Source organism: Uloborus diversus, chromosome 2 (genome assembly GCF_026930045.1).
Source record: "Uloborus diversus isolate 005 chromosome 2, Udiv.v.3.1, whole genome shotgun sequence".
NCBI classification, from domain to species: domain Eukaryota; kingdom Metazoa; phylum Arthropoda; class Arachnida; order Araneae; family Uloboridae; genus Uloborus; species Uloborus diversus.
The window spans coordinates 58,141,327-58,213,415 of NC_072732.1; the positions used below are offsets into that span (position 1 = coordinate 58,141,327).

At 32.5% G+C, this 72,089-nt stretch overlaps 2 protein-coding genes across 2 annotated transcripts in view; both read left to right on the top strand.

The window, feature by feature from the left end:
* Nucleotides 1-6,439: 6,439 nt before the first annotated feature.
* Nucleotides 6,440-39,926, top strand: LOC129217065 (mediator of RNA polymerase II transcription subunit 1-like). Its single transcript, XM_054851309.1, has 17 exons — nt 6,440-6,556; nt 7,026-7,104; nt 8,191-8,245; nt 12,070-12,196; nt 13,585-13,593; nt 17,633-17,661; nt 18,645-18,716; nt 21,522-21,596; nt 23,842-23,909; nt 24,060-24,146; nt 27,102-27,216; nt 28,938-29,068; nt 30,190-30,296; nt 31,088-31,268; nt 32,244-32,339; nt 32,490-32,595; nt 35,744-39,926. The coding sequence occupies exons 1-17, from the start codon at nt 6,479-6,481 to the stop codon at nt 39,639-39,641; spliced, it is 5,313 nt and encodes a 1,770-aa protein (XP_054707284.1). The 5' UTR covers nt 6,440-6,478; the 3' UTR covers nt 39,642-39,926.
* Nucleotides 39,927-67,550: 27,624 nt separating this feature from the next.
* Nucleotides 67,551-72,089, top strand: part of LOC129235170 (cap-specific mRNA (nucleoside-2'-O-)-methyltransferase 1-like) — an 84,694-nt gene continuing 80,155 nt past the window's right edge. The window contains exon 1 of the mRNA XM_054868859.1: nt 67,551-67,687. Coding sequence (XP_054724834.1) covers nt 67,654-67,687 — 34 coding nt within the window. The 5' untranslated portion in view covers nt 67,551-67,653. The remainder of the gene's footprint in view (nt 67,688-72,089) is intronic.

Genomic DNA, 72,089 nt, shown 5'->3' on the forward strand with positions numbered 1-72,089 from the left:
CTCTACAAATTGTACCAATTGACTTGTGTCCAAAATTCTTTTATTTAAATATATTTCACTATAAAAAAAATGGCTCTCCTCTGATATGCCCCCCTCTTGGCGAGATTTTAATTTTTCGCTCGATACGAAAATCGCCAATAAGGCGATAACTTGGCAACCCTGGTTTTGCAACTTGAACGCTGGAAAGTAGTTTCTCGAAGTCTCTTTTTGCACGTGTCTGTGTGGTAGGAGGTAGGTGCTCATATGTTCCGCTTTTAGAGTATTCTTTTTCTTGTTGTTTTTTAATGTTAATTTAGTTGAATTTTCTATTTTAATTATGAGTTCGGTTTGTGATGTTGTCGAAAAGTATCAATTGAAATTTTTGAATGAATCTTCTTTTTCTTTTTCGTCAGGTCGTCCAACGTTTGGACGTACCGGAGTCCTAAATAGATTTTTTATATTTAAACTAATTGAAAATAAAGAGGTTTTTTTAGAATTTTTAAGGGAAATTGGTTTACTTAAGAATGAAATGTTATGTTCTAGATGTAATTCTGTTATGAAAATTAAAAAAACTAAAAAATGTTCAGATGGGTTAATTTTTTTTTGTAGAAAGGTTATTGGGGGTGTTGTTTGTGGAAAAGAAGCAACAATCAGGAGTGGGTCATGGTTTAGTTCTAGCAAGTTGAAAATAGAGGAGATTTTTTTGATAACATATGAGATTTTAATTGGGACCAAAACTGCTGATATTGAAAGTCAATATTTTTTTTTCATCACAAACTTTAGCCGATTGGCGAAATTATATTAATGAAGAAATATTAAATTACATTGAATTAAAATCCGAACAAATAGGGGGGGTTGGGAAAGTTATTGAAGTTGATGAATCTAAATTTGGGAAAAGAAAATATAATCGGGGACATGCAGTTGAGGGACAATGGGTTTTTGGGGGGGTTGAACGGGGTTCGGGGAAAACAGGGTTCGTACGCTCCGGGAATTCCGGGAAAACCGGGAATTGTCAGGGAAAATGACACTGTCAAAAATGTCAGGGAAAAGTCAGGGAGTTTTCAAATTTTGTCCTCCAAAAATTTTTTTTCCATTTTTTTTCCCCAAGGAATTAACTACCATGAGATCTAGTCTTCGTTTTTATTGTGATTTCACGAAAAAAATTGTAAATTTTTATCTAAAGCGACGCTGGCACTTAAAAACTGCGATCGAGAAATGAACGTTTTTTTTTTTTTTTTTCACAACGAAAAATGCGCCAAAAGATCGAAGATTTTCTTGCATGGAGTCAGTGAGGGGAGCGCATTTCTTTCTACTGCCTAAAGTTTTAGATGGGTTGCCACAACATTCTATTCGGTTCAGGGTTCGTACGCTCCGGGAAAACTTGGAATTATCATGGAAAATGACATAGTCAAAAATGTCAGGGAATTTTCCAAATGTGTCCCCAAAATTTTTCTTTTCCCAATTTTTCCCAGGGAATTTGGTTTTATGAGATCTAATCTTCATTTTTATCGATGTATTTAAAAAAAATTGTAACAATTTTAAAGCAATGAAAAAAGTGGCGACCCAAAAAATCTTCAGCAGCCGCCATTTTTGGCTCTCAGTAGTTCCCAAGGGAAAAAAAATCAGGTGAACAGCAATTATGTACAAACTCAAAAGGAGAGAAGATAATTTACTGCTTCGGAAGCACAACCTGTAGATGGGAAGATCGATCGGGGAAAATAGTTTTTTTTTTTGATCGGAAAATCATTTCAGCTACGTGTGAAACGCAGTCGCCATCTTTGGTCATTCACAAGATAGATGTAGATACGATCCTAAAATGCCTAAGTTTCTAAAAACAAAGCAGAATTGGATGTTTTCTTTAATTGAAAACTGATGAAAATAACAAAAAATGGTCTTCAAATTGTTTTTCTATTGTTATTTAAAATAATTTTCTGGAGAAATAAAAAATTTTGTTCTTAAAACTTAATCTTATCCTCACTGCCTCGGACGCAAATGTGATAAAAACTTTTCAATGAATTGTAGTTTCATGAAGATTAATTATTGTTTAATTGTCTTCATGCGACAAATTAAAAAAGTTATTTCTTATTTTTGGGCATAGCCGCCATATTTGGTCATTCCCAAGATGGAAGTACACAAGACTTTTTAAGTGCCTAAGTTCCCGAAAACGGCATTGGATGTTAATTGCAATGCAAACTATTGAAAACAACACAAATTGTGCCTTTTTTTTCCGGATAATTTGTAATTATTTTCTGGAAAAATGCAAAATTTAATCTTTATAACATTTTTTTGTTTTAATTGATTTAGACTCTTATGTGCTAAATACTGACTATTTTGCTTTTATTGTATCCTTTTAAGGATTATTAATTATTTATTACTACTTTTATACTACAAATCCAAAAATCTACATATTATTTTAAATTTTTCACTTTGTCGCAATATTTGATCGTTTGCACAATGGAAATAGACTTAAACTTCCAGAAACAGAATTGGATGTTTATATCAATGAGTAACATTGAAAATAACATTAAAATGTGCAAAAAGTTGTGAATTTTTGAAAATTAACTAATACTTTCTGGAAAAGAAAATTTGAAATTTTAATGTAAGCGTCCTTTAATATGTGAAAAAAAAAAAAAAAAAAGATTATTGGCATTGGCCTATGATCGGCGGATGTTGATTTTTGTTACTGTGCATTACATGGTATGCCAATTGATGCAACAAGTTAACCATATTTATACTAAAATTTAGCTTTGCGTTTTGCTCAATATGTTTTGTGTAACCTACTTATAAGAAAATAAAAAGTATTGTAAACCAAAAGCGGATGCTAAAAGGTTGCTGCAGGACTACAGCAAAACGCTATAATATTACGCGTGACATCAAAAAAACCCTAAAATAAGTTGAAAGTACTCTGTTTTCAACAAATAGTAAACAAATTAAAATAATTTTGAACAAAATGTTTAAAAAAAACTTAAAATTTTGACAGAGAAAACAAAGGAAAAAAATCTAAGTTTTTTTTTTTTTTTTAATCTAAGGGGAGAAGTTTCAGTTCTTCTGCATTGCTACTTTAAACAATTTTAATTATTTTGAAAATATTACTATTTAAACTTAAATTTTTAATGAAGCGAGTAACCTGGAATTTTCTAAAAAAACAACCTGGAAAACCTGGAAAAGTCAGGGAACTTTTTTTAACCAAAAGTGTATGAACCCTGGAAAACTTTTTTGGTTGCTGTTGGGGATAGGGGTAGGGAAACTCTATTTTTGGCAATTAAGCAGTGGATACTACCAGGCATGACGGTGCACTCCGATTGTTGGAGGGCATATGATACATTGGGGAGGAGGGGTATGAGCATTTAACAGTCAACCATAAACTTAATTTTGTAGATCCAGAAACTAAATGTCACACTAACACAATTGAATCCACATGGAGACACGTTAAAAGTACTCTACCAACATATAATAGATTAGGGGATTTTAAATTTTATTTAGCTTATTATTTATACAAAAAAAATTGTGAATACAAAACTGAGGATATGTTTGTAAAGTTTTTGGAAATAATTCGCGAAATTAATTGGGTGGAGTACAAAATACAAGTAAAATAAGGTTGTTTTTTTTGGAATTTTTTTTGTCAAAACAAACATAATTTAAATATTTTTGTAAAGTAATGATAATAAAAAATGGGATAATTTCCCTAAGAGCGGAACATATGTGCACTGCCTCACGTGAGGAAGTAAAAGAAAAGTAAAAAAGGTAAGTGAACATATTTTGAATTATTGTGTTTTTAGTGTGTTTCTGGTAGTTTGTATTTTGGTCTGGTTGGCATTTTTGTAGCACAAAAATGGTGTTAATTTCACATAAAATCTGTGACTTTATTGTATACTGAACGGAGGAGATCTGTGACTTATATCCGACTGTGATGTATATTAAAAGTCGGAGGGATAACGGACCGAGGTCCTGGCGAGCCCGAGGTCTCATAGTACTTTCGTAATGAGACCGAGGCAGGGGTCTCATTACGAAAGTACTATGAGACCGAGGGCTCGTATCCCGGAGAAACAACGGAAAAAAATTAATGCATTAATTTCATTAAATAATTAATGACATAATTTGAATTTTTCCTGTTGGCGCTAAAAAAGCATCGCTAAGAACGATGTATGACATATGACGTCATACATAGTTTTCTTGGCGACGCTTTTTTGGCGCCAACAGGAAAAAGTCGCCAAGAGGGGGGTATATCAGATTTGTTCCAAAAAAATAATTAAAGATTTAGATTTACAGTTGTTTTACAAGGAAAAAAAAGGAACTGAGAGGTTTAGATTTCATTTTTTTACTAGAAATAGTAATTACTATTTACTGAAGAAATACAGTCTGCTATTTCTTTATTGTTCCGAAAAATCTTCCAGAATCGATGGGTGCTGTGGATCCCCTGGAAGTTTCATTAAGTATATCCTGTACCAGGGATTGTTTCCTTTTCTGGTTTTTTTAATGGTTTGAATTTGTTATAACCGACGATCTGAAACACAAATTTGATTTCAATAGCTTTCTTTAAATATTCATTAACTATTTCTCCTGCCCATCATTGGTCATCAAACAGAACAATAATCCACTTGCCTTTTTGAAGAGATTTCTTGTGGTGTGATAGTTTTTTTTTAACCTGATTAAGTTCCTTATTTAGTAAAGACATATCAATTTGTTTTGAATCTGCATTTGGGAATTTTGTGCTGCAAATCACGCTTTGCTTGTGAATTCTAAAGTGGTGCATTTTTGTAGTTTGTAGAATGCACTCATATTGGCTGTATCTCTGCTCTAAGTGAGCCAAACTTGCAATTTTTATGCTAGTGCCCTTGATTTAGTTCAGAAAGGGAGCTTTTCCATTGCTGATGCTTGTAATATTTGGATTAATCTAACAAAGGATAAAAATCATATGGGTTCTTAGGATAGAGGAGTGACATACAGAATTAAACTGGCATTACTGTTTGTAATTTGCTCGCAAGTAAGCTTCATCTATGTTGCTTGTGATTGAAATTATCATGTGCTTCAAGAAGAAAGTCAAATTTTACTTCCCAATATTAATCTAGATTTTGTACCTAATATCACAGCTTTGCAAAACAAATTGGCTCCACTTCTCGAAACTCATTTTTCCAGGCGAATTTTTAGCACTGCCCTAGTTACTACATGATGGACCAGTTTAAAAATATATATAATTTGAAATTTTCATGAATATTGCTTGTTCCTTGATGCATTACCTGCTAGCTCTTTTGTTGCAAGAATATTCTAAAGTTTCTCATTCGTGCATATTAAATTGAGAAACTATTTAGATTTTTGGAACCACCTTTTCCAAGAAGCAACTGCAGGGTCCAAACAATGTAACATTTGATTCTGAATTATGATAATACTGTAAATTAAACTGTGCTTTGGTTAACAATTATTTTTTCCATGCATTTTCTACTGTCTGTCAATAGTTTTTTTTGTTTGTTTGTCATTTTGAGAGTTTTTGCCAGTTTCTGCTGAAAATGTGACAGAAAGTAGTTTTTGCCATGCCGATTTTAACCGCCCCGGCAGAAACTTGCCAGCCCTGGTTTAAACCAAGTGATTTAAAAAAAAAAGTGCTTTTTTTCAAAAAATTTTTTTTTTTTTTTTGAAAAATTTCATTGTTTTACCCCAAATGTTTTTACAAATTTTACATATTATTGCAAAGAGCAAAATCTTAATTAATGCAAAGTAACTTGCAAAAGCTTTATAGATAAATTACAGATTTAATAAATTTAGAAGCTCATACTTTTTAAGGTAATGCAGGTTTGCTAAATAGTTTTTATTTATTTATTTATTTATTTTTAAAAATCTGTGTAGCTTTCCAATTAGGTACATAAATATACAAGGTAGACCGCTAAGTTTTTCTAAAATTACATAGAAAAAGTCTGAGTAGCTTTTTTATAATTTTTTAATTATCATTATTTTTCAGTCTTTTGTATTTTCAAAATGGTCGAAAAAGCATATTTTCAATCAAAACTTCATATACTACCTAATTTGCATGGTTACTTAGGAAGATTTATTGAGATCGATTATATACCATATCATGATGATGCAAGAAATAAAACAGAATATTCTGCTAAAAGAAACTACAATTCAAATAAAAGCAAAAAGAAAGTGAAAACAAAAAGTAAAATTAATGAATAAACTGAAGTTAAGTTCAGAACACTTTTTACACTGCTATTTATGTGATAATATTAATTATGTGATAAGTATTTAATAAAATTTGCAGTTACTTTAACCACAAGTAAAAATCAAAATGTTTTTTCACAAAGCACTCATGTTGCTTCTTGAACAAGAACTTTTGACTCTTGCCAATTTATAATGATCATATTTTTGTTGGATGTTCTAACTTTGGTATCTCAATTTTAATTGTAATTTTTTACTAAAATATATATGTCATCTAACAGTTTCTGCCTTTATTTTCTCAGGTTCACCATGTCCAGAAACAGCAAAAGAAAGTTCATTAGAAAATTTAATGGAAAGGCTTCGCTCGAAGGCTGGCCAATACAAATCCTGGATGGAAATGTCAAAATCTTTGCGTCTTGCAATTACAGTAAATGATTCTATTTAAATGCTTCTTCGCAACTTTTTACTAAAGTTTTTATTTATTTTTTTCTATGCAAGGTTTTTCTTTTTGCATAATTTGTACATTTTTCAAAGTTTATATTTAAAAAGAAATGATAAAATGTGATAAAATCATAATCTAAATAAATAAGGTGATAGTCTGCTGTTCTATAGATTTTTACTTTTTTAAAATTTTCAAATTAGCTGTCCACACCATTTTTGTGTAAAAATTAAAGTTTTTATCCATTTAAATTTAAATGACAATTAATGAGAAACTCTAAAGTATTTAAGTTTCTCTCCAAAGTTTATCGAGTTATTGTGTTGGATTCACTTTTTGTTACCGTTGTAATATAGAATTTGTTTTAAAACTACTCATTAACCTAAAATTTTGTTGTTGTTGCATGGATGTAAATGTATAGATAAAATGCTTTTGTTCATGGGATTTAAATATTTTTTAGGAGAAACGACATCTAGTAAATAGTGGTGAACGATCGCAACTTCAAAAAGTCCTTGATATATTGCAAAAATCTATAAAAGGTATCTTAGGTTTTACTGTATTAATGATTTTCAGAAACTGTCTACAACAATACTGTTGGGACCTAAAAAAATATTGTTATAGACAGTTCCATTATTCATGCTGACATTTTGCTGGGACCAAGGAAAATATCGTTATAGACAAGTTTATTGTTATAGACAGTATCGTTATATACAGGTTTTACTGTATATAGCTGGAGAAACTTCTGAGATTCTACTTTTAAGTTTCATACTTCAGTCTTCTAAACTTAAAAATACTTTTATTATGCATTAAAAATCCTAAATTGAAAGCTGTTTTGATAATGTTCAAATGCATGCACAATATGATGTCTTGAAAAAAAAGAGGAATGTTTTGCTGAAAAGCATTGCTCTTTATGGCTTTTTTCTTTCCTTTCTCTTTATCAAGGGGGCCAATTGGATTTTTGCAATGCTGAACATTACGCTCATAAGATCTAGGCAAGAAAACCTAAGATCATGTTACAAACAAGTCTTAAAATTTATTTACCTTCGTTTGAGGCAAGAAAACCCAAAAATCATGTTACAAACAAGTCTTAAAATTTATTTACCTTTGTTTGTAATTACTACTATTTTGGTTAATGGTAATGATCTTTAAATTGATGAAGTGTAATATGTAAAGATAAATTCTAAAATTGATCCCTCAATAGTTATTTCTGTAGAAAAATTTCTTAAAAAATGGTATAAAAATTGCTTGCTGATTAAAAAAAAGAAAGGCCATGGTAGACATGCCAACCATGGCTGTGGAGTCAGACTGATTTTGGAGTTAATGAGCCAGAGTTGGAAGTATTTTCCTTCTGACTCTGCAGCACTGACGCCAACTCTCCTGCTTTAGTATTCAATCTCTGACCAGAGAAGTTTCTCCTACTTTTTATGGAATTAAAATGTTGTGACTATCAATAGTAGAGTTTTGTTTTGATTCTATCTCTGTAGTGAAAATTCAAAGAGCTCCTAATGACTGACTGTTAAGGAATCAGAGTTTTGTTACTCCAAACATTTGTGTGATATGTTTTTGAAAAGTTCTAAAGTAACTAGTTTAGCAAGTTTAAAGAAATATTGTTATTATTATTTCAGTGACATCTTTACAATCCATGGTTGAAAGATTGGACAGTATTACACGGCAACAGGGGTTAGTATTCCATTTTTGTCTTTTCTCTTTAACTTTGTAGTTCATTGCATAGAAATAAAATGTTTTACTGACTGAAAGTATAATTGTTAGTTTAAATAAAATATTGCTTTGTTTGAAGTGGTAAAATAGACCAAGTTTTTCAAGTCTGATCATTTACCAAAACATTTTTAAAATAATTTTATGTTTACAATATATGAGCTTTAATTCTCTTATGGCTCCATAGGGCTTGGTTTTACCTCTTAATATGTTAAAGAATCAGTTATTAATGCTGATGCCCCCCCCCCCCTCAGAATTACTCAGAATTCTATTTTAAAATCATATTTGCTTTTGTGCAAAAAGTTAACAAGTTTTCCTCATTTAATTTTTCTTAAATATGATATCTGCTGCACTCCAAGCTCTTCCAAGTTACAGGAAAATGAGCATTTATCTCTTTTGTCCTGAATGAGATTTCATAATACAGGCAACACTCTATAAGTGACCTCCCATTACTGTGACCCTTCTGACTGATCCACAAGTGACTGATCCACAAATTCCCATTTCCTATTCTGCAGATGTGATGTTGTTTTGTCTCAAATTAGAACGTTCAAAATGGACCAGTCATTCCAATATAAAGTCCAAAATTAATTTTGAACTTACAGTAGAGTCTCGAAAATCCGATGTAATTAGGGCTCACGTCACCTCGGGTTACTAAAGACTTGGATTATCCAAAACATTCCTTCAGACTAAAAATTTGCATTATTCAGACCACATAAGGAGGACCACCTTTTACTTCCTTATACAAAGAAAAAGAACTATTATTTTCATGCACAAATTTCAGCATGATTTCACTTTTGATTACCTAAAAAGGAATTTTCACTTCTTTTTCATGATGTCGGTTCGTATTTTATGCATGCAAATTTGTTGGTAACCAAATATGTATTTTGACTGTACCGGAATTAATTTTAACGAGTTTTGTCTTAAGGTCTGTTCTCACGCGCATATGTAATGTATGTATCCGTGTTGGGGAGAATTTCTAATCTAATAATATCGCCCCAGTATTTTCTTTGATACTAACAGAGTGAGTTCTGAAATAAGACTAACAAACTATTTCTAACTTTCATGATGTTTATTTAAACAATAATGTAAATAGTTAAAACACGCTGTAAATGATAAAAATAAATACTAAGAACATAATCTCTCCACATGCTACTTCTGCATGAGATAACTAACAGTGCAACGCAAACTGCATGACTATCGACTAAAAACTTCGACGTAGGAACCCATTTGGAAATAAGCTAACTTTAGCTCATCATTTTCAATAAAGGGTGAGCGGCACGAACAAGCAAGTTCGAATACCGATCTAGCGACCGCCTACTACTACGAGAGATGATCAAATAGAAAGAACATAAGCCGCGAGCAGTTTAAATATCCCCCGGGTCATTAGCATATCCGAGTCACGTGAACGGACACTCGTCACTGCTATCGTTAAGCACACGTGCCATCAGATTCCTTCTAGAAGCTTCGATGTGACGTCATCCACTTCAGAGTTCCCGCCAAAGGTAGACGAAAGTGAAACCAAACATTCGGTCGATTCGACCAATGTGAATGAGTGCTGATAAGAATCTTTTACCCCAGTCATGCAGAATGATTGGTAATACATTATAAGTAAGGAAAAACATTCTTTTACTATTGGTGTTGTGAGGTGATGAGATAGGATTATTTACTGTTGGTTATTAACAGGCATTTGTGCCTAACAATCCGGCCTTACACAAAAACGGTTAGTTGCATATGGTTTAAATTTTGTATATATAATTCGTATGGCATCAAGTTGTGAACCTTGTTTTTAGACTGCTATTGTCCAAAAGGCACGTTTACACATGCTTTGGGGCAAACCAATGTTAATATTAACGAATCAAGTTATTTTCTCTGAGGCATCTCTTAATCCATATTTTGTGGTCAATGAATATTTCGTTCCATTTAGGGAGTGTCATTAACACCAATCTCTCAATTTTTATTTATATTTACTGTATGTTATCAAATAAGTTTTGTAGAAGCAAAAGATTTCTATTTCCAGATTCTAATGAAAATCATTTTTTTTAGCAACTAAAAAAATAACTTAAAATATAAATGAAAGCATTTCAGATTAAGCAGACCCTCGAATTTATGAAACTCGTACTTTGGAGACTCTACTGTATTTGCAATTCTTAATTGTCTATTCGAAAACTCATTCGACAATTTTGTATTTCTAAAAGTAAAATATTTCAATTTAAATAAAGTTATTTGATGATGAAAGTGGGTAAAGAATTGAAACCGTGCAGGCAATTAATCGATACAGTCGGACCCCAATTTGACGAATTCACCAGAATCAAAATTGTTGTACTTTGAATCAGGGTTGTTCGTAATATCAGGGTGTAACATTTTTTAAAAATGCATTTACCTTACCTAAAACCCCAAATAAGCAACTTATTACACGCTAGTTAATTTGAAATTTTAAACTACCGAGTAATAGATGTTTGACAATTTTCTTGATACTCGACTCAAAATAGTTCTCTTTCGACTCTATGGACAGAGAAAAATACTGTATCTTTTGCAGCCTGCTGCATGAGATATGTTTTTACAGTTTTTAGGCCATGTAAAGCATTTGAAAAAGTAACAGTTTTAATGAGGATTTCACTATCGCTATCTGCATCAGAATCACTATTCGTTGATCGCCCCCTCGCCCTTCAAAAATTGCTGATTCCAAGAAAAGTCTTTTTCTGCTTTGGACAATATGGATGTAATATTTGGAAAACAATCCAATATTTTCTGACTCAATTTAACAAAAAAAAAATCCGGCTGTTAAAATAATTTGTTATTTCTGGGTTTATTATTCGGTAAATAGGGGGTTTTGCCTTCATTTTAGTTAGAGGAAAAGTAAAGTTCGCTAAATCACAAAATTCGTCAAATAGAGGTTCGTTAAATCAGGGTTCGACTGTATTTTGAAATATATTTTGTAGAAAAGTAAAAAGCTTCTACAATATAAAAATATGAAAAATGACAAGACATTTTGAAATAAAACTCAAAACAAAGCAACACAGTAAATCATGATCTCTATATTAAAGAACAACTCATTTCTGTCAGAAATTTTTAGTGAATTCAATTGTTAAATATATTTTTTAAAGGTATGTATAATTTTAGTGTATAGTTATTATTTAGTGTATGCAAATATTTATAATAGTTTTAGTTTTTTTGATTATCTTTCAAAAGAAAGTCACTGGAAAGTGGAAAGGTTACTCCAATATTTTTTAGGTATGACTAAAAAACATGCAATATTTTGTATATTTGTGGTTAACGACCGATTTTGTTTGGACGACAGAAGTCGTTATAAAGAGCTTGGACTGTATTTAAGTTGCAGTTACTCTTCTTTGGTGCATTTTTTTTTTACATTCAGATCTACTTTCAGTAAAATGTGTGACACAATTTTGATAAAATTTATCATGACTTATAATTCTACACCTATTAGCACTACACTGAATTGTTGCAGCTAGATTGAAATTCAGGATGGGATGATGGGATCCCACGAAAATTTCTAAGATGCCCTCCTTGAAAAGAGTCTCCTCTCCAGAAGCTATAATTAAAATTTTGAGTTTTAGTTCGTGGTATTCTATCAATCTGTAGCTACATTCTGTAAAATGCAAGTTTCAATTTATCTCGGTTATAATGAAAGTGCATAAAGTGCCCCCCAGTCTCCATACTGTATGGGGTTCTTCTGTATTTTGTTCTTTTAAAATGTTTCACTTATTAGAATCACATTGTGATTCATAAAAAAGGTAAGCAAATTTACTTAAGTAAATTTTCTTTTCTAGTTTGAAATTTTCATCAGGAACACCAAACACAGAGTGTTACATATTCTCAGATATGTTCTATGTGGAAATAGTCTTAGAAACTACTGGTGCAGTTAAAGATGTGAAAATCGCTCATCAGGGAGAGCCTGTGGTAATATTTTTGTATCATTCGATGCTGTAATACAAAATCATGTCAAAATTAGTTTAGAATACTCATATTTCAAACAATTTTTCTAAAAAAGTGTGTCATATGAATAAAATAAACAAAGGACAAACCTCTGGTTTTAATACGCTGGTCATTGATTTTTATTATGTGACACACAAAGTTTAGTTTTTAAATAACTTTATATTTCTTATCTTTGTTGATTATGAAATTAGGATATGTAGGATCTTGTCTTCTGAAAATGCTTGACTTCTTTAATTTTTTTTCATTTACTAAAAAACCTTAACACTGATTTCTTTTAAAGAAATTTATTATTATTATTATTTTAAATTTCAAGATAGTCTAAAATTCAAATGTAAATATTATTAAAAACAAATTTTTTACTTACTATAACCTTTATCATTATGTAAAGCCCAGTGGCTCAACGGTAGCACTTTGCGCTCCTTTACTTTCCTCCGACCCTTCATTCTTAATATATAAAAATCAATGTCCTGATATAACATATATATATATATATATATATATATATATATATATATATATATATATCAACGCACAGCTAATACCGCTGAAGCCTCTGACTTGAAATTTGGCAGGCATGTCCACATGATTACGAAAGTATCCACTAAGATAGGATTTTTCGAAATATCAATTAGTTTAGGAGAAATTAATTAAAACCCCTTAATTTCTGTGAAATTAAAACCTGTTGTTGAAATTTAAATTCCTTATTTTCGGAGACTTTCCTCCATTCAAATCATTATTCAGTACTTCTTCTCAACTTTTGGTCGATAGCAAATTTTAAATTTGATATTGTTTTTGTTTCTCACGTGATTCTTCGAGGCTTTTCTCGAGTAAAATAATAATGTTTCTGTCTTTTGCTTTCATTTTTTCAAAACTAGAAACGAAGTTTTTAAGAACATCATCACAGGCGGACTATTCTTTTGAATTTAGAAGAGTCAGTTGCCTGTAAAAATTTGCTTTGCAATAACCGTTAACAAGTCACAGGGACAAGGGCATATATATAAGGAGTTCAAGGGCCCCGGAATCCTCCCAAAATTAGAAAAAATTATGGGTAAATTATTATAGGGGATTGTTCACCAAGCACTGTTAACCCCTGCTAATTCCATTACCCGAGCAATGCCGGGTACGGGAATGCTAGTAGGTCAATAAAATGAGTACCAGGTGGGTTTAAACCCTGTTAGTTCCTCTTTCGGTTGATCACCTAACCGGAGCATCTGCCTCTCACTCCAGAGCCCTCAGTCTCGGAAACTTTTCTCCGCACACACCCCACCACTTAGCTGGAAGCCTTAGGTTCCACCGTCCGGGGGGGTCCGCGTAGGCTGAGTGCGACGGTCGCAGTCTCAGAAACTGAGATGAGTACTGTAGGCTTGGCTCCCATGGGCTGTTAAGACACTCAGGGCTGTCGCGAGATCAAAAAGTAAGAAATTGGCAGCCCCTTAAGTATTTCAAATGTATCTTAAATACAGAGAAAAAGTAGGATTTTCAACTTCTTTTCTAAGAGGTTTTAAAAATGTACGAAACGAAAAAAAAATGTTGTGTACATTTTGACGACCATCAGATATGTAAATTATAATGTAGAATATTGGATGTTCCTAAGTATTATTCTAAGATTGCATTTTGTTTTTTTGAATTTTGCAGGGAAAAATACTTTCTGTAACTTTTTTCCTCATTTATTCATTTACTAGCTGCATTGCCTGGCTTTGCATGGTTTACCTCGAAAATAAAAGTTCTGTCAAGTGATGCATGTTCAACAATCAGGATTAGAAAAAAAAAAATATTGTAAATTTCCCATAAAAATAATCTTTTTTAAAGAAAAAACGGCAAATCAAAAATTCTTGAATAAATTAAACGCAACACATAAAATCTAAAAGAAAAAGAAAGAAATACTAATCAAAAGGAAATTTTTTTATCTCAATACAAGAACAAAATTTCATTTAGTCACAGTCAAGAAAAAAAAAGTGGCAACCTACTGAATTGTGAAATTTAAAATGAGATCACGCAAACGATAAATTTTTGGTATAAAAATTCTATTCCATTAGGCTTAATGATGCTTTTTGATTTTTCCTGGTGATTTTAAAGCCTTTTTTTTTCGAAATTCGAAACAATTGAGCGAAATCTGACTTTTGTTTTGGTGCGCTTTCCAATGGTGCCAAAATCAAACTGATTGGATAATTATTTCGAGTAGAAAGAGCCATTTAATGCCATTTTTGGTCTCTAAAATAAAATTCTTACGGTTTGATTCTTTTTTGTCATTCGAAAACCCCCCTACGTTCCTTCTTGGGTGCACAAGTACCTCCCTGCCAAATTTGGTCGGGATCCGACGTAAACTGGATTTGTATAGAGAACATACACAAACACACACACACACACACACACATATATATATATATACACTAGTGTACCCGACCGACGTTGTTCTGTCCAAACATTGTAAATTGAAAAGTTAAAAAATTTCAGTAAACTATCAGCAGTAGTTTTATTAACTATTTTTTTTCCCGTACTTGATGGTTTGTTCCTTCAGCCATACTCAAAGGATGAAAAGCGTCCTCAGATATTAAGTGTAAAAATGTAACTACCCATTTAGAACAAACGGGAAATCCCGCTGCAACATCCCCATATGAAAAAGAATAAAACAATCGAAAGGATATCATTTAAAAAAATGATAAGGGTAAAAACATTTCTCTGAATAAGCAAAAATCACTCATCCCCCCCCCTTCCGATGTAAAATAAACACATTCTTCAACTAAACTGACTAAAAAGTTTTTAAAAACAAAAACCATTTCTTTGCAATTTGAAATATTTCTCAAAGTAAGCAAAAAATACAATAAATTACATTAACAGTAACTTTAAAATGTAAACAAATGATCACGCAACTCTATTGTTTATAGACAAAGTCGCCAAGCAACCACGTTACTGTAATCCAGCCGATCAGTGAGCGAAGCCAACTCCGACCGATTAGCTGTGCGATCTTTTGAGCGAAAACTTTTAAAACTTCATATATAGCCTAATTTGTTCTTTCCACCAAAGATAAAAATCTTCCACTGCACTGATCTTTTGTGTACAGAACTACCCTGTTGTAATTTATCTAGACGAAAATAAAATTTGTTTCGTCTTTAAATTCCATCATCTTTTCCTTTAATAATGTGCTGTTTAGTTTGATAATCCTGAACTACGTTTCTTGACATTGGTGCCAAAACTCAAATGGATTTGAAAACAAATTTTGCGAGGTACGGTACTTTCTGATCATTTGGTTAGGAAAACCTAAAGCACCGATCCGGCCACATGATTCAACTTCGACGAAAGAAGACACGTTTACCCATAGAGTAAAAAAATTACATGGAGAGGCCCCGCTATACTAAGAAATTGAAGCCGGAAGTTGCACCGCTATTTCCCAAGATCCTTAGCTTCTGGCTAAATATCTTGAGATACATTTTGATTCAAAACATTCCATAACTGCATCTAAATTGGTTGTCAATTTAAACTTAGATTTATTGAAGCATGTTTTTAAATTGCATTAAAATATAAATTAAAATGCAAACCAATCCGACAGCTACTTCATTTGGTTCCTTTGCGAGATTAGTGAAAACTTCTCGCGAAGCGATCAAGTTATCATAACCCTGCTCATCATTGCAGCGCTGTATCCCGTAATTCCGGCTTCAGTCTCATATCTTTTTTACCATAGACGGGGCCTCTCTATGTATATTTCTTTACACTATGCGTTTTCCCGATTTCTTCCAGTACTTTATTTTGAAATATATCACTGGACCTAAAACCCTTGCTTTCAAGAAATGAAGGCTTCACTCTAAGTTTTATCTATTCTCAATTGCCATACCACAGTAGAAAATTTCATTGCAAAAAGCAAAGCTGGTTTTCTTATTATCCTTTGGCAACGGGTTAAATATTTATTTTAATTCTTGCTCAACAATAGGTTAAAATAAATATTAATCATTTGGGAGATATAACCATCCAATATTTAAATTAATTAATAAATTAACAAAAACGTTTCCAATTCGATCCATCGTGCTTCGAAACCATGCTTGCCACAACTTAATTACACACAAAAAATTTGATCAAAATCGGTCCAACCATTTAAAAGCCTTATGGTGACAAACGTCCACACAGATTTTAATATATTAAGACATATATATATATATATATATATATATATATATATATATATATATATATATATATATATATATATATATATATTTGTTTTTTTATATGAATTATTACTACAATTTTTTAAGACTGAAGGTTTTTCATTTTTACTTCCTTTTACAAAAAAAGGAAGTATTGTATAATTTTCACCCAAAAATCGGCCTTAATTTCCATTTTGCTCAACCCCAAATGAATGTTGAGTTTTTTTTTGACTCGACCACTCGTGGATAAGTGCCTGAAAACATATAAACACTCGAAATATCTATTTTGACGATTCCCGAGCTAATTACAACGAGTTTTCTCGTGACGTATGTATGTATGTGCGTATGTTTGTCACATAACTCAAGAACGGTATGTCTTAGAAAGTTGAAATTTGGTGCGTAGACTCCTAGGGGAGTCTAGTTGTGTACCTCCCCTTTTGGTTGCATTCGGGTGTTTCTAAAGGGATCTTTTGCCCCTTTTTGGTGGGAAGTCATTGTTAATTTCAATATAAACTCATGTGGTGTTATAATTTGGCAGACACTTGGCAATATATTGCTGGTCTTTTGATCGCCAAAATTTGTTGCAAACTTAACAAGGAATTTGGCGTCTTTTTTTTTTTTTTCAAAATTTGGTTTCAATTTGGCCACTGTGTTGGTGATATTTAGAGAGTAAACTATTGAATCACATTAAAACTGCCAATAATGGGGAAATGACATTAAATTGGAGTAAAAGGAAGTCATGTGATGCACACATCAGCTTGTTTTCTTCTTCATCACTAAAATTAAATAGGCTGTCCATTTCTAAACAACTTGGGGATGTATTCCCTCTGCCTCATCCCAACCTTCCCCTGTCAATGGCTCAGAATTCACTGAATTTAGTTAATCATTATGTAATATTTTAAAGTGAATTTATCTCTCACTATTGTTACACCGCATACCAATGGCTTAACTTCTAACAAAAGAAAAACAGAACTAAAGATTGTAGTGCTCCCAAAGGAAACTCTAAAAACCTCTGATTTTCTTTCTGTTTGTAATTAGCTTTCATTTCGTTTAACATGTTAAAATTTTTATAAAATTGAAAAGCGGTACAGGAGCTCAGCTCTTATGAGTTCAAATGCAAGTCAATCTCTGTCATCTTCTACAATCATATAACTAACTTTGTTTAAACTATTAATCTTATAAAGTAATAATTTATTTACATTGTTTGTTTCTATTCCTCATTACTAATTTTTTCTTCTTTTAATTAATTTTCTTCTAGACGTGTCCAGAACTTGTCAAAGTGCTTAAGTAAGTAACTTCATTTAGTTATTAATGTGTTTATCTTATCCAATTAAAAGAAAATGCCTTATTGATGTTGCTGATTATTAATTCATTTATCTGTGCTAATTTTGTTTTAATGATATTATTTATTTAAAAACTTTTGGTATCAAAAACAAATGCAGTTAAAAAAAACCCTACTGGTTTAGTTGAGTTCCCAACCTTTTTGAGCCCCCCCCCCCCCCATTTTACTTGAAAAAGACATAAGTTGGAGTAAGTGAACATCAATATGATTGAAAATATAAATGCCTAATTTTATTGAAATAAAATGTGTACGATATACAAAGCAGTTTTATCCAATCATTCTTAAACCAAAAAAAGAAAAAATAAATAAATAAAAGTGCCTTTTTTACAATATGAATTGAGCTATTTGAAGATCTTTTAAATACTTATCACCCCTTGAGGAGCCAAATCGCACCTGCGGGGACAATCACCTGCCAGGGTGGGGCCACTGTTTTAGATAAAAGTTTTGAAAGTTTAAAAAAGGGGGGCAGAGAATCCTCCCCTTTCCCTTTAGGAAATGTTCAAATTTGTAGTCTAAAAATGTTGCTTAGTATTTTCCAAAAACTTGCAATTCCTGAAGAAGCAGCAGCCCCCCCCCCCCCCCTCGTAGCTACGCAACGGACACAAAGTTATGGTTACTTCTTTTTTAATGAGTTAATGAGTAATTTCATATTTCCCCCTCCCTCTTGATTAACATAATTTCTGAAAAAGTTCTCCCAAATCGGTAGTCTGGATCCACCACTGTAGATTAAAAAATATAAATTATGTTGCTCAAAGATCTCAGACTAAGTTATTAGCTCTATCGTAGCTTTTTTATTAAATTTATTTTTCTGAATGTTATAAAAAAAGTTGCATTACAAATCTGAAAGTGAATTATGTGTTTATTTTAATTTTATATTTATGTATAAGCTTCTTTTAAAAAAAACTAATGCAATAAGTTTTATTATTAGGGCTGAAAATTTCACAGAATTCACAAAACATTTGGAAGGTTTAGCTTCTATTTACCAGTTGAACACTGAAAAGTAAGGTCCTTTTTTTTTTTTCAAATTGTAATTTTGTATTCTAAGTTTCATTTACTTGCTATAATTTTGTCACAAACTAATGCAGTTGCTATTTTACGTTTTTCCACTTTTAGTGATGTTGTGGGAACAGAAAAATTTAGAGATGCATTTTGATATAAAATTCTGCTTTATTAATTAAATAGACTATATTTATAATCTAATCATATCATAATCAGATTCCAACTTGCTGATATTTCAAAAAATATTATGATTATTCTGTTACTATTAAAGCTTGGCTATACTTTATGATTTCTTTCATCATTACTCATCTAGCAATGTTACAAAACAGAAATAATTGCAATCAGCTAAAAATAGTGATCTTGACATTTATTCAAAATTTTGAAACTTTATCCATAACCAAAAGTATTCCGACAGTGACTAGCATAAAACTATGTATATATTGTTACTGTTTTTAAAATTTCTAATGTTTAACATATTTTAGGATTTACATGCTTGAAATTTTTTTAAATGTGTGCATTATTTGAAAATAAATTTAAAACATTGCTATAATTCTCTTATAACTAATTTTTAAATATAACATTGATATAGGAATGTAAAAGATATTCATTTTTGTTTATAATATTTTCTGCTGAAAGATTTTTAATGATAATGGAACAGTTTTGAACAAGTATAGTTGAATTTTGTTACTTAAAAAGTTTTTTTTTTAAATGTCTTTCAAAAGACAGTGTTGCTCTGTAAATAAATAAATAACAATAGTAATTGAACCGATCATTTGAGAAAAGGCGTAAGTCCTGTGATAATCAATAGGACTAACACCCTTTCTGAAATCATTGATTAAATTTAATGATGATTGCTGGGTATTGCATTTAGTTACTAGTTTTTTTGTTGCAAATTAATACAGTTAGAATATCAAATTAATGTGCATAGAAAAAGTGTCAAACTATAACCGAACCTATACTATCCTACCTAATTCTAACCTATAAACGTAATTTTATTCTTGAAAATTATATTGCTGATTCTTTGAACATGTTTTCAAAGTATGTGTACAGGTCAGGGTTCGAAAATATTATGATATTTTCGAAACTATCTGATATTTTGATTTATATCCGATATTTTCAATCAGCACGAACTAAAGTCTTCAAAATAGTAAATGCATCTTCTAATCACTCTTTATTTTCTTATATTACTATTACAATTTGTATATTTAAAATTAAGGTTTCTTTCATTACTTATATCCAATATTTCATTTCACATTTATATCAATTTTAATGGAGCTAATTTAGTGTTAGCTGTTTTTCTCATTTTTCTTCTGTTAACTACTTTTATACAGTTATATGGTTCAGGAATAAAAAATATGCATTAGTCGGTGCACAGTCATAAGACACTTTCTTTTTCTGACCAACATTTAATATTTAACTAGGCACTTTTAATATGAATTAAATTTTTTACATTACTCATATTTTTATGAATATAAAACAAAAAGAAATATACAGGGTGTGTAATGAAAATTTTAAGTAATGAGAATATTTTTGTCCTGACACGTCTATACACCAGAGGGTGCTCTGATCGGTTCGAGTCGGATATCGGCCCTTCGACCTTGATAACGCTCCGCTGGGCAGTCGCCTGCTGGCTTTGGTTGAGGCAGGATCAGCCGTGGAGTAAACGTCTTCAAAAAAGTGTGTGAAAGTTCAAAATGCAACAAAGCATTGAACAGTGTTACCGTAATCAAATTGGCTGCATCAACGCTGGAAATGATTCAGCAAATGTACGGAATTGAAAGCTTATCCCAAACTCAAGTTTTTAGAGGTCGGGAGAGCGTGGAGGAGGAGCCTCGTTCAGGCGGTGTATTTCATGTATTTCTGCCTTAGCCCTGGCCATAGGGCGGTAACTTACTGAATATACCCGTTCAGGTCGCTTATCAACCGCGGAAAAAGAGCAACGTGTGCGACATTTGCTGAACACGGACCAACTTTTAAGTGTTTGCATGATTGCAGAACAGCTAGGAATGGATAAAATGGTTGTGCACAAAATCATCATTGAGGATCTTGGGATGAGGAAGATTTGCGCCAAACTCGTGCTTCGTGGTTGCTGAGAACTTGACGAAAAATGGCATTGTAACAGTTCCACAGCGTCCCTACAGCCCTGACCTTGCCCCAGCAAACTTTTTCCTCTTTGCCAAAGTGAAAACTGCCCTCAAAGCCTCAAAGGGTGCCGCCAGGGGACCCTGGATGATGTCAAAAAGACTTGCATGCATGCTCAGAAGGATGTTTTGGTGGGTGACTGCCAGGGAGCGCACAAAGTGTGGAAACGTAGCCTGCAGAAGTGTGTTGATGCTCAAGGAGCATATTTTGAAGGCTACTAAACTTATGTAGCAATATCTCTAATAAATTATTTTTTGTGGACATTCTCATTACTTTAAAATACACACCCTGTATTACTTTGGTATATTAATAATGTATTAATACATCACAAAAATACAGTACATAACTTTTTGTTTTTTTTAATAATAAATAAACAATATTACTATGATTTATAATTTTTGTATTGAAAATACTGTTGTTAAAAAAAAATACCAAAATATCATGATATTTTCAAAATAAATATCGGATATGTATCGTGATATATATTGGTAGTGCAGATACACAAAAATGAATTTAAAATATACTGATATCGATGTTTATTTTGCCATAGATATTATTTACTTAATGTGAAATATTACAATGAATATTGAAAAGGGCAGCTGGACATTATTTTGCTTTGAAAAATTTTATTGTTGCTACATTTTTATCTACTTATTTCACTTAGGAAACAAAAATCTAAAGCTTATCTTGCACTTCAAGCCTTAGAAGTGGATCTCAGCATGCTGGCTCAGTTGCAAAGGTAAAGTATTTTATCTTTTTGTTACAGTGTGCTTGCTTCCTTTGCATTTTTTTTTTTTTTTTTTTTTAAGATTGTGATTTCAGTAGTTTCACTCACCCATTAAGTGATTTCTTTGATTGATGTTACAAGCGGTTGAAAATCAGCTTGCTTTTATTGTTCTTCCTGTTTTAAGCATGGGCAACTGTTGTATATTTCCATTAAATAAACTTTATCAATTAATATTTTTTTAAATTTGCTACTTTTGCTAGTTTATAATTGTTTGATTGTTGGGCTGATTTACTCAATCATTTCAATCACGTTTGTTCAAGTAATCAACCATTCATTTGACCACTGTTTTAATCAATAGTTCACCTATTTTATCTTTCATTCACTCGGGCAAGCTCTCATTTTTTGTCACTCGATTAATCTATCAATCAATCAATCATTAGTTTTTCCAATCCTTTCTTTATTCATTCAGTTGTTCAAGATAGTATTAACTTGCTCCCTTATTTATTTATTTTTTATTCATCAAAAAATATTTCAGTTTTTCTTGTCTTTTTTTTACCACCATTCATTTATTCTTTCAATATGAATTTATACTGAATCAAATTTAATAGGATTGAAATTGATCTAATTAATTTAATCAATCCGAGATTAAATCGATCATTTTTCGGTGATTTAGCAAGTGAGTTTGAAATAACTTTCGTCAACTACAACTGACTTTTAAACTAACTGAAAGTAATCTAAACTAAATTTGAGTTCTTGAAAATTTAGTTGACACCCAACACTATTTTTACCTCTTGTTAAAGAGTTAAATAAACTTACTCTTCCATTCTCCCAAGGTAGTAAATCTCAATTTATACCTTTTCATTTGGGTTGTGATAACATCTGGAGCTGTAAATTTTGGGCCCTCTGCAACAAAACCTGTACATCTCCTTCACAATGGCTAGCAGTGTATATTTGCAATGCTATAAGTAAAGTGTTAGTGCTAGTTTTTTCAATCAATTTCTAGGGCCGTTGCGCCCTTTAATAATGTACCCCCCCCCCATGCGAGGTCTGCGGTTATGCAGATTCGGGCCAAGTTAAAATCTATTGTTCCCATCCTAAATTATTCAGTGTAAATCAGTAAAAGTTACAAAACTTTTATACTTAGCAAAATATTATGTAAAGAACAATCATTTCACAGGATGTAACTTAATGAACTTGAAAACATTAAAACAAGAAACTATTCTGGAGGACCCAATTTTAAAGTCCTACATTTCTTGAACCACCTGTTATCCCACTGATAATTGTCACAAAATACGATTTTTTTGTCACTCTACGTGCAATACTAAATAAAGCCTAAATTCCTAAATGCAGTCCTGGCTACACTGTAAGATAGTTTATTCTCTTTAATTTTTTCCTTGTTATTTCATGTGACTAGAAAGTCGCCCGTCATGGTATGATGGGTGAAAATTTGCATCTATGTATATTTAAATACAGCAATTGCCTGTTTGGTGATATTTTGGTGGTTTAAGTTAAATTTGGCAGTTCAACCCTAACTGAAGTGGATTAATTACATAGAGGAAAGAAATTTACATAGAGAGGTCCTGTCTATGGGAAAAAATGAGATGAAATTGAAGCCGAAATTATGGGATACAGCGGTGCAATGATGAGCGGGGTTAATGATAACATGATCGCTTCGCTAGAATAGTTTTCACCAATCTCGCAAAGAGACTCATAAATCGACTAGCAGATTGGTTTGCATTTTAATTCATATTTTGGTGCGATTTTAAAAATGTGCCTCATAAACTTGCATCAAAATCTAAGATTAAATTAAGAACCATTTGAGATTCAGCAGTAGAATGTTTTTAATCAAAATGTATCTCAAAATATTTAGCAAGAAACTAAGGATTTTGGGATACAGCGGTGCAACTTCCGGCTTGAATTTTTTAGTATTGTGGGGCCTCTCTATGTAATTTCTTTACTTTATGATTAAACACTAACTCCAGTAGATAGTGGTCATTTTTACGTTTCTTTATTCTCCTAAAATGACAGTCTTACCAGTAAAACAATTAAGTCACTGGATCGAGTTCAGCCTTGTCACGATAAAGCATTTCCCTGCATGTTAAACGTTGCCAAAACATATTATCAAATTATCATGCCGCGGCACAAGTTTCATTGTTGAAACACGCAGGTTACTTTATCATCTGCTATTATTTATATGAAGATGAAAGAAAATTTCCCATATTTAAATTTTTGACTAGCTTTTTTTCTCTATTTGCAGCTCAATAAATGATCCAAGTAATTTTGTACATCGAAGTCCAGTTGGCATATTGCAACAAAGAAGAGGTGGTATGTATCTAGTTTTTCACTGTGGAATAAGATATTTTCATTTATGTCTCATATAAGTCAAGATCACTCTGAGTAAGATGTTGCTCATTTCTTAGTTATTTATAGTTTTTCAATTTTATTAGAAGTTTAAAAAAATCTGTTTGTTTATAGGATACTCTTTGAAGTTGACATATTTCATATCACCATATGATCTATTAGATCCAGAAACCAAAACATCCATTCCTTTCACTGTTGATGGTAATATATCCTAGATGTTGAAGATGTTAACCCATATTGCATTTCTATGTGCTAGTTATATGTTTGTTTATGTTTTGCAAATGGTTTACATTTTTGATTTCTAAACTTAAAGATACCATGTTCTTAGCAGTACATTTAAGTATTATTCATTTTAAAAGAAAAAATGAAGCTATGTATTTTATTTATTTTTATTTATTCGTTCATTTATTTGTTTATTTATTTATTTATTTTGAAAGCTTTTGCTGTTTAAAATGTGCTTTTAGCTTAATTTTTGTTTAAAAACTGTAGGCAGGATGTAAAAAATCATGATTAAAATAAAAAAAAGACTTAAGAAATTTAAGTCTTATAATTTACATGCTTCTAAACGTAAAATTGATATTTTTAAAAATTACAAAATCATTATGTTTCAAGTAAATCAAAATCTTTTCCAAAATGCTTTGTAAAATCAATTTAATACAAATGAAAATGATTTTAATCATATTTAAAATACAGGTGGGATAATAGTACACTATAAATACACAAAAGTTGGGGGAAATAAACAAATTGGGTATCATTACATGACATAAAAATCATATGAAAGTTATGAAGAGAACCCAAATTGAATACAAATATATTTTTAGATTGAAATTATCTTTTTTTACGAGAACGTATTACATAATTGTACATGTTTATTCGAAAAACAACATTAAAGCTCAATAACCCTGAATGGTTGCTTCACGTTGAAAAAAAAAAGAAAGAAATTCCAAAAATAAAAAATGGATACATATAATGCACACACACACACATACACACACACACACATATATATATATATATATATATATATATATCTTATACATATAAAATCTGAGTATCTATCTATCTATCTATCTATCTATGTCCAAGCTTCTTCTCCCGAACGACAGTGAACTGACCATCGAACCAGGTATCGATGGATTCGTCATCTTCCCGTCTTCATGTTTGGCTATTTAACATAATCCTCCGATAATAATTAGCGGAGATATCAATTAAAAACTATTAATTATGACTCTTAGATTTCAAAATCAAATCCCTATTTTTCGAAGGCTTTCCTCCATTTAAATTATTATTCAGTGCTTCATCTCAACTTTCCGCAACAATGCTTTTATTAAAATGTATGTGAGCGTGAAGAAAATCATTGAGATGAAAGATCTGTTGCCATTTTTTTTGCTCAGGTAAAATTCTTGTTTTTGTTTTGAGGCTTTTCCTGTAATCAGGGGATTTAAAATGTTTACTTTATGGGGGTTTTCCGCAATCTGCCACAAAATTTCACTGACTTTTTTTTTTTTTTTTTTGGTTTAAGCCTGATTGTTAAATACGCGTCACATGACATAACTTTCATTTTCGAGGAGGACCGTGCACGTCGTAAAGTAAATGAGTGATTTACAAGTTATTTGAGTTCTTTGAGGGTTTGTACCTGGAAAACGGATTGATGTAATTCTTGTACGACCATGTGGATAGAATCCATCCAAATATTTATCTGAGTGGTATGTTGCATTAATAAACACCCGGGCAACGCCGGGTAGTAGACTATTTTATGTAAAAAGCGGATTGCTATTGTGCATAAATATTTCCGATATAGTCTATCAGATGTAATTCAGTTTAACGTGAGTAAAGATTATAGTTGATAATGCATATATTTTCCCCTTTTGTGCTGACTGAAAATGTACTCATAACTTGTATCATTGATAACGATTATTAACGTTGATGAGGTGTTTTGGCAAAAATATGTTTTACTGGTGTTTTGCAAACCTTGCTTTACGCGCATTTATTTATTCCTTAACGCGTTAGAAACTAGTGTCAGTGCACTACAAAAGCATCAACTGGACTGCTCTTACATTTTTTAGGTAGCCCGTGCAACGCCGGGCACGCAGCTAGTATATATATATATATATATATATATATATATATATATATATATAATTATAATAAAAGTGAAAAATATTGAAAAGACCACACCAAAAGCCCATAGATGCGCAACGCAGCAAAACTAAAAAGCCAAGTAAATATAAAATAAGCAAGCCAAATTCCAAATATTAAACAAATTATATAAAAATGATGATAAAAAGGAAAATTGCAAATAGCGATTAAATAAGAAAATACAAAGTATGAATCCAGAACTCATCAGCCGTGGAGGATTCATTAAATATGGTCAAAAGACCAAAATTTTTTAACTATGAACTAAAAGAGAATGTTTAAGCTCCAGTATATGCAATATAGAGTAACATTGGACAAATGCACCACATGCTAAACTATAAACAATAAACAAGAGCTCAAACCTAAAACTAAAAGCAGGGGGTTTTGCCTCGACTAATTAGGAAAACAAGTTCCGATAATTAGCCATCCATGGGACAGTACCTGCCAATAACAAAATTATCTTACCTTGAGATCCATTTATACCTCAAGGTAAGATAATTTTGTTATTGGCAGGTACTGTCCCGTGGATGGTTAATTATCGGAACTTGTTTTCCTAATTAATCGAGGCAAAACCCCCTGCTTTTAGTTTTAAGTTTGAGCTTGTTTATTGTTTATAGTTTAGCATGTGGTGCATTTGCCCAATGTTACTCTATATTGCATGTACTGGAGCTTAAACATTCTCTTTTCGTTCATAGTTTAAAAAAAAGAAAAAATTGGTCTTTTGACCATATTTAATGAATCCTCCACGGCTGATGAGCTCTGAATTCATACTTTGTCTTTTCCTATTTAATAGCTATTTGCAATTTTCCTTTTTATCATCATTATTTTTATATAATTTGTTTAATATTTGGAAGAATTTGGCTTGCTTATTTTATATATATATTTGATAAATTCTCTTGAATAAAAAAAAGGTCCTTTTATAACTTTTTTCGTGAAAATTATAAGATTGTTAAGGTGTTAATCTACTATTGTAAAGTTCTCCTAAAGGATTATTTTTGAAATTTTAAAAATATTTTCTAGCTGTAACTGAAAAAGGCTTGGGACATTCTGTGACTGTTTGCATTGAAAGCTCTACTGCTCACAAGTTACAAACAACATCTCTGATTAGTGTATCTAAAACTCCTGAAGGAAAAAGGTAAAAACCATTTGGAACTTCTAAAAATCAATGATCCCCAAACTTTCAAAACTTATGATGTTCAAAGAAAAAAGATTTTGAGATTTAAGACAAATGCTGAATCATTGCAATTCATGATTTTAATCACTTTTTGATGTTTTTGTTATTTACTTTATGATAGATAGCATATTAATAAATAATAAGTTTTGTAATGGGCTTGTGGACACTGAACAGATTGCATATGTTAAAACAATTTCTCATAAATTAAGTTAGAATAAAAGAGTTGAAAATGTAAAATAAATATGAAAATGTAAATGTGAAACCCAAGCTGTAAAAGACTAAGGAAAGGGGTTTAATACTTATTACTAAATATATGAAATACACCACCAGCTCAGTCATTCCAGCCAAGGGCTGCAGTTTCGTGCTTATTAGCACTCATCAGCCCGGCTTAGGAAGTGACTGAGCTGGGGGTGGGAAACCTTTTAAGGAAGCCAAGAGTGCCAAACAAACAGGTAGCTAATATGGAATTAGCACTGACCAGACGAGCAACCAAAGCAATGGTTCGGTTCAACTCGAAGATTGAAGGCAAGGCATGGTATTTTCAGGTAAGTTACCGCCCAATAACCAGGGCTAAGGCAGAATAAACTGCCAGCTCAGTCATTCCAGCCGAGGACTGCTGTTTTGTGCTTATTAGCACTCATCAGCCCAGCTTAGGAAGTGACTGAGCTGGAGGTAGAAAACCTCTTAAGGAAGCCAGGAGTGTCAAACAAACTGTTAGCTACTCTAGAATTAGCACTGACCAAGCATTATATTAGCTACCAGTTTGTTTGGCACTCTTGACTTCCTTAAGAGGTTTTCCACCTCCAGCTCAGTCACTTCCTAAGCCGGGCTGATGAGTTCTAATAAGCACGAAACTGCAGTCCTCAGCTGGAATGACTGAGCTGGCGATGTATTTCTACCTTAGCCCTGGCTATTGGGCGGTAACTTACTGAAAATACTTATTACTAAAGTCACAGCTACCCCATCAGTATAGAAGGACAACCAAGCATTAAAATATATATATGTATTGAAAGTCTGTAATTCTTCAAACTCTGGCATGACACTATGAAGCTAAGGCACATGGCTTTCTCAAGCAGTTAATTCCAGAATTTCTTAATGCAGTCAGTTTCTGATGGTTGTTACTTTCTGTCTATTATCTCAGGGACAAGGCATCAGTTTTTTGTTTCTTCCCCATTTTTCTCTGTCCTTCCTTCTTCCTCACAGTTTTAAGCAAACTTAATTTTGCAAAGATACCTTTATCTTTTTTTTTTCCTTTCTTATGCATCTATTTTAGTTTTTCTTCCACTTCTCTCTCCAATCATTTCATGACTCAACAGTGTTGCAATGCAAAAGCTTGAGTGACTCTATGTGATAGCAGTTGAAATAAGGGCTGCAGAGTCAGACTGATTTTAGAGTAAAGGAATCAGAGTTGGAAGTCAATGGCTCCAAAATTCCCGGAGTCTGTCCTTTTCCCACCAACTCTGAAACCCTTGTTCAAATAAAGGAATGAGAAAGTTAATTATAAGATGTTTAGCTTGGGGAAAAAAAAAATTGTAATTATTTTCAAAAAATCATTAGATAAATAGCTCAAACTATGTTAAAGCCACTAATGTGAGGTAAGAAATTATTTATTGTGAAAAGATTGTTGTGTAATGCTGTATCATTTAAAAAATTATTTACATGTTTGATTTCATCTCTTTCAGTCTTCCTTCATTTGCTGCCCTAAGTAATTTGAACAGTACGACACTTCCTGCTAATTTTGTATTAAAACTGCCGAAACCAATTCCAATTGCTACTAGTTTAGTGAAGAAAATACAAAATGTAACAAGTGCAAGTACGTTTTTTCTTTTATTTTGTTTTAAAATCCATAAGATATTGTTGTAATTTTTCTGTTCTTTCTGAATTGTAAACAATTACAATAAATACATTAGTTTGCAACTTTGCCCTATCCCCTTATGAATAACTTCAGACTTCAAGCTTTTAAAATTACTGCCAACTTACCAAACTGCAAACTTTGTTTAGTTGTTCCAGTAATGTGTAGTAAAAATGAAAAAAAAAACATGTGTAGTTTCAAGTGTTTATCTGTAGTCTTCTTTCCAGCATGTTTTTTTTTTTTTTTTTTTTTTTTTTGCCCACACCCTTATCCCTCTACCGCCATGAGAGAGAAGGGAGAATTACAGCTATCATATGCCTTAACTATGAAGTTGAATGATAGTACATAAAACAATATTGCAGAGAAATAAAATTTTATTTATTTTTTAAATTATTAATAGAAAATTGTTATTTTGCAGTCAGTCGCTTTTTCGAACTACAAATCAAGCTGAAATAGCAAAAAAAAAAAAAAAAAACTGCAAATTCAAGAAAAATATGTAAACAATATATATATATATATATATATATATTATGAGGATAAAAAATGAGCTAATCTAAGGTAGTACATGTTGAAATAACTTTCAACTGTGAAACTACTGAAATAAGTACAACATAGAAGCGGATTGAAATTTCAAGCATTAGAAACAAATTTACACAAAGTAATTCAAAGTATACAAAGTAATTCATTATTGACCTTGACATGTTTCCAAAAAAAATTTTTCTTCTCCATTAATTATTAAAACTAAGAAAAACGAAACTAATCATCGGTAGCATGCATTGAAATAGCTGCTAATAGTCTAAAATATTAAAATATTTACAAGATGCAAAAAGATTGAAATCTTGTACACAGGAAGCAATTTTCCGCCATTTACGAATGCATAGTTTTTGCTTTGAGATGCGTATCAAGCGTGATGAATAAATAGTTTCTATGCCAAATGCTCAATAATTGGCTGCCCTGCATATGTGTAAGTTATTTGAAAATTATTTCTCTTATGTTTTTCATTAAAAATTTGCTTAAAAGCTTTACTTTTTAATTTAAAATCTTCTAAATTTCTTTATTTATTTATTTGGCTTTCTTTTCAGAACTAACTGATTATGCTGATTTATCTTCAGCTCAGCCTTTACTCAATGTTATTATCAATGATGCATCAAATGGTAAAATCACTGCCGCAGATCAAGGATTATGTGTGGTAAGATATTTTTAATGAATAGTTTTTCTTATAATTACACGTGAGAAACATCATTGTAATGAAATTATCCACTATTTCAAGAGAAGTGTCATAATTAAATTGATCTAAAGTTTATGCAAATTCGATGCTAATTTTAGTTCTTAGAATTTAGTGGTCATTTTTCACGAAACAGTTTTACCAATAGTGATTGTTCAGTGACCGTATTAAAATCTTTGAAAAAAATCAAATGAACCTAAAAACATACATGTGTTTTTTCTGCCAATTGGTAAAAGTCCTCTTAATTTCAGCTTTTATGGATGTTCCATTTTTTAAATTTTGAGAAAAAAATACAGGAAATAATAAAAATCCCACACTTGGCTTTGCTCAACATGGTTTATATTTTCCACTCTTAGTAAGTAATGTAGTAATAATAAGTAATATATAAAACTAATAGCAGATGTTAAGAAATTGTTGTAAAATTATGTAAGCCTACTGTTCCAAGTGCAAGTAAAGGATACAGACATGATAAGAAAAGTTGTGATAAGTAATTCAGGATGTTCAAAATGGATATTTCGGTTGTCCATACGTTTGAAGGTACCTATGCATATAGGGATGCCAAAGAATTAGAATGGCATTCTTGTTAATTTGTTTTAATTTTTTTTATCTTATATATTTTTAATACGACTAATTACTGTTTGATCTCATGGTGAACTACTGTGATAGAGCAGTCAATTACTGAACATTTGAAACTTGTATTTTTATTTACATTTTGTATGAAAACCATTTTTATTTTACTAATTGTTGCATTTCAGACATTGCCAGATCAACATCACTGTTATTTTTTGAATTCCAATCCTGGTTTGCAAGGAGTAATGATTTCTTCCATACCATTTACTCATCCAACTCATGTGCCTCAAATATTGGTATTTTTAAGGCAACAAATGCTTTTTAATACTGTTATTAGTAGTTGTGTTCGTCCAGGGAGTAAAAAAGGTGAATATATATATATATTTTTAAATCTTACTTTGACTTGATATTTTATAAATTTGTTTTCTTGCTCAGAAATAAATAAATTGTTATTTATTTTGAAATAATCATATAAAGAAGAAAAATACAGATACAAAATTCTTAGGATATTGTTACTGAGAAATTTTAGTTGAATTTTAAAACAAAGAATGTTTGGTACACGGTATTTTTGAATACATCTTTGATTAGAGACCATGAAAAATGAAGAACAAAACACTTTACTCTTTTTGTTAATACTAGGACATTTTGTCTAACTCTGTAATTATTGGATTTTGACGGATTTGTATGTTCATATGTTCATGTTTGACTTAAAATACTGGAATTCATTTGAAAGAGAATCAGGTCCTTTTTTCAGAAAATTCTGAACTCAGAATTTTCTTCTTTTTCCTTTTTTCAGAAAAATGACACTTCTTAAAGTTATTAACTCTAAAAATGGTCACTTCACAAAACATAACATACTTCACCTAAATACAATGTTTTATGGTCATTTGAGAAAAGGAAATATTCTTAACAAATTTCTGAAAAAGTGACTTCTGAATCGAAAACATGGAGGCTCACAACTTTAAGTAGCGATATCTCAGTTTGAGTTTGACTGCAAAAATCACTTTTGTCCTTAGCAAGGCAGTATAATAATCAGAGAGTAAATGAAAAACAAAGTTTTTGCAAAAGATTTTTAATATAAAGTGAGAATTATTTCCTGCTTTTTCATACTTGATTTGATTAATCACTAAATATTAGTTAGTTAAATAGTTATGTTATAAATCATTAATTAGTAAAATAAATATATTATAAATCTTATAAATTGCTATTGAATTACAAAAAAACGACCAGCATAAGATTTTCATGCTCTCTGTAAGTTTGTAGAGCCGGTCCTACGCATATATGTGTTTATATATTCTGATTGAAGATATAATGTTGCTTTTTTTTATTACTCATAATTAGATGCTGAATCACCTTTCATGTTTGAAGTGATGGCATATTCTACATCTCATATTCTTGTTTCATTTGAACATCCATTAGAAGAATCATTAGCAACAGGTTTGATATGAATATCAGTTTTTCTCCCTGTTTCTTTAATGTAAATTGAACTTTCATTAAAAATTAGTTTCTGCATTTCATATACTTGTTAACTAATGTATGTATAAGTTGTAAGTTCTTATAATTTCAATTTTTTAATTTTTTTTCTAGTTGATTTAGACTTGAAAGACATCACCAATGCTAAATGCAAAATCTATACACTAAGTAGTGATGCAACCATGTGTACTGATGAATATGCAAGCAAAATTATGCAGAGGTACTGTTTTAACTTAATTTTCTTTCTTTTTTTTTTTTTTGACTCATTTTGTAAAATAAAAGCCTATAACTTATCTACGGCTTCACTTTGTTTACAAACTGAATCTTAAAATTATGAAATATATACAGTAAAACCCCTCCTAACGGACATCCTTCAAATGCGAACAGTTATTAATTCCTCGGCAGTAAGGCATTGAGCCTATAGTATAAGAAACCTCTCTTCTACGGACACCCTGAAATGCGTACAGATGGACAGAGACACTATTTTTGAAGCCATTTCTATGGAACTTTCCTTTTTTGCGGACAACTGAATTCGGGAGTTAAAAAAAAAATGATTTCAAGAATAAAATGATTAAACATTGGGAAGTTTGTTACATTTATAAAGTTGATGAAACTCTCTTGTTTTATCAAGCTCTGCAGGATAAAATTTTGTCTTAATAGGCAGAAAGCTGCTGTGAGAAATTTTCCAGAGACGCATTAAGTTTTCTTTAGAGCCAGCATGGATAGAATGAAATTGAAACCTTTTGCCATCTGGAAAGCAGCCAGTCACCAGTGTTCTAAAGGGCTGAATTTAAAGTATTTACCAGCTGACGTGTACTCAAATTAAAAAGCCTGGATGACAACTAGTGAACCAGTATTATGTCAGATTGACTTGTGTCTTTGGATGAACAAGTTTTTGAGAGGGAGGAAGACATGTTGTTGTCATGGACAATGCGACTTGCAGTCAGCTAAATTTAAAGTTTGACCAATACTACAAAAAGTGCTAAAACTAATAGCAAATTGCTCAAAACTGCTTATTTTTTAGATGCAATCAGCAGAGTAAGCCCGCTTGGAGGAGAGAAACAACTGAAACAGTAGCAAGATACTTTTTTTCCGTTGGATTCAAAAAAGGATGCGTCAAAGTAGAATTTTGTGACAATGACAAATCCTAAAGTTTGCATTAGTTAGTGCATCAAGCAGGTTTCCGAAATATGAATAGATACAAAGTAACCTTTTAATATAGCTTTGATTATTGTTATTTAAAAAAGTAATAAATTAAAAAGTTTTGCAGATGCATAATTGCATGCTATGAAGATATTCAATTGCTCTCAGTAAAAAATAAGTAAATTAAATAAAATTATAAAACTCCTGTCCTGCAGACACCTTTCTTTTACGGAAAAAATGTAAGTCCTGTTATTGTGTCCCCCAGAGAAGTGTTATTGTGTATATATATATATATATATATATATATATATATATATATATATATATATATATATATTCAATCAAATCTCAATAACTTGAAGTCCCAAGGAACAAGCTAAAACCTTTGAGTTATTGCTAGTTCTAGTTATTGGAAGCTACTGCAGCGCATGAAAGACCCAATGCGAACTTTAAGATAGAAGAATATTCGAGTTATAAGGTTTCAAGTTATCACCAGTTGACTTTGAATATGCAGTTGGCTGTATGTTTAACGACTTTCAAAGGACCACAAAAAATTGTCCTTAAGTAGAAAACATCCTTAAATAGAATGTTTTTAACACTACAGTGGACCATCTGGGACCGTGAAAAGCCGTCGTTAAATAGAGAAAGTCGTTAAAGAGAGAACCAACTGTATATACATATATATATAGAGAGAGAGAGATTACCACTAAAGCTAAAAAAAGGGGGTTAAAATGCACATTACATTTCTGCATTCTCAAAATACAAAAGATTTATATACCAGTATGAAAGAGTTATAAAAAATATTTAAGTTCAAATAATTACCATGTGATTCCAAGTGTAATCAATCTTTAGATTACTTTTAATAGTAAGCATAATTTTTGTGTTTTATTTCTTTAATTGCAATAATATTTTAAAGCGCTTGATTATTTATAGTACCAAGCACCAAGTTTGGGATCCTAAAGTTCAGCACCATTTCAAAAACTCTCTTTTTTTATATTAGTTCTGAAAAATATTAATCAACAAACAGTTTACTCTAAATTCTTGTTAATATTTGAGTTCTGGCATAGCAATTGGTTTCATTTTTCTTAAAAAGTTAATTACATTTTTACCTTACAGAGCTGTTAATAGATATTTCATATTGTTAACCAGTAAATGAAAGTATAAAATGTAAACACTTTTATTTATGTTTTCAAGATGCAGCATACACTTGTACACTTGCTTTCTCTAATGGAATTTTCAACAATCTTATGAATCAATTTTGAAGATTGCATTTTTTTTTTCCTGTAGAATTTTAAAAGAATTTCCTCTTCATCAAATCAGAATTTGCTTTGACAAATTTATGTTTTCATCGCATTTGGCGCAATGGCGAATGCCTAGCGCAGCCCATGCCTTAAATCCTTACAAGTCTGTTTTTCAAATTTCATTCCATTTTTCTCAAGGGAAAAATTGTTCAATTTGTTTCTACTTTGATGATAAATGGTGCCCAGCAGCTCAGCCACTCTGGGATCATAATAAACGCCACCCATTATGTACAAATGGCTTGTGTTTTTGTGACTTCACTACTTTTTTTTTTTTTAATATGCAAATCTATTTGCTTTTTCATGAGATTGTTGTACCTATTTCCTTGCTCTAATTGAACAAGCTTTATTAAGGGATAAATAATGATTTGTTAACATCTAATGTATCTGCAAGCTTCAAGTGGCGTGGTTCACATCTATTTTGTGTGTTGATATTGTTGTTGCAAAACGGTGAACAACCATGTGGTTATAATTAATTTTTGTGAATGATGTGTTGTAATTTAAAATATTTGTGTTTTCAGCTATGAATTGCTTGTTAACTATTGTTAAGGTGTGTGTGTCTGTATTGATGCTTCTCTAAATTGACCGTTTTTGGTCATATTAATTTGGTACTTTTGATCATGTTCTAAAATTCTGAAGTCTGATATAGTGCCAGTCCTAAGCATGCCAAGTTTGGGGTTTGGTACAGTAGTTTTCTTTTTTGATTGAAAATGTTGAAAAATAATTAAAGGAAAACTTTAAAATTGCAATGGCTGCTACCAAATTTTCTTACTGAAAGAAAAAAAAAGTGTTGTTCAATCTTATCATTCTTGTGTCCTTTAAATGCTGCCCAGTATTTTAAAATTAACACAATCATATTTTTAAACTATGTGTTTTCCTTTAATTGCTGATTTTTAAATTATTAACGTCTTTTGAAACATGTTTTAGGTGTTTATCAATACCAATCACTATGAGAGCTGTCATACGGAAAGCTCAAGGTCAGCAACAACTGCTTCGGTCCTCAAATCAATCAGATATGTACTGTGCCACAGTGTCAAATAGTGGACCAGTTTCTTACCTTTCCCATATTCCAAACTATGGCAACAGTTTAACTAATGGCTCATCTTTTACTGGTGGAGATTTTTCCAATCTGGCATCCAGAATGTGCAACAAACCCAGTGACGGAAATGACTTGGGGAGCTTTGCTAAAAATATCTCAAATAGCCAAAATTCTGATAATCCAAGCTTTAATCATTCAAATTCTTCGGTTTTAAATTCAGATAATTCAAATATGGAGGGTGATGTCACTTCTTCAAGTAATTCTGGAAATCGAGATGGTTTTTTAGAGAGGACAAAAAACTCTCATGGACTGGATGTGCAAAATGGAAATTCAAGTGCATCTAATCAGTACCAACAGAAAAGGCATGCTAACACTATGTTGATGAATATGCTAAGTGATGTACCATCTGCTAATCCATCCAGCACTTCTTTTCCTTTTCTTGGACAAAATGACAATTCCTCTATTGGAAGTAAATCTCGTAAAAGAAAAAGAAAAGATAATCGTGGTTCCGGGAGTTCTACTGGCAGATCCCCCAAGCGTAAATTAAGTGAAGATGATTGCGGAATTGATCGGTCTACCCCTGACCTTGAAATGCGTGATAGTCCATTGGGGTTTGATGCCAGCAGTTTACCAGCATCATTTCCTTCATCCACAGATCAACATTTAAACCGAAATTGCAACTCTATTGATTTTCTCAAAACAGAGCCACCTTCACCGAGTTTTCCTCAGAGGTCTGCTAGTACTGATAGCTATTTAATGCATGAAGATTTTCAGTCCCGCCAAGTTTTAAACATCAGTGATTCAAGCCGCATGAGTGAAGGTGGTATTCCTAATAGTACTGAACATTTCAGGAATTTATCACAAGCAAAAAATCAATATTTTGGGTCAGATAATGTAATTGAATTCAACAAGGGTTTTTTATCTAATGCTGACCCCAATTACGGGGATCCAGGGAATAGTGATGTTGACATTGATGATGATAGTTCTTTCATTGAAAGTAATCAGCCTATTTCTCATTCTTCAAAATTTTCATCTGGAGAAAAGCCTGCGAAGAAGAAGAAATCAAAAGAACGGAATGAATTGATATCTGAAAGCAATGATTTGATTTCTTCAAAAAACTTAGATAACAGCAGTGATGAAAGCAGCATTGGTGATGTGTCACAAAAATCTTTTAGTGAAACAGAAAACAGCCAGTCTGAAGATTCATCTGCCACAATATCCAAGTCAAGTTCTGCTCATTCATCCCAGCCAATATTTATTAGTACTAGTTTAAAAATAGCAAAGTCAGGAGACGGCCATAAAATATCTAAAAGTGAATTAAAAATTAAACAAAAGGAAGGCAAGAAAACATCTAGCTCTTCAGAGAGTTCTGAAGGCTCTGGCAAAAGAAAAAGTGATGCCAAAAAGGAAAGGAAACGCAGAAAAGCAGAAAATGCTGATAACGTATCAGGTCGCTCTCCTGTTCGTTCAATACATTTAAATATTGATTCCTCTTTGATGCCCCCACCTTCATCCAGTTCAGAAACAAACCCTTTAGTTTCATCTTCAGACACCCAACCAATTAGGCCGATTACTCTCAATGTGAAAGCATCGCCAATTGTGACATCAAACTCCAATTTTCAATCAAAATCTCCTGTGCACAAAAAGAGCAGCTCTGTTAGCAATGTTGGAAGCAGTTTTTCCAAGTCAGGTAATTCGAAAAATAGCTCATCTGAAAAGGGTGTTAAACCTTCACCACCAAGGTCATCTCATGTCAGTTCTATAAAAGTTAATAGCTCTGATTCAGATTCAAAGAGAGGGAGTAGTTCAACTACAGTAAAGATTCAAAGTAAGCATAAACAAAGCTCTAGCAGCAAAACTAATTCAAGCGGTAGTGGTTCAGTGCATTCAAGTGGACGCTCCTCTCCCAGTAAAGCTAAGTCTGCAACATTAAAGCTAAAAAATTTTACTTTGCCCTCCTCAATAACTCTCACACCAATAGTTTCTAAGGCAACTATATCATCTCCTACTTCAACCCATATGTCAATAGTAACAGCATCCGATCCACTGATAATGCAAGCTGCAATATTGAATCCTGGCTCTCCCGGAAAAAATAGCTCAAATAGTTCTAAAGCAAACAAATCTGCTTTACGCTCACGTAAAAGTTCTCTAAGTGCTGTCATAGACAAACTACGAGTAACAGCCACTAATGCCCAGCATATATTACCAGATGGTATGGATAACCCAAAGTATGATAATGCACGCTCTGAAAGTATCACTGACAGAAAAGAATCAAAGTTGGACAGAAAAGACAACAATAAAGAATCTCGAGATGGTATATCTGTCTCAAAAAGTAGTGAAAGCAAATCAAAATTTTCAAGTTCAGATCAATTTACTGTAAAACAAAGTTCTCAAGGCATCAAATTGACAGTCACAAAAACTAGATCTAGTGAAGGTAGTTCAAAAAGTAAATCAAAACAATCTACTAAAAGTTCTTCAGTGTCCTCCAGTAGTGTTGGAAAAGCAACTAATTCATCTGGTAATGTTTCGAAAAGTGGTCCTGTGACTGCTGCATCCAAAAAAGTGTATTCATCTTCATCAGGTGTAAATCTTTCCACAAAACTAACTAATGTTGGGGGCAATCAAACAAAATCCAATATTTCTCCATCGCATAAGATTTCATCACCATCTAGCTTATCATCATCATTATCACCCAGAACTAGTAGCTCAGCAAATAATCTTTCAAAGTCTGTATCAAAGCATGTTTCATCTTCGCAAAATAAAGTGAGTGCATCTGGAGTTAAAGCTCTTGAAAAGGGGGACAAAAAGCCGGTTTTGCTAACAGATCCAAAAGTAATATGCAATGAAATAAAAGATAAAGTTTCTACAAGCAGTGTGAATATTGCTACAAGCCTTATGCTTCCTCCGCCTTTAAGTAACAAATCTGTAAGTGATATGTCTCGATCTTCTAGTGGAAGCACGCCTAAACGAATTGATGAAGGTTCTAGTCAGTCACCAAGGCACACACCTACACGTGAAACTTCGGCAGATGAATCTGATGGTGAAAGGGCTTTTCGAATACTTTTAAATCAGCAAAAAAGTGATTCTTCTAATGGATCAGAACCAAATATTTTGCCATCAAAATCGTGTAATTTTTTATCATCAGCTGTGGATTATTCTAAAATTGATGTGTTGAAAAAATCTGAATCTGAGGATAAATCCCAGTGGGTTTCTAGTAGTAGTGATGTAAAATCATCAAATCTTCAACGATCATCCATGAAAATGAATCCAGATCAGATTATGGATGAATCTTCTTGTTTAGGAATGAATGAAGTGGATTGCAAACCGTCAACTTGCAATCAACTTCTTTCACAAATTGAGGTTTCTTCTTCAAGTAAACATGATACCTTGAATACCAATGTTGTTTCATCATCAGAAGAAATCACTAAAACAGCCTTGCCTGTGTCTAAATCTGTCAAACAGTTGAAACGACCAAATGGACCAAATGATAAAGATAGCAGTCCTGAAGACTGTCTGGTGATTGATTATCCAGATGATAATTCAAGACACCAAATATCTTCAGAAGAGAAGTGGTCTAGTCCATGCGTAGATTCTAGTATCGTTTTAAATGCCTTGGATGAAAAAATTGACAAGTCTGAAATGTCCCCTAGTACTTTTGCTGTTAATCATCCATCTTTAACAAAGTCACCTGCACAAGTTATGACTCCAAATCATTCATTACCAATACCATTGTCTTTGATAGATGATGAACTAATGAATGAAGCTGTGATGCCTATTGAAAAGTAAAATTCAGTTCACAAATCAGTCATTATCCATTAATGCTGTGTGAAACAGTTTTCAGGTGCCTGTATTTAAGTGCATTTACTAATTCATCTTGTTACTTATTGTACAAAGTTAAATATAGATATTTATTTTTTAATTGCTTAAGAAAATTTTGTCTCCCTTAGCTTGTTATTTTGCTCAAATTTTATATCATGTGAGTTAATAACAATGATGAATAAACAGTGGTATACAGCATGAAATAGAAATAAGGGATATTTATGATTTACTTATCTATTTTAAGAAAAAAGTTCCACTCCTTTTCATAAGTAAAATATAGGTTGATCTTCTTCTGGTGATACAATGTAGTATCTTTAAAAAATCAGTAGATTTGAATTGTTTAATCATAAGGTTCTATTTCTTTCTTTTTTTTTTAAAGTTTATAAAAAAAACATGAAGCATTTAATCAAAAAAAAAAACAATTAAATGCTAGATTTTTCAACAAATTCATCTCAAGTAGTTTTCTTGAAATATTTTAAATTTGTTCAAAGAATTGGTTAGCTTTAATGTAAATAAAGTGCAAATTTGCTTTGAAAACAAATTGAAGCATATACTTGGGAGAGACTTCATTGAACCTTTTCTTTGGCCAAAAAAAAAAAAAAAAAAAAAAATAGTGCTCTATTTTTCTTTCATGTAAAAGGTGTTCAGTGGTACTCTTAACTTCATGAATGCAATTTTCCTATCAAGTTTGTGTTGCATTTATGTTGAAATTGGGATTAATGGAATCTATGTAAAAGTAATGTTGACTATAATTTTGTCTACAGGAAAGTAATGTTGAATCTAAGTTATGGCTTAAATATACATGATATTTGTAAAGTTTAGCACTGATAAAAAAAATATATTAAAAAAATAATACTTTTAAGTTTTTACATTATTTTTTTTTCAATTTGGATCCTTATCTCATGATATTTTTACCAAAGTGCTGATACACAAACAGTGTGGTCAAGTTTTTCTTGAAATATTTTACATTTGTAGCTGGTTCCACCTTTTGTAGTTCTGGGACCATCTAAAGAACATTGACTGTTGTTCCAGGTCTTACATGTGTTTTGTTACTCAAGATATCACACCCATTGTTCTTTCTGTCAATAGCCTCGTTTATATGGGCCCTTTCTACCCGGGGAAAAACCTGCTTTTAATCACATTCCAGTTATATTCCCGGGTAAATGTGGATCTTTCTTCCTCCTGCTATCGATTGGAATAAGTGCAGGGTTTTTATCCAGAATACGAGTCCAGAAAACGAGTTTGTTTACTAGCTGGGTATAGCAGCTAAGGATGCTTGGTAAAACCGCTTTTTCTAGGATACATAGTGCAAGCTCTTTTTGCATGTGAACGATGTATTTTTTTTTTCGGAGTTGAAGCACGAAAATGAGAAATACAAAAGTCTCATGTAAATGTTGCTAATGTGTCACTATTAGAGACTAGTGTTGCAAGCACTTTTTCTTTGACTAACGTCTACAGATAAAAGTCCAATGAAGTTATATCTAGTAAGCTTTTTTTTTCATCCACACAACTTTCCGTTTCTGATGTTCAGGAAACTTATATCGTTTTGGCTAATGCTGTGTCTGGGAAGAAAAATGTTCGAAATAAAGTTCAAAATAAAAAAGAGCAATGTATACAGCCATAGACAGGTAAAGGGCATTAACTGCACTTTTTTTTTGCATCTTTGTCATCCATTGTATGTTAGTTTTATTGTCAAGATTACCGTAAAACTGTACAACTTTAGACCAGTGTTGCAACTTTACCATTGAAGGAATCTGGTAGTATGTGCCATGTAGTGGTCGTTGGAGCAAAGATAAAGTCTTTAAAAAAATCAGTAGGTTTGCAAGTGTTGTCCAGCAAAGTTCATGTTGTTCACCCCAAGCTCCAGTGTTATCATTCTCGTGTCAACATTCATTTGTGTTGGGAGGTGTTTTGAAATTTTTGCTTCAGCTCTCAAAGTCTCCTTCGAAAAATATATTTGCCGATTGAATTCTCCGAAGGTACATTTATTACTTTATTACTCAGGTATCGAAGGGGATTTAGCCTTATCGGTGAATCCTGATGTTGCTTTGTTTACTAGTCGTTTGAAAGTAAACAAAATACAGGAATTCGAGTTGCAACTTCAGACCACCCATTTTTACTATCGTGTGTCAACATTTTGTGAACAATTTTGTATGGTCTTGAGCAGTTTTTTAGTTTATGGGTTTTCTTTGGTTTTAGACATGAATCCATTGAAAAGAAAGAAGATAGGTGGCCGTCCTTACCCTCAACTATTCACCTGAACTGATTGAAAAGGTGATCCAAGAAATCAGGAGCAACCAAATTTCAACAATTAATTCAAAAAAGAGTAAATTTGGTGTCGGCCTTATTCCCCCAATTTCATTTGGTACAAAAAAGAAATTGCGACAACGAAGAAACCTACTCAGTTGGGACAAAATTTGTATCAAGCCCCTGTAAAAAAACACTATAGACAAAAATGTCCTTTAAAAGTAAATAAATGAAATCCAGGAGTAGGTACCTACTATTGCTTTTCATACTATCTAAACGTTCATATTTATATATCTGAATAAAATTTTGTAAATTGATTTTATTTAAAAAAAACCTGAAATTGACTCAAAAAGTACTAAAAAAAATATATATCGGAAAAAGTAAGTACAAAATTTTTGTGTTTAAATTTTTGCAGTGCACGAGATTGGAGCAGAAAGATCTATGCATTGGAACTTTAAACCAAAGTGGTTTAGCGGTGCATATCAAGGAAAATATGAGTTGGTCTAAAGTTGTCACCACCATGTGCAAACTTTATACCACTGTACAAAAAATTCCTCCTCTGTGTGTAATTTGGAATTTTTTTCGAAGCGTCACTCTACAACTGAAATGTATGGTAGTGTATGGTTAAATTCTCAACCTTCTCTGATAAAGAATAATGAAAATACGAAGAAAAATACACATCAAGTGGTCTAAAGTTGTTTGGTTTTATGGTATTTGGTTTCCGCCGAAAAAAAAAGTATAATTTCAACATTTCCCTGTTATTAATATCAAATCCAAAAAACAATTCTTTAAATTTATATAACACTCAATTCTACAGATATTGCCGTTTACTTGCCCATGGCTGTATGGATGTGAAGTTTTTAAAAATATATTTTCTTCCTCAGTGCAAAACTTTATAAATGCCCTGTATAATAACTTCAGCATTAACACTTGTTTTAAATTCACAAGACAAATGCATAAAAGCATATTTTATCTAAAAATATGTAAGACATTGAGAAGCTAAGGGATGTAATCGCCAAAATTAAAAGTTTGGAGGTAACCGGTACAAATAGTAGAACCTCCCCTCCGTTTTGGAATTAAAAATAGTACTAGTGGCACTGGTAAGTGCTGCTGTACAGCATGATTTAGAAAAACATTTCAATGAAAACCTATCTAGGACCGCATTTTGGAAAATGCTTTCCTTAAAGCTTGAAAATGTCCGCTTTTATCACGTTGCTTCTCACTGCCTCATTTGTGTAATTTTTATTAAAAATGATTGAAAGTTCTGTGTGTTTATATAAGAATAAAATGAAAAACCAGCATAAAAATAAAAGCTGAAAGTGTGGAACTAATGAAAATTTGTATTTCAGGCATAGGCGGCTGGTGGACTGAAAAAGGGGGGGGGGGTCAAAAGAAGTGGGGGGGGGGGGTGTCCCTTGAAGCTGATTTTTTTTAATTTTATTTTATAAAATTTTGCTATATTACTGACTTTTAATATTACTGAATAAATAACTTCTAAAAATGGAACATGGCATCAAAAATCGGGATGAATGGCCACTGTAGACTTCAATTTCAAATTTCTGTTCTTATGAAATAAGATAAAAAAAAGTCCATTTGTTTGACATGTTTTGTTTTTACATTCGTAAAATAAATCAATCCACCCTATTTAAAAACCATTTTTCAATCGATTATTAGTTTTTAACTCTGAAAAGTGAGAGGGCAGTTGCCCCCTTCCCCAAACGAGCTGCCTATGATTGCAGTGAAGTCTTTTCATCAATGCAGAATTGCTCACAACATAACAGCAAACATGAGTAAATGTGACATCAACATGAAAAGGCACTAATATTTGTACCAAATAAATAATACCGGTGTAGCCCTTTGGTGCAAGTACTTTTGTGTTGATATCTAGTTCACTCACGACTTTGCCATTGTTTGTTGACTACGTGCTTGTTATTGTTGACATTTAATGTTATTAAATGATTCAGATTTTTAAAATTGTATTAAATTATTCGCATTAACATAGGCAGCGAAGATTGAGAGAATTTGGGATGTATTATGAATGACTATGATGAAAAATGTAAATAATGTTTGCAATATTTTGTTTTAAAATTTTTTATTTTGTCTTCATTAAATTAGTATATAAATGCTCTTACTTTTTTATATTGTTGAATACTTTGTATATAGTATGTTTATATTATTGATTTAAAATATGTAAAAATATGTTAATTACATAAAGTATTATTATTATTAATTAGCTTCTGTATTGTTTTGATTATGAAAAAAGTTCATCATAAAGTGTATGTACTATGCAATTTAACTAGCTATATACTTAAAATATCATATTTTTACAAGAAGTTTATCTTCATACATATTATTAGAATTTGAAGGAAGTGTCAACAAATATGTTAAATCACATGCAATCAGTGTTTGAATTGAAAATATGCAAATTTTAAATTACTTGAATGAAACGAATAGGGGGGGGGGACCTTATAAATTGCTTTGTTGCAAACAGCCAGTAATTCAATATATGTTTTAAATTTTAACATTCTAAATAATAAAGAGCCTTCTTTTATCAAATGTGCAAAAACTGATTTTATTCTAAGTTAGGTCAGGGTAGTTTTTCATATTTTATTTTATTTTGATCATGGTTTTATTACTAAATCATTATAATTTCTCTAAGTACGATAAATTGTTACACTGAAATGTATTGCTTTATCACGTTCAATTTTTGTTTTTGTAATTTTTTATTCCCATGGTTCTTGAATTTTTAAAGTTGACTTTCACAACTTGCAGCTGTTGCAAGTCCTGGAAAATAAGGAAATATGCAGTGTTCTCTGAAAAGTACCTGTTTGATTTTTGCAAACTTTGATGTTCTTATGCTGCTTGATCAAAATAGTCATTTTCTGTTTCATATAAACTTATCTATGCAGTAGAAGATGACAATCAAAATGTTGAATACCCACTTTCTTTGTACCTTTCCAATGCTTTTAAATATTCTCATTTTGTTATCACATTTAAAATCTTGGATTAGTAAAGTTAATGCTGATTTAAATTATCAGTATGTTTCAAGTATTCTAAATTTAAATTAGGTAGATGTTCTAATTTTTGTTTCTGCTAATCTTTTATCAATATTTTTGTTTGTGACAATGTTGGTTAATATTTTACTGTGTAATTGTGTTTACTTCGGCGAAAGGTGTTCAGCATATGAGTCGACTTCAGTGCCCTTTAGTGTCTTTTCTCACCACTGCAATTATCATAATTCATGTCTCTAGATTCCTCTTTGCTCTTTAAAACTTGTAGAAAAATCAATAGTTTAAAGGAATTAACACCCTTTTAATTATTTCATGTTTCTTGATTTTTTTTTATTTAAATCCCCTTTGTAGGCAATCAATTATTAATGATTTTCTGGAAGTTACTCTTCCTCTTTGTTGCAGCATTCTTCATTCTGCTTCATTATTTTTTATTTCTTTTGATGATTGAAATAATTTTTCTGCACGTACAACGTTTTTTTTTTTTTTTTTTGAAGCATGCTAATATAGAGCATGTGTATTGCCAAAAAATACATGCTGTGTTTAAGATTTTTGTCTTATTGTATCCTGCAAATATGTTTCATTTCTTTTGAAAGCTCAAAGTTATTTTAACATATGCTGCATTTAATCTGCTCTTTTTATTTTTTTAATTCATTTAATTTTTTCCTATTTCAATTATTATAAATTATTGGCAGTTTTTAGTTTGTATTATCAATCAATTTCATTATTTAAAAATATTTTCAATGTGTTTGATGACACCCTACTCATGCACTGTCCAACCACTGATTGAATGGAATTGGCAAACGTCCAGTTAAGACCAGTCTATCTGAATGAGGGGGAAAAGTAAAAACTTTGTGCGCGTATTCCGCTCATTGGAATGAGACTCTGCTTAGTTAAGAGGCTTACATAGATCTACAATAGTTGACATCCCTAAAAACTAATAGATGCATCTATTTCCGCCTGTAAACCGGATGTTTGCCTTAACATACAATCTGTGGTCAAACAAGTATTTGTCAGTGCTGGATCTTATTGGGATTATCTTTGATTCACATATTGTTCAGCTTCTTTTACAAACTGAACTTAAAATTATAGCATATTATTAAACTTATTAAAAATCAACTGTAATGATAAACAAGTTTCTTATCTAGAACTGAATATATTAACCTTTTTTAAATTATTTTAAGCATTCTTAACTTACGATTGTAACGAAAATGAATAATATTAGCTTAAAAGTGTGTTATGAAAATTATTATTTTAGACTATCAGTAAGTAAGCATTTATGTCACAAATAAATTTGTTTGCAGTTTTCTCTGCGAGAAAATTGAAGCTGTAGGAATTTCCATCACTTTGATTCAGTCAATCAAGGTTGCCATGCCACAGGGAAGCCCAAAAAAATCCACTGAAAAATAGGGAAGTTTGAAAAATTCCTTAAAAACCTGGAAAATACAAGGAATTTAATTTTATTTCTTCAGTTAAAGTTTCAAAAATCAATGATGAAACATTAACCAAAAAATAATTAATTAATTAAAATTTTAAAAATAACAAAAAGAAAATAAGAAAAGCTAATAGAATAAAATTAAAAATTGTAATTTTGATTCAACCTTTTTTTTTTTTTTGTGTGTGTGTGTGTGTGTAAATATTTAAAATGTCTATCATAAAAGTAAAAACTGCTGAATGTTTTGTTTGAAATGTATTTTGAATTTCATGCTGATTTAATTTAGGGAACATGAGATTAGTCATCAGTATTTATTGTTCTGCTTATTTTTTTTTTCTAAGGTCCAAGTATTAAATGCTTAAGAAAAGTCTTTTTTTTTTCCTCACCAAAAAATAAATATAAATATTCAGCCACAATGCTGTTATTTCAATTTTAATAAATACTTCTTCATTTCCTTTAATTAAGTAATTTATTTATTCCTATGATCAGGATATTAATTTTCTTATACAAATATAAGTTTTCACTCATTTTAATGCTGTGTATTCGTACTGGGAGAACACAGGGAATTTTCCCCCCAGGATTGAGTGGCAACCCTGTCAATATCTTACTATAGTCAGTGCTCACTCTTGGAAAGGATTATCATCCTTTATTTCTTTCTCCCCCCTCATTCTATTTCTTGGAACTGAAAACTAAAAACATATTCGGAATCTCAATTTTTCATTACTTAAAAATAGTTTTTAATATTTCAGGTTAATCCTCCAAATTCTACCTCTGACTTCTAAAATGGTGTTCAAAGCTATTTGCTTTTTCTTTCTTTCTCTCTCTCTCTCTCCCTCTCTCTTTGCTTTTCGATTTACATGAAAGTTTAGAAATAAAAAGCAATGAGAGCTTGTTACAGAAGTGGGGCAAACTGACCTTCTAAAAACACATAGGGAGCTCCAGTAAAAGCATTTCACTGCTCCACTAGTGCAAATGCTGATTTATAATATTTAATTTGTAAAAACTTTCTTTTTCCAGAGAATGAAAAACACAAACGATATAAAATTTTCTGATACATAAAACTTTTATTTATCTTTAGCTTCTTACTTATGTTTAGCTTGATTATTCAGAAAATTATTGAAACTTGTTTCTTTATTAACTTATTGCATCTTATTTGTATAGTATTTTTCATCATCATCATTTTTTGATAGTCTAAAAAAAATCACAAGTTAAAAAAAAAACAATCTACATGAATCTTTGTTTAACCACTGCTAAACATATTTCTTTAAATGTGCTTGATGATGTTAATGAATTATTGTAAAATTTTAAAACATTTTGTACAGGAACAAAATCAATTCTTGGGAAAAAAATATTGTCGCAACTTTAAAATAGTGTTTGCTTTTATTTCTTATTTACAACAAGGTGTAATTAATCTCTTAAAACTTTCACAACTTACTGTAGGTACCTGAGTTATAACAATGAAAATAAAATATACCTGCAATTAGTTTAAAAATAAAATGATTTATTTTTATCAAAACTTAAGGTATTTTTTGATATTAAAATATATATTTAAATGTATGTACAATTGTGCTTATTTCATGTTTTAGACAATCACTTGTTTAATGTAGTCAATGTCTAGAATTTCTTTGAAGTTCTAAATTTAGGTCATGTCAGTCGCATTACCTTTTACAAATGTTAGAATATTATACTTTAATGTTTGAAATTTACTATTGAATTCAAGTCTTTAAACTTCTGCAATACAAAATGTTTGTGAAAAGATAATGTTGAGGAATACCAACTCTAATTTGGACTGAGAAATTAAACTGCATACATAAATCTTTCATGAAAATATTTACTTTTATATTTCAGGAGTGTATTCTGAAAAAAATGTACAGCTAAAATCGCTCGGCCAAACAAATTTTTTTTTTTTAATATCTGCATTTAAGATGAGTTAGTACCCTAAAACCTTTTTAAATTTTTGTTCAGTTTTTGTACATTCAAAATGTTTAAATCAGAGCTTTCAAGCGCCACTGAGTTCATGTTTCTATGTAGATTAAAAATAACTCAATTTAAACATTAATGAAACAGGAATTTTTTAAAATGTATATATACAATTGAGGCAGTGAGAAGCAAAGGGATCTAAGTGGACTATTTAAAGTTTCGAGTAAATCGTGTTTTCAGATCCTAGGTATGCTTTCGTTAAAAAACATTTTCTAAATCATGCTGTACAGCAGCACCTACTAGGGATACTAGTTCTATATTGTTTCCATTCAAATCGCATTTTTACTGCTTATCTCCAAATTTTTAATTTTGTCACTTACATCTGTTTGCTTCTCACTGCTTCAATTTTACTTTCAAATGCGACTTCTCAAAACATCAATTTTAAAAACTGTTTCTCTTTCTAGAAAACTGCTTTACATATTACTTTGAAATTTTCAGCATGTTTTATTTGTGTGAAATGTTTCGTGTAGGACTCACACTTTCTCCTAAATATGTGTTTTTATGGTCAAAAAAGGTCCTTTTTTTTTCATTCAAAAAGTGACACTAGATAAAATTTCATAATTTATAAAGTAAACAGAATTGCCTTAAAATTTAACTTCAGTAGACTTTTAGTATCTCTTGAAATCACTGAAAGTTGCAAGTTTCTATCTTTGAAATGTTTTGAGAAAGAGGTACTTAAAGTTTAGCAATTAAACATTATGCATATACAAGGTACCAACTCCCCTTGAAAACTTTTTATTTATTTGTTGCAACTCTGCAGGTTTATAAGCATCCAATAACTTACAACTTTTGTAGTACATATTAATATGCAAAACCTAATGCCTGTGGTAATAATCCTGTGGAGCAAGGTAAATTGATCCAAATGTCATGAAAAGAATTTGTCTAACTTTATCATTTTGTAGATTTTTTTTCATTTTGAGTTTATGCTGTATGCATGTCTTCACCTTTTATTCTGTTGCAACAGTTACATTGCATAAGTTATGTATTATGCAGTTCTGTATTATACATGTGAGGTAGTGAGAAGCAAAGGGATGCAAGTGGCAAAATTAAAAATTGGAGATAACCAGCACAAATGGTAGGTGAACCTCTCCTCTGTCTTTGGGCAAGAGATTGTACTAGTAGCCCTGGTAGGTGGTGCTGTACAGTATGATTTAGAAAAAAAATTCAATGAAGCCTACCTAGGATCTGATGTTTAAACTCGTTTTATTCAAAACTTAAAATAGTCCTCTTGCATCCCTTTGCTTCTCACTTCTCCTTTCAAGTGTTTCTCATACATCCCATACATCTAGGGATTTACTCTCAGTTAAAATTCAAAAAATGCCTTTGTCACTGATCCTTCCTTCAGATTATTCAAATAGCGTTAAGAATTTTCAACTGAAATTTTGAATTATTTTACGGAGGAGAACGAAAGTATTTTCTATTTGGGTTTTAGTATTATTGTGGAATTATAATGCAAAAGTAATTAAGTAGTTGATGTGTAAGCCACAGACATCCACATCCTCATTGGATTTGTAGAGCTATTAACAGTATTCTCTTGATATATAGGTGATAGCAGGGGTGGCCACCCCCTATGAGCAAGGGCACCCCCCAAATATTACAAAGACCCCTCCAAGAACAAGACCCCCCCCCCCCTCCCCAATAGAAAAAAATAACCTCAAAACAACCGCCTCTATAAATTTCAATGCAGCAGTCTGTGCCATGACACCCCCCCCCCCCCCCGCATTGGTGGCACCTCTGTGGACAGTTCTTTTTTTAAAGGTTTGCATTTAACATTTTAATTCTTTCTGAAATATGAGTTATTCTAATCTTTAAAAAATGTTTCAGTTAATATACTTGTTTTCCCTTCTTATTTATATTACTAATAATATTCTTCAATGATTGCTCAAAGTAACATATAAGCTAACAAGACAGTCTTATAATGATGTATTATTCTTTGAAAAAAAATGATACTTTTTAAAAATTTTATTAATGTATTAATATTATCTTCGCTTTATGATGATCTTTGAAAGTTTTATTTTCTCATCAAAATGAAACTATTCAAAATGTGCCCCTTTATGTGTGCAACATTTGTTGAATATGATATACATTTTGTGAGGATGAAAAAAAAATGAAAATTTAAGTTCTTGGTCAAAATGTTGTTCTTAACTGTAATATCACAGTGTCTTGTTTACTTTTGTTTTTTCAGACCTTTTCAACTCATTATTTATTAAATTCAAACTAACAATGTATATATTGTCATATAACCTGTCATTTTTACTCATATTCATCCATGTTACAAATTTGTATGCAAATATATCATAAAATTCATTTGTAAATAAATCCATGATTTGTTTGTTCAGAATTTTGATTAAATATTCTTAATTTGTGATTTGAATGTTTATTCCAAAGTATGCGAGCTAAAACCAGTATTTAATGTATAAACTTACCACCTGCAGCGACTCACCACAGCATTTAAAATGTCAATTAACATTATTTTGCTAATTAAGAGCTTTGAATTGTTACTGGAAGATTGCAGCAAATCTAGGCTCAGAATCTTTGATGCTGCTAGATCTCATTGCAACTTGATGCTAATAAGTAAATGAAATGTGTTAAATGACGTTTTAATTAATATATCTGCTAAATAATTTCCTACAAAGTTGAGACTGACCAAATTGGGTTCTTCGCAAAATTTGAATCTTTACAGCCAGAAGCGCACAGGGTTTAATAGGGTAGATTTTTCCGATTGTTCCGATTTTCTTCGTATTAAAAAAAGGGTGGGGGACACTTTTTACACTTTGCATACAAGGATTTCTACAATATACACTGCTTGACAATTGCTAAGGAACAATTATGTTTCTTGGAATAGTTAAGAATAGATAATGATTAAAGAAACATAACGAAATATATAGTTAGTAGGGAGGATGTGCCTTTATTATAAGTACAAAATAATACAGATATTACTGCATCAATGAAGTAGTAAAAACTTAAAAATAAAAAAATAATCCTACTTAAATGATTTTCATACAACCACAAAAAAATGATCTTTGTCAGAATGATGGAGACATGAGTACCTTAATATGATGTATGATTACCAGGGACACTGCTGCACAATTTACATCTGTTTTCCATACTCCCCACTAATTATTGAGGGATCTTTTCCCACTCCTCTCTCAAGGCGGATTTGAGTTCTTGTACTGTTCTGGGAGGGACGGTTCTTCGCGCAACACGCCTGCCAAGAGCCTCCCAGGCAAGTTCAATTGGATTTAAGTCGAGAAAGTGAGCAGGTCACTGCATACGGAGAATGTTTTTACTTTGCAGTGAGTCTGACACTTCAATGCTCCAGTGTGGCTGTGTATTGTCGTCCGTAAAGATGTATCGCTTTCTTATTCAAAAATGTGAAGCGGTGTTCTGTCATTGGGTGCATGATGCCTGCCCACACCATGACGCCTGGGCCGTACCGATCACGTTCACAAACAAATTTTTGTGCATAACGTGTTCCACGCTCTCTCCACAGTAGTTGGTGACCAGAATCACTTGTCACACTGAAACGAGATTTGTCAGAGAACATCACTCTAGACCAATTTTGATAATCCCACCAACATGTTCCTTACACCAGCGTAATCTCCCCCGAAGATGGCGTGGTTGAACTTGGATGCAACCTACGGGCTTCCGTGCATAAAACCGACATTATTTACTCACCGTGAGTTGGTTCTTGCAGATACATGCATACCGGTAGCGGTTGTTAGAATTGCAGCTATCTGTCCAAGAGTGAAATTTCTGTTCCTTTTTGCAACGAGGGTTACATAGCGATCCTCTGAAGGTGTGGTGCTCCTACCATGACCCCCGGCATACTTTTGCAAAATATTTCTACCTTCAGCGGCCGACTTTAATCGGGAGATGGCACTTTTTGATACACCCATTGCAGTAGCCACAGTGGTGACACTTTGACCTGCTTCCAGTTGTCCAACCGCTCATCCACAATCGTAGATACTCAAATGATGTTTTGCGGACATTTTACTATTAAGTATTTCAAGAACCACAGAATTTCAGAGAAAAAGCTTTTTTAACATCCAGCACTATTTTCATTAAAAACCAAATAGCGTAAATTTTCGTACGAATCTTGAGCGTGTATGCACTGTCTTTTATACAGATAATGAGTTTTGGTCTACCATGCCCTCTGAACTTGAATTTATTTCCACTGGCCGCGTGTTTGAGTTACAAATTTGCATAAATCACTTGTTCCTTAGCAATTGTCAAGCAGTGTATAATGGAAATAATTGTGACAGAAAGTATCTTTGCTGTAAATTTTGAATAGAAAATGTAATCTTAAAATACAATTCAGAAGCATCCATGATTCTCTTTTATTAAGATTATGTAAGTAAGGACTGCGGAAATGTAAGCTTTAAACTCATTTTAAGGCAAAAAAAAGAGTATTCAGTACACTATTCACTAGGCCGCAGATTGGGTATGTCTGCCTAGTCGGAAACTATATGAGCCCGGCTCAAAAGTATTGTGCATAGTCACATTAGCATAATGGGAGGGGTGACAACAAAACTAACATGGTGCACGCCTTGTCTCTCTGCGGCCTTGATTATACGAAACCATGCTTCATTGTTCTTCAGTTTGAAAAAAAAAAGATAAATAAATCGGACGGCTTCATAGGGACCGCCGAAACATTCCCACATGTAATAAATATTGTCCTGAAAATCAATGCTAAGTGGAGAAAAATGCATGGTTCGGTTCAATACATTTGAAATACAGGGGAAAAAAACAGTTTTATCCAAAGAAAGATTTAAAGAATTGTGATCAGTGGTGGCGATAAGGGGGGGGGGCGACTGCCCCTGCACTTTTTGCATCATCAAAGATTGCATCAACGTTAAGATTTCAATATCAAAACATTCCGAGTGAGATTACCCGAACATTAACGTCTCTAAATCAGTGATTCCCAACCTGGGGGCGATCGCCCTCAAAGGGGCGATCGAACTCTTCTAGGGGGCGACCGGTATTCGGATACCTGGTAATGGGAAATTCTTGACCTTTTAAAAACTATATTTATTTAAACAAATCGGTACGCAATTCAGAAATATTTTTCAGAATACCTATGTTTTGTGTAATACCGAACCAAGCATATGGCGCGTCAAATCAAAGAAAGTCGTTCCCAGAAAATAAGGCATGTATGATTTACAGCTCAATCAAATCTGTTCGGATAAAAAAAATCCCAAAAGCGAAAATTAATATCTTTTATTTTATTGCCGTTTTCACGAGGAAGAAAAAAAAAATCTTGTAAGCACTGTCTGACCGTTGGCGCCAGCATATATTTAACGCCTGAAAAGTGGATAGATATGTGTAGGAATGGATATTTGCATTTACTTATCAGTTGTCATTCAGAATCTTGCGATCAGCACATGAACCCAGTAAGCAAAATATCTTGCCTCAGTATTGCATAAAGGTTGATATGCAAGAAAAATCATCTTGCATTAATGCTGCCTCAATGTTGTTATGTTACTCCATTTATGCTGCAGCAGGCTGCCACAATATTGACTGACAAGGTGTATGCAGCATAATATCAAGAAAATATCAAGGTAGGCTGCTTTTGCAACATTGCATACGTACTGATATGACAGGATAATATCAAGATGTTGTCATGACAGCATGAAATCAAGGTCTAGGCAAGATGATCTTGCTTTTGTAATATTGCATACGTATTGATATGACAGGAAAATGTCAGGATACATTGACATGACAGTATGAAATCAGCACGTTTGCAAGGTGTTTTATCTATTTATTTATTTATTTGTATTATTTTCACTTTAAACTCGAGAATTAAATTTCATTCTTTAATTATTTCTGTTATTTTTCAAGATAGTTTTCTAGCCTAAGAATATTTCCTTAAAGCTGACATCTGATCGGAAATTCATATAAAGGTATTAATATAGTACTCGCAATTTAATTTAAAAAATGAAAGTTTCTTCGTTTTGCGTAATACTTGACTTATTTTTTAAATTCATGCTTCTAATTGTATTATAAAGACATAAAATGCCTAGTTAGGAATAATTGCGGAAGTTTTTATAACACATTTAAGAGTAAAGAAAGCAAAATAATAGATAAGTAAATAAATACAATAAAGTACATTTCCAAATGGATGTCAGCATTGAAAATATCCCATGGACAAAACACATGAATTTATCTTAAAGAATAACATAAATAACCATTGAATAAAATTAATCTTACTCATGAGATTGAAGTGATAATACAAAATTCTGGGCTTCATGTCCTTTGTTTCAAAGTCTAGGGACGAAAAAAGTTGTTTTCGGCCATTTCTAACATTGATCGCACATCGTCTGCGATATGACTTGTTTAGTACTATATTAATAAACAATAAATGCAGTTATCAGTCATTCATAAGTTATTCCTAAAACAATACCATTCCACACTAATGACTAAGCAACTAACTTAACGAAGCCTAATAAAGAACCCAACGCCAACGCCATGTGCAGCTCCTCTGAACTGACTGAATCGTAGGTCGAAGGAGGAAGATGTGCCAGCAATTAGGGACGCTGGGTAGAAAGAACTGTGCGCATGCGCAAGTATCAACGAAGGTCCACCTGTTCTATTGTGTACTAATTACCTTGACGGCGACAGCATGAAATCAATACATCTTGACGGCGTCAACATGTATGCAATGTTGTTATTGTAAGGTAATATCAATATTGATATTTTAAAATGAATGCAATGTTGCATACGTGTTGTTATTATAATATTACTTTTTAATCTTTATGCAAGCTTTATGCAGTATGAAACACGTCAATATTGACGCCGTCAGTATAATATCAAGATCTGTCAAGATTGATGCAAGAAATTTTGGTAGTAGGGAAATAAACCTCTTAGTTATTTTCAAGACCTCAAAACAAAAGCAGCCGTAAAGAATTTATCCTGTTTCCGACTCTAAAAAAAGTTTAATCATGGATGATGAACTTCCTGAAGAAAAATTTTTAACTTTTATTGATCATCTTGATCAGTTAAAAAAGAACATGGAATCAAGGTTTGCAGATTTGATCAACTTACAAATTCCTGACTGGATTTTAGACCCATTTAGGTTTGAAGATGTGGATGAACTGGAAAACCCTTTGCAGACAGAGTTCCATCAAGCACAAGGCAGCCATTAAAAAGGTTAAAAAAAAAAAACAAATCTTAACAGTTAAAATTTTCAATTTTTTCCGGATTTCAATTAAAAAAGCATGTTACTGAAAAATGTAGTATTCTTATTTTTGCTAAGTATGTAAATGACGTTTAAAGGACTTCAAATTACGTTTTTTTTTTTTTTTTTTTTTTTTTTTGGAGGAGGGAGGGGAAGGAATTAAGAATAAAAAATTCAGTTTTCAAGCTAATTATTGCTTTATCATGCACTTTTTGGAGCTTTAAACTAAAATAAGGCGTTCAGTAACATTAATCTTCACTAAAATCAGCGCCATCTAATTTGTGTTTCTAAGAGAAGAACGTGAGGGGCGATAGGTGTAATTTAACTTCCGAAAGGGGCGATGGGCCAAAAAAGGTTGGGAACCACTGCTCTAAATATTGCTTAAAATTTCAGTTTTAAAACTGAAATTTTAAAAAATTTCCGGGGAAAAGTCCACGAACGCACTCCCTTCTTCCTTTAAATTCAAAAAATTTGTGCTATAAAGACTCTTGTTTGAGGGGGAAAACCAGGAAGAGAATCCCCCTAGATAGCGTTAAACTGCGTTTTAAGACTCCAATTTAGAAAAAAATAAAAATCGGAGATCATTTTTTGAAATTCCCAAAGGAAGTTCAGGACTGAGTTCTTAAGATTTCATCAGTTCAAAAATAATTATATATATAAAAAAAAAATACTGGGAGAACCTCCGAACCCTTTCGTTTCTCCTAAGTCAATGAAAGAGAAGTCTGAAATAGCGTTTTAAAAGTCGTTTAAAAATGTTTTAAACTTTGCAAAATTTCTAGGTTTGCTAAAGATGGCTTTAATTTGCAAGACATCAGCTTGATTTTTTCTCCAGGAAGAGCCTTGCTTACCCTTACGTTGCCAATAACAGTTCAAACTTCTTCGTTTTTATTATTATTAATTAGACTTTATTTAAAAAAAAAACACACATTAGGGGGACAACCTCGGAATCTCTTCTCCATTCCCTAAACGTTGATAAAACTCTACTAAAACCGCGTTTTTAAAACTACAATTCCAAAACATTTTCGGGAGAGAACATCAAAATCCCCCCCCCCCCAGTCATTCAAGATAGCCTAAAATACTCTTCAACTTCCAAAAAAAAAAAAAAAATTGCCCCCGTACTTATAATCCTCACTCGCCGCCTATGATTGCGATGAATACTCGCACCAGAAGTTCTCAATGTTTGAACGTAAAAATCGTAAGTAAATTAAATCTTGATCAAGAGATGCAAGAAGCACATTTAAAATAATATGAAAAATGTGTAATAAATAAGACCTAAGGTATCACAGAAAATTATTACATCCGTTCAAAATATTAACAGTTCTCTTTCTAGGGCCGCAGACGTTTGTATTTCAAGAAAACAAAAATATTAGGCTGGAAATTGAAAATTTTACTATGGAAAATCCAAGCAAATAAACGTGTTTCGCAAAGGAAAATCGGAAGACAGTACTACACTGTTAAAACTACAGGTTGCATTCGGCACCTTTCAGGGGTGAAACGCTTGTTCACCAGCGGCACCCAATACGGAGCCGAAATTTCACCTCTAACTAGGGTGAAAAACAGGCACCTTTCAAAAAGTAGGCAGCCGGGGTGAAAAGAATGAACCTTCGGAGCGAAAAATGGCACCCTTACTGTAGATCCTCCCTCCCCCCTCCCCCGTATTGTGTGCGTTTTTGAATACAGTTGTGTATTTTTCTTTTTTTAATAGTTTTGTTTTGATTCATGATAGTCTACGTTTTGCACACTTTTCACATTGCATGAATTCAGTACTGGAAATGATTAAAACTTGTAATTACAGCATTTGACCATATTTCAGAGTTTTCAACATAGTTAAGAAGTGCTCATTGCTTTAATTCATCTGATCGTTCTCTACATCAGTGTTTCTCAACCTCTTTTGACCTACGGGTCGGTAAAAACAAATGAAAAACATTGCGAACCTGTGAAATTTTTATCCTTTTCTTAAAAATAAATAAAATAAATAATAATAATTATAATAACTCTCGGGGCGGTAAAAAACTTGTGAAAAAATTCTGCGTACTGATGAGTTTTTTTTTTTTTTTTTTGTTTTACAAAGTAATATTAAAGATGAATAAAACAATAAATATCTACAGACTTTATTTGGTATCAAAGAGTTGTCACAAATATATTTAAAGTTAAAGACGAGTAATTATTTGAATAATCATAGTTAAGTTAATGATCATTTGTGAGAAATAACCGCACCGAAAGTAAAGTGTAGATGTACTTATGAATTATTTACATGAACAGCCAAAAATATTCTGGGATATTAAAGTTACGATAAAACAAAATCGTTTCTCAAACGTTCAACATATCAATCAAAATAACAATAAAATAAAATGCGCATAAAATTTTTCGACAGTTAAAAATTTAAAGAAACTCCTAACACTATCGAATAACCGCTAACAGGAAATGATTCAAACACTTGAACGAAAATGCAAAAGAAAAAGATAGACGGAGAGAGATTTCTTTTTTATTTTTTGCGCTCGCTACACGAAACACAAGAATCATTTTTATTTCGGTTCTCATTTGTTGGTTATTGAAAATATCATTGCGGTTACTATTTCGGTGATTAAATGTTGCTTATCGAGTACTCAAGAAAATAATGATAGATACATTTAGTAGCGTTTTGTGTGAATGATGGAATTTTCACGATAGGTAACGGTAACCTGAAAATAAACAACTAACGGTACTACGGTATCGTAACGGACTAACGGTAGCTGAAAAGCATTAAACGTACTTTTAACTATGTTTGAAAGCCCTAAAAGCTACAAAGTGATCAAAAGCTGTACTTACTTGTTATTTTAAAGAATTATCCTACAAAAGTTGAGATTTAATCCAATAGTGTACTTCATTCAATGTGAAAGACGTAGAAGCCACGCGTAGTGCAACCTATCATTCGTCCGCCATATTGAAGTGGTTGAATGGTGAATGTATGCCGGAAGCGCATGCGCCAGCAAGTCATTTAGCGATTGCTCGCTGTTTTGGCACCCCTGTCTACGACTGTCTGCTACTTTCGCACCTCTGCTTTACTTCCTGGCCAGTACGGCACCCTTGGTCACCATGCTTTCACCTTAGGGGGAATATATTCACTCGTCTGGAACCTCTGGTTATAACAGTGTACCACAGTATGTTTATTAAAAATTAAAATTTAAAATGAAATAGGGACGTAGCCAAACTGAGGGAAGAGTGGGGATCTCCAAACTCTTATTTTTACGTCCCCAAAGCTGGCCTGGAAGTGAGTTTTTAAAACTTAGGTTTTGAAAAAATTCCGGGAAAACTTTCTCAAACCCCATTTCTTGCGCTAACGTCATTAAAGATATCCTTAAAGATGTTTTTAAAATGGTGAAATCTTGTTCATCACTGCATTCAATCAAAGTTAAAAAAAATTTAGATGAGTAATTTTAAAAAAAACTTTATTCATGCTTGTGTTAGTGTTTACAAAAATGAATAATTTTGCATTTGATAAAAATATTTCAAACTATTATCGAACTCTATGATATGCGTTGTGAAATATGTGCAATTAACTTTTTATTGGTGATGTGCTTTAGTAAATCTGTCCGAAGTTTACTTAAAAGCAACGCAGTATTCTTGTTGGATACAACATAAAACAGTAATAAATTTGTTTCATGTTATTAAAATTAGAGGATCATCTTACAGACTGTTTGTTTTGTTAAAAATAAATGTGACAATGTAAATAAAAAACGATGCATAAAAGTTTGATTTATTTTTTCTTATGAAGCAGGGTTGAGTGAATTAAATCAGTTGATTTAAAAAAAAAATCATTGATTCACAAAAATCATGATTTTTAAGGATAAAAATTTTTAAAAGTTCAAAAGGCTGGGTTTGATGAACATGAAGTTCAGAGTATTTTTATTAGAAAAACAATGAACAAACAAGTATATATAAGTAATCTTACTAGAAGAAACAAAAAAAAAAAAAAAAAAAATCATATTGTCTTCTTTACTAATAATAAAGCTGAAAGTCTCTCTGTCCGGAGGATGTCTGGATGTCTGGATGTCTGTAGGATATCTGTAGGATGTCTGTAGGATGTCTCTGACGCGCATAGCGCCTAGACCGTTCGGCCGATTTTCATGAAATTTGGCACAAAGTTAGTATGTAGCATGGGGGTGTGCACCTTGAAGCGATTTTTCGAAAATTCGATTTTGTTCGTTTTCTATTCCAATTTTAAGAAAAAAAAATATCATAAGATGGACGAATAAATTACGAAATTATCATAACGTGGAACCGTAACGTGGGCACAAGCCAATTGGCGAGAAAATTCACTACACATCATTTGTAAATATACAGGCGAACCAAAAGACCTTTTAATTTGCTATTGCGGGTACCACTAGTTACTAATAATAAAGCTGAAAGTCTCTCTGTCCGGAGGATGTCTGGATGTCTGTAGGATGTCTGTGACGCGCATAGCGCCTAGACCGTTCGGCCGATTTTCATGAAATTTGGCACAAAGTTAGTATGTAGCAGGGGGATGTGCACCTCGAAGCGATTTTTCGAAAATTCGATTTTGTTCTTTTTCTATTCCAATTTTAAGCCCATTTTTCACAGAAATTTAATAAAATGGGAAAGAAACTTTATCTTTATCTTCTTTATCTTCTTTACTAATAATAAAACTGAAAGTCTCTCTGTCCGGAGGATGTCTGGATGTCTGGATGTCTGTGACGCGCATTTGCGCCTAAACCGTTCGGCCGATTTTCATGAAATTTGGCACAAAGTTAGTATGTAGCATGGGGTTGTGCACCTCGAAGCGATTTTTCGAAAATTCGATGTGGTTCTTTTTCTATTCCAATTTTAAGAAAAAAAATATCATAAGATGGACGAGTAAATTACGAAATTATCATAACGTGGAACCGTAAGATGGGTACAAGCCAACTGGCGAGAAAATTCACCATACATTATTTGTAAATATACAGACGAACCAAAAGACCTTTTTTTTTTCTATTACGGGCAAAGCCGTGCGGGTATCACTAGTTATTAAATAAATGTAATTGAAACCGAAGAAAAATATAAAAAAACCATAGTAGCAATTAACAGTAACAAAGAAAGAGCTTGCAAAGTATATATGCATGTATATATATATATGAAACGAGATTACCTTTCAATGAAATTAAAAATAATGAATTAAATTGGATATGTACCTATTAAGAGTTGAGCTTAGAGTGCATGAAATACACCGCCAGCTCAGTCATCCTCGGCTGGAAATGACTCTGGCGATGTATTTCATGTATTTCTGCTTTAGCCCTGGCTATTCGGTGGTAATTTACTGAATAAGCTTAGAGTGGTTCAATAAAACTTTTTTTAGCTAGAGTCCAGGACACACCCTACTTTTTTTTTTTTATACTTACTAATAGTATTATGCTGTAAAAGATTTTACTTTTGTATATTATAATATGTAGCATTGTTTTTTCAGTTCATTGTAATTTGTAACGCCACTCCCCATACTTACGATGTTTGGGGGAAGGAGTTGAGCACCCTCTTTCAGTTGAAATAAGAAGTCAAAATTCTTCCGGTATATATTACTATCCACAAGTCTAAAAATATTGAGGGGTGTCCTGTTATGTAGGAGAAACTTATTTTTTACATGTATTTTTGAGCGACCCTAGTTAAGCTATTTACTTATTCACTAAAAAATAAACATACAATCCTCCTCCACTTACAGTAAGTCAAAACAGTGAAAAAAAAATATATGCATGCGTTTTATAAGATGAGAATTCTAAAAAAGTCTTCTTTTCAGACCTTGATGAGTTTTATTAAAATATTTAAAATACAAGAAGCATATGGTTTCCTTTTTTTCTTCCTGCATTTTATTTCAGGTGTTATTTTTCCAAAATAATAATAATAATAATAATAATTCAATGTTCTACGCTATTTTTATTCTTTCTCAGTTTATGTACTTCCATATTATTTCTGTTTTTTTTCCTTAGAAAAAAGAAAGGTGTTATTTATTATGATTGTTAAAAAATTTCTGGGAAATACACCCATATATGGATATGGGACTTTATATTGTTGCAAGATTTTATCAAGCTCAGATGTGTAATTATTTTTTACTGATTTCTGAATTGCTCAGACTTAGATTTTATGAATTTTTAACAATATATAGGAAAAGAATTATCTAATTTAACATCTAACTTGAGTATTTTAACTTGTGAGTATCAAATACTATATTTAAATAAATTTAAATTTCAAAAATTCTATTTAAATCAGAGAAATCCGATTTAAATAAAAAAAATTCGAATTTATATATATATATTTTTTAAAATCCTAATTTTTATCAACCCTGTTATGAAGTAAGATCCAACAATTTAAACACTATTTTATAATCTGTTTAATAAAATATGTAGAGTTTTTTGTTGTTCTTGAGTACTGCTTATTTCCCGATTTATCTGTTGAAAATCACTGTATTCTATCAGTGCATTATGTTTTTATACATCATTCATTAAAACTTACAGTTTACCTTATACAGTTTAACGTGGAACCGTAAATTATTTGACAAAAATTCCCAGCAGTTTCCATCGTTATTTCCATTTGAAATTGCATTTGAGGAAAAATATCAGCAATTTGACGCAGTAAAAAACATTTATCTCCGCTTGAATTTCATTACGTTTCATAACGAAACTACTGTTCTTGCCACTCTAATCTCTCTCAAACCGGTCTCCGTACTTGGTCATGGCGGCCAATGGAAGCAGTATACGAGTCGTTCCTCTACCCTATTATAGAACTCTTTGCCTACACATGATTATATAGGTCTGTAATTTCTAAAAACCATGGGTGTGATCCCAACGTAACTCCCAAAAAACGCCCCCTCAATTAATCATTCACGGTCTAATAAATTCCATCTATCGGACTTAAAATAAACAAAACTCCATGTGTGTCCATGAGGTCCTCTTCCCAATATTACCGAAGATCCTTGAAAATTTCATTGTTAAGGCTTCAATTCAGAACAATTTTCATTGGAGAACTCCCAACTCCCATAGCCCTTTAACAGTATTGAAAAGCGCCTACGCTTCAATTGAATTTCAATTTTGAAAATTTGCCAGGGGAGGACTCCGAATCTCTCCACCCATTATAAACCTCAGCAAAAATATTCCAAAACAGAGTTTTCTACAGATCGAAAATTTTTTCGAGAGATTGCCTCTCTCTCTCATCATCATCGAAAAACGTCTTGAATCTCGCTTTTAGTACTTCAATTACGAAACATCTCTGTGCGCGAGTCCGTTCAAAACTCCACCCCCTCTCATGTCATCGAAGGTTGGTTTAAATTACATTTTCGGAGCTTTAATTTCAAGAAACTGCGGTGCACTCAATTTTAACTAAATTGCCTACAATTGCGTTTTTTAAGACTTTAATTTAATAAAAATTCTGGGAGGTGGCCCCCGCATTTCTCTTTCCCTTAATATCACCATAAATCGTCTAAAATTCTATTTTTTCGAACTATTTTTTTTTTTTTTTCAAATTTTGCCGGGGGAGAGCCCCCGGACCCCCCTTTACCTGTCATATACAGAAATAATTCACAACTGCATGCTTGCAAATAGAAATTTGAAAAAGAATCGAGGATGACCCCGAGTCTCTTCCTCCCTTAAAATCACCATAGATAGTCTAAAACAGTTTTTCAAATACACTATCTTGAAAAATTCCCTGGGGAGAACCCCTGGATCCTCCCTCTCTTGAACATAATCAAATATAACGTACGATTGTATTTTGGGAACCTTAATTTGGGTAAAAATTATGGGGAGAGGCTCTCCTGGACCTCCTCTCCCTTTCCTCCTCAAGTCAAAATATAATCTAAAACTGCGTTTTTATATCTTCGATTTCGAAAAAATGCCAGGAGATAGCCTTCCAACACACCCTATTTCTAATTGAATATTATCTTTACAACTAAATTTATATTGCTAGTACTAAGGTCTAGTAATATGAATATCCCTGCTAGACCAGAAGCTAAATCTCTCTCTCTGCATATCGGAACATGCGTTTGAAACAATTAAGGGGCCACCAAATGCGTCCTCCCCCCCACAGGGACGTAACTAGATCATTTTCGAACAGGGGCAAGACCTGGTTTCAGCGCCCCCCCCCCCTTCATAAAAAATAAATACAAAAAAAAAATAATTATTTAAAAATATTAATTTGAAATCGACAGTGAAAAAGGATTTATTGATAATCCTACGAATGCGACTTTACAGTTTTATCACTGTATTGCATTTCTTAAAATATCGATAGGGGGTAAAAATCCTTAAATTTTATTTATTATTTTACATACGACTGTTTTCAAGGAAATATAGTTTTGTAATTCTATTTGAGAGTAATTAACAGCTTGTTGCATTATTTTTTCTGCCCCCTGCTCGTTGACGCTTACCAACCCCCGAAGATTGATTCGAAACTTAATTTGATTCTTGAAGTTTTAAATCGTTTGTCAGAAAGAATCAGATTGTGAAACACGTTACAAGTTCTGTTTCGAAGAAAGTGAATATTTCCCTCTCCCTCCCATAGAAAATAGAATTTAAATGAGGAGCTCATTTTTAGAACATAATCCCACTCCTACCCGAAAATATAAAACGAATTTGATAGAAATATTCATAACCGAGGCATGAAAAAAAAAAAAAAAAATCACTTTAAAGAGCCCTTTCAAGCCTTACAAACTAATTTGTATTAACTTGCAAAGCTATAGGTGCTAAAGGACCTCCTGACTGAGTCTAGGACTTTTCGCTAAAATGGAAACCCTTATATCTGCTGTTCTTATTTATTGATAAAATTGTTACATGCTTTATTTGATGCAGAAAAAATATTTTGGAACAACATGAAATGTTAAACGATGTGAGAAATCCTTCATCCGTTTAACAGGCAATTTACGTGAAATTTTAGCCTAAAAAAAAAAAAAAAAAAAAAAAAAAAAAAAAAAAAAAAAAAAACTAATTCAAAATTTAAAATAAGAAACCCCAGGTGCAAATCCTCGGGGCTTGAAGTAATTTTGAACAAAATTTCAAGATTGTAGGTGCTAAGGGGTCTTGGACGCAGGCCCGCCACAAGCATCCTTTCACAATTTCCATGGAGTTACTTTTTTTAAAACTAGTGGTACCCGCACGGCTTTGCCCGTAATAGAAAAATTAAAAGGTCTTTTGGTTCGCCTGTATATTTTACAAATAATGTATGGTAAATTTTCTCGCCAATTGACTTGTACCCATGTTACGGTTCCATTGTACGATAATTTCGCATCTCGCCAATTGGCTTGTGCCCATGTTACGGTTCCACGTTACGATAATTTCTTAATTTACTCGTCCATCTTATGATAATTTTGTTCTTAAAATTGGAATAAAAAAAGAACCACATCGAATTTTCGAAAAATCGCTTCGAGGTGCACTCTCCCATGCTACAAACTAACTTTGTGCCAAATTTCATGAAAATCGGCAGAACGGTCTAGGCTCTATGCGCGTCACAGAGATCCTGACAGACAGACAGAGATCCTGAGAGACAGAGAGACTTTCAGCTTTATTATTAGTAAAGATATATTGAGATACGAATTTAAAATTACCGTTTCAAATGAAAACAATAAAACAAAAATGTTTTCGATTATTTAAGTATTTTTATTATACTATATGAAGAAATTCATAAGAAAAATAACAGTATTCAACTACAAAAGAGCAACATGTCGCAATAATACGTGAAAGAATTTTAACTCCGGTGAAAAATGTAGTCGAAAATTTGTTTTTGTTTCTTACTTGACATTAATTGAATATTACTATACTTAGTATATAGACTTTAAGCCGACAACTTACAATGAACTTACTTACGACAACTTATAATCGAAATGGACAGATTATCTTATTTAAACATTACTGTTTGACCACTGATTGTATGGAAAGACAAGCATCCGTTTTACAGCCGGAAAAGGTCGAATCTATTATTTTTTAGCGATGCCAGCTTTTGCAGAAGCAGAGTCTCATTCAAATTTTTACTTTTCCCCCTCATTCAGATAGATTCGTCTTATCTGGACGTTTGAAAATTCCATACAATCCGTGGTTGGACAGTATCTTGATGATTTTTTATGCAACGCATTTAAAATTAAATATTAATTATTACAGGAGTTAAATTTTATAAAGGACGCACGTTCCCCACTTATGGTATATAAGTATACATTTGAAAAACATTTAATAGAAAAACAGAAACCTAATGTACGTGATATCAAAAACTCTTTCTATTAACCTTCTTTTAAAAAACAAATCTTGAACATTTTAACATTACATGTTTTCAGTGCGCTTCTTTGCAGGCTATTTCTATTATTTCTATTTACAGTATAACCTTATTTATCCGAACTAACTTGGACCAAAGGCAATTCGAATAAACGAAAATCAGGATAATAAGCAGTAATTAATTTGCAAATAAGCAGACTTATCTTTAATTAACAGCAAAAAACGATGCTTTGTAACAAAATTACATAGGATTGTTACTCACAAATACTGTATCATTTCTAATTCAGCTGCAGTGGTGTCAGACTGAAACTCCAAGTACTTCACGTTATTTGATAACTATAATTTATTCGACCGCCTATATATAGCAGTTGTGTATTTAATGAAAGTAAAGAGCGAATATTTGGCACATTTATAGTTCCGTTCTTACTATAGGCTTTACTCCTATATTCCTCTTCCGAGAGGGAGGTTCTTTAGATAAGACATGATAAGTACCAGTAACTCTAAGAAAATACATTCATGCTATTTACTGCGCCCTCCTCACTCTCTTTCCGTCTATTATCTTTACCACACTTGATCGTTTATCCACATTAAACCATGCAAGCTTTCAGCTTGCGCCCGCACTGAGGGGGCCTTTTTTGGACTTTTAAAAAATGTTTCCTTTTTTTTTTCTTTTACAAAAATAAATTTGAGCATTTACTTCGTTAGTTTAGCGCCCCTAAAATCTGACGCCCGGGGCACGAGCCCCGTCTGCCCCCCTCTAGTTACGTCCCCCCCCCCCAAGTTTTTTGACCTAGGGACGGTCCTGCTGTCACCCAAAGTGCTTAGGCGCCCAAAGTTCCCGGCACCAAAAATGCTCGGCGCCCAATCTTCCCATTTCGCCCGGAGGAGGGACAAGCTCGAGGCCCCAGGACCAGAGGAAATGGACGCCTCCATCGAGGGGGGGGGGCAGGCTCCTGGGAAGTTTGTTGTGTATTGGATGCTGTTTTTGTTTTTAGAGTATCCTGTAAAGTCGAGAGGGTTGGGTATAGATAAAGTCGATTTCGGAGGATAGGAGTAGGTTGTAGAAACACGTTTTTTTTCTGTTATTATTTTTTTATGCATACTAAACTAAAGCTTAAACTTGAATTTAAAAAAAAAAAATTTTTTTTCTTGGTACAATTTTCTTTTTTTTGCAATCACGATTGCTTATTGTTCTCACTTAACTGTCCTTGATGTTGTAGTTCCTTTTTCAGCCAGGGGCCTCTGCAGCACCACCGCCCACTGGCCTCCGGTCCTGAGTCCCCCGGTAGCCGCTTCCCTCTTCTCCTGGTCGGTGGCGTCCATATCCTACACACACGCGCATCGTTACGCGCATACACACTCTCACGCACAAGCCGTTACACACATACACACACGCCTAAGTGCATACACACAGGTCTACGTACACACATAAGCTTACACATGCACGCACGTGCGCCTGCAGACACATACCCAACTATGCACAAGTAAACCCCAGGAGGAAGGGCAGGCTTGAGGGGACTAGAGTCCCTGACTCTAGAGGGGACAGGAGTCGTTTCTTGAAACAATAAGTCCAATGAGTAAGGTCCTGTCTTGATTGCGAAACACATAATTTGAATTCTAAATTTCAGAATTCAAATTTGATTCTTTTCTTTAATTGTTCCTTTTTTTTTCAAATTATTTCTTCTTCCTTTTACCAGGAATATACCCTGCTAAAAAAAAGTTGGAGAAAAGAGACTTTTAGTACAGAATTATCGTTACTTTTTTTTTTTAATCCCTGTTACAATGAAATGTAACTGTCACAAAAACTGTAAACTCTTATGCGTGTTACTGAAAGTGAAACTTTAGTTTTAAAAGCTTAGTGTAATAGTATTTTAGCTTATTAAACTGATATGAAATAAAATTTTATCTACTTTTTACGATGAACATGTTAAAGAAATTTAAGTCGTTGAGTGGTAAGAAAGACTTAAATAAGAACATTTCCATCAAAAACCATCCAATACTTTTATCCAAAGATGTAGAATTGTCATTTTTCTATTGCCCAAAAACATCAAATGAATTAATACTTATTTTCGAGTGTGTGAAATTTTTCTTGAAAATTCTGGAATTTTTTTCCAACCTAATATTTTTCCTGTCTAATTTTCTTTAAACTGTTGTTGGTTCTAAAGGAGAAGGCCTTTTCTTTCTCGAAGTTTTTTTTTTTTTGCCATTGTAATGGTTTTAAATTTATGTTTCTAAAAAGTATAGAAAATTCATTATTTAAATTTTGTTTGCTTAAATGTTTCAGTTCGTTTACTACTAACATTTAAAATGTTTTCAACTTTCATCATTCAGATTTTGCTCAACTAGACCTGCATATGGAAAGAAAGTTGTTTTTTTAGGAAGAAGAGGGTGCTAAATTTGATTAATATTTTTGAAATTCTGGTATAGATTTATTTAAATAACAGGAACTTCTTTTTTTTTGATGATTTCAAAAAAAAAAAAAAAAAAGCTTTATAATGACATTTACAAAATAACATATGATGCAGCTCAGAATACAATTCTTCCGAAACTTTACTGGCAACTTCACTCGTATCCCATTTGTATCAATCATTTTCTAAATGAATCTATGATTTCAGAAAGGGTGTAAGTCAAATTTTTTGCACAAATGAGTTAGCTGTGGTTTTACCATGTTTTTATGTAGGGAAATCGACTAGTGTAGACAGGAAGTGAATCCTTGTTCAACAAAGCTCATTATTAACCCTCTGACGGCCCTGGGTCATGAGTAAGATGTGTGAAATTCTTCTCAATGAAATTTTTTTTTGGAATAACTTGCTATATAAATCAAGTGCCCTACCATCTATCAAATACAAATACAAATACAAATGTGACGACCAGCAACAGGCACTGGGCCCAGCTAGGCTGGTCCTAGTCAATTAATTAGTCCCCAATGAAGATCAATGGCCCTCTTAAAGCTATCCACTCCCTTGCTCATTACCGCCTCTTCCGGTAAGCTATTCCAAGTGCCCACGACCCTGCTAAAGTAGTAGTTTTTCCTGATTTCCAAGTTAGCCTGAGATTTAAATAGCTTAAAACAATGACCCCTTGTCCTGCTTTCCCCGCAAAAATTTAATCCATTTACATCTTTCATTTTGATAAATTTAAATAACTGAATCATGTCCCCTCTGACTCTCCTTTGCTCCAGGCTATACATGTTAAGCCTATTAAGTCTGGTATCATAATCTAAATCTGAGAGTCCCCTTACTAATTTAGTTACCCTTCTTTGAACCCTTTCCAATACAAAAATATCTTTCTTCAGATAAGGCGACCAAAACTGAACAGCATACTCCAAATGAGGTCTTACTAAACTCCTATATAAAGGCAGAAGAACTTTCTTAGATTTGTTTGAAATAGATCTATTGATGAACCCAAGCATTTTGTTGGCTTTGTTACTAGCAATACTGCACTGTTGACTAAACTTGAAGTCCTGATTTATAAAGACACCCAGATCCATAACATTATCTGCCTGATTTATGACTGAACCCTGTAAACGATATCTCATACGCTTATTTCCAAGACCTAAGTGTAGCACTTGACATTTCCCTACATTAACTGCCATACCCCATTTATCTGCCCACTTAGTAATATGATCTAAATCCTCTTGCAGCTGTTTTACTTGTTCTTCATTTTCGACAATCCCCATAACTTTTACATCGTCAGCAAAACAATTCATGCTTCCAGAAATATTTTCATTGATGTCATTCATAAATATAATAAACAAAAGAGGCCCTAAAACTGATCCCTGAGGAACCCCACTTAAAACATCACTCCAATTAGAATAATTTCCTCTCACAACTACTCTTTGCTTCCTACCAGTAAGCCAATTTCTAACCCAAAGTAAAGTTTTTCCTCCTATTCCAATGTCAGCTAACTTGCTGAGAAGAGCAACATGCGGTACCTTGTCAAAAGCTTTTTGAAAATCAATATAAACAACATCCACACATTTTTTGTTATCTAAAGCTGAGGTAACCTTGTCGTAGAAATGCAATAAATTAGTAGTACAGGATTTACCTTTCCTGAAACCATACTGCAAACTAGTCAACAGACTATTAGTCTCTAAGAACATCATGATCTTAATTTTGATCAAAGTTTCGAAAATCTTACAAATCACCGAAGTCAAACTTACAGGTCTATAATTCCCAGCAATACCTTTAGACCCCTTCTTGAAGAGTGGCGTTATGTTAGCCAGCTTCCAGTCCTCTGGCACCGTCCCCGAGTTATAAGAAGCATTGAAAATATTCAAAATAACATCCACTAATTCCTCTGCACACTCAACTAAAATTTTTGGATAAATATTATCTGGTCCCGGAGCTTTAGTTGCTTTAATCTTTTTCAAATGAAATAAAACCTCCTCCCTGGAAAATACAAAATCCTCAAGCTGTATAATAGCTTGTGTCTTGTTAGTGTCAACTGTTGAGATACAGTTATCGTTAAACACACTGGAAAAAAAGTTATTTAGAACATTTGCAATATCCCTATCGTTATGGATTAAATTTCCATGCTCATCAACCAAAGGCCCAATTTGACTGTTTCGAGCTTTCCCGGAATTAGCGTAAGCAAAAAACCTCTTAGGGTTCCCATCAATGTCATCTGCCAGCCTTTGCTCCAATTCCCTTTTCTGAATCCGTACCAAATACTTAAAATTTCGCCTTGCCTTACCATACTGGAGCCTCTCCGCACTCTGACCAGTTTCTTTAAACTTACGAAAAGTGGCTTGCTTATAATTAAGAGCTTCTTTAGTCTCCCTGGAGAACCACATGGGCCAAATTTTGGTACTAACACCTTTTCTCCTAAATGGAACATAGTCCCCAACGGTTTTAGCAAGTTTATCCTTAAATTCCGTCCACTGCTGATCTACGTCGCTATTTTCCAACCCTGACGAAAAAACCTCTTTCAAGCTCTGCCTAAGTGCAACAAAATCGGTGTTTCTGAAATTGGGCACAAACCTAAAATTATCATCTTTGCACACTTCAAATTTAACCCGGAACCTAATGCTGTTATGATCACTATCTCCAATATGCTCCCCTACACTCAACCCCTGAACAAAACTACCTATGTCACAAAAAACTAGATCCAAAATGGCCTCCTCTCGAGTTCCCTGAGTTACAACTTGATCTAAGAAACAGTCACCAATTACTTTTAAAAATTCCTCTTCTTTGCCATTACCAGGATAAAAATTATTCCAATCAATACCCGGAAAATTGAAATCCCCCATTATGATAACGGATCCCTTACTAGACATGTCACTAATAATACGGTACATCTGTTCATCTTGTCCCTGGTTTGAATTAGGTGGCCTATAAATGTTTCCAAAGCGTAGCTTTATGCCCTTACTGCTCATCAACTCCAGCCAAACCATATCAATATCAGTAGGCTTATCATTTATGACCAATTCATTGCAAATAAAATTGTCTCTAACATAAAATAAAACCCCACCACCTCTTTTACCTACTCTATCCTGTCTGAACAAATTATACCCAGCAATATGTAATAACTCTGCATCAGATTCGGTAGCCCATGTCTCTGTAATTCCGATAACATCCAACTTCTCATCCATAACTATGCTTTTCAATTCATCCATCTTGTTCCTAATACTGCGAGCATTGGTATAGAAAACTTTAAGCATGCCTAAGTTGCTTTTATTTAACACCCTGAAATTTCCTAAATTACAATTGTTAACATTACTACTCTTGTTTGTCACTTTATTTCCATTTCTAGCAATACCCAAAAACATTACATTCTCTCGATACCTGGTGCTTGAACCATGCCCCCCATTCCAACTTAGTTTTTTGACTCCAAAGCCCTTAAAATCAATCCACTAACCATTTTGACCCCTGTAGAGCTCAGATGCAGGCCATCCCTAGCAATCCAATCCCGTTTACAGTGACTCCATACATCAATGAACCTGATACTGCGCTTTTCGCAAATTGACTTCAGTAGCAAGTTCATACACCTAGCACGTTGATTTAGCCAGCTCCTATGCACTCCATACCTGGGAAGCAAACCAACCACTTGGACATTCGTCGAAAAGCTGGTTGCTTTATCCAACAGGGATTCCCATTCCCTAGAAAACTCCTCATTTTTACTGTGGCCTACATCATTTGTTCCCACCCACAAAGTAACCATGTCCTCCTTATTCAATACTCCCTTCTTTTCAGCAACCATATTAACGTCTTTTACCCGAGCCCCTGGTAAACAACACCTAGCCACCTTACGCTTTACTCTCCCAACTGTGTTACCCACCTCCCTTACCATAGAGTCCCCCAAAATTACACCCTTAGTTTCCCAATCTAACTCCTCATTTGAAACTTCCCCCTG

Bases quoted from the DNA above. Each gene is read 5' to 3' on its own strand.
- LOC129217065 (XM_054851309.1), top strand. From the start codon at position 6,479: ATGGAAAGGCTTCGCTCGAAGGCTGGCCAATACAAATCCTGGATGGAA. The intron at 7,105-8,190 runs GTATCTTAGGTT...TTATTATTTCAG, and splicing joins ATTGCAAAAATCTATAAAAG to TGACATCTTTACAATCCATG. The intron at 8,246-12,069 runs GTTAGTATTCCA...TTTCTTTTCTAG, and splicing joins AGTATTACACGGCAACAGGG to TTTGAAATTTTCATCAGGAA.